Genomic DNA, 72089 nt, shown 5'->3' with positions numbered 1-72089 from the left:
AAGGTAATTCTGCTAATAATTATTTAATCTAATGAATAATCCTAAATTAAGTCTTACTCTTTCACATTTTATTTTTTCTCTTACCAATATAGCGGTACCTCAAATCCTAACCTTTTTCCTATGCTGTAGGTAACAATATACGCGCCTATCCCAAATCTCTGGTTTGACATATTTTGCATTTAGCCCAAATCAGGACCTCATCGTGGAATAACCGGATGTAGTGTCTGTTGGGCGTCGGTGTAACGGCGTTGATGTTGGCCAATATAAATGTACAAAACCTAACCATCTATACCTAAATACCTCTCCTTTCGTCCAAGTTAACTCGCTGACTACCTTGCCACTGATGCAGAATTAGCCTTTTAACCGCCTGGTCGTCGGCTAATTTAGCCAAAAGCTTTAAGTGAGTTGGACATGCATGAACATGCTTCTTTTTGCGTTTCCGTTGCGATACTGCACCGCCGACGGGTACTGCATTATCAACCACCACAAAGATTCTAGCATCGGGCATTGGGCAAAGATATTAACATTGGGCACATTCATGGTGACCAAACACCCTCCTATGTGGGCTAAGTGCCGACGACAAAATATTTTGTAATTTAGTTGTTGAAAAAATCGTCAGGCTTAATCTCATTATTGTTGTTTTTATAAAACAACATTTGTTTATTAGTTGAGAACGATGGTAATATATATATATCATCAAATATTAAGACATTCAATCTCTTTTTTTTTCTTCCCTGCCTGGACCTACGTTTCGAAAGAAAATTTCTCGCTGTGGCTCTGGGCCTAAACCCCGTTGTTAATGGCGAATTTTGACGACTATCCAATAAATCAATATATAACGTCATAACGTTAAAATAGTAGGCGTTTTTATAATTGATGAGCCACAAAAATGTCAAATACTTGATAGACAATGTGGAAAATATAGATGTTTTATTAAGAAAACTTTTGTCACCAGTGACTTTATTGAACTTGCAAGAGAGAGGGCTGCTAGTTGACGATAATAATTTTATATATTACCACAGAAGGTACCATTAATATGACCCTAACAGAAATCCAGTATACATAATGGATCAATAAATCTGTAATTATTGTATATAGTAAGTTTTAAGTAATAATATAAATTTTATGAATATTATCCCCTTTTTGATTATTTGGGCAAAAACAAAACAACTTATTAGGTGTGTCTGGTTACCCTAAAATTTGTAACAATTGTTACAAATTGTTACTGGAAGTCGTCTGTTAACCCGAAAGTTCTACAAAAGAGAGCGGTTGGAGAGAGAAATTTTGACAGTTCTTTCAGTGAGAGTTTGCTAATTCTTGCTGGATAATTATTTTCTTGAAATCTCTTGCAACTCTTCTTCTTCTCATTCATCGACATTCAATCAGATGTTTTCTATTGTTTATTTATTTCAGTTTGTAATTTTATTTTAAAATTATTGTTTTGGAATTAACAAGACTAATTGTTTTTGGAGAACAACTTTACAAAATGTGAAAAACATATACATTAATATGTAATAGAAAATAAAAGACTATTTACAACATTTTTAGACAAATGCCATTAGCAACAGGTTTAAAGGATTCCGCGGAACACATCAAATCTATCTTCCTTTTATTGCTCATATTTTTATTTTATTGTCAATTTCCTTTTTATTTATAAAACTTGTGAAATTGTTGGTGGTTCCTTTCGTTTAATTCTTTTAATGGGGGACAAATTGGTTTGTTTTGACAAAGCAGCTGTCTATTTACTTTTCGCAATTTCCTTGCAAAAGAGAATAAAACTACCTTACTCTCTCAGAAAGATGTTGCTGGACAATTCCTGCAGGAAAAGTAACCAGACACACCTATTTTAGATTTTATGTCTATATTTAATCTTTTTCTGCACTAATAAACAAACGTTTTTTATAAAAAAAAACAATAAAGGGATAAAGTCTGACCATTTTGCAACAACTATAAATTCTTCTAACTCCTCGCTAGTTCTTGGTATATTGTGATTGTTTAAAAATGCCGTATTAATACAAAACCATTAATCGTTTCTATAGTAGATGTGCTAAACAAAAAACTGCTCAAAAAAAAGGAGATATTGCATCGCTGATGTTTGTTTACGTATACATATAAAACAAAAAAAAATATAAAAAAATGATGTATGGTAAATATGGTTAAATAAATCCAGATTAAGCAATAAATCTTAATAATATGGCTTAATCCCGATAACACTTTGTATTTACACGCTGTACAAAATACTTTGTACATACTTTTGAGTGCGATTGAGGCGCTGGGAAAATGTAGCAATAAAAATAAATGGTCTAAAATTAAATATTTCCCAGCCGCCATAAAATATCACATATGAAGAATTCAGTGATCTTGTGCGCTGACGCATACGATAATGTGAGATAATAAAGGTTATGACCCACAGGCACAGATATCGATGCGCTCAGTAGATGCACAAGACCACTTGAATGAAATTACAAGCAGCCTTGCAATGTTATCCATTCAATATTAGAATAGATAAGAACAATTGTGTGGCTGCGACTAGGTTAAGTTAGATTAGTTTCAGTAGTACGTAAGGAACATATTTCTTAAATAAAATCAGAATTGAAATAACACCCCAACGAAGCGGTCGGGTTTCTTTTCTCACAGAAAAAGGGATAGAGTTGACAATCGAAGAGGGAGATTGGACACTATTCTAATTAACACACGCGCTTTAAGATATTAAAATATTATTGAAGTGAATGAAAGATTTCGGCTGATTAGAATTAAGAAGGTTACATCTATAATAAATTTTTTTATGTTAGATTGTTTTAAAAATAACACATTGAGGTGATAGCTTAGATACCGATTGTGCTTTATTATTCTATGTAGTGTTTTCTGGTGTCAAATAGTTCAACCTAAGTCAAGACCCTCAGAATAAGTTAATATGTCCTTATATTATTTGCCACTTATTTAAAAATTAGATCTAAAAATTGTATGAATTATCTGTGGCATGAAAGAGCATACATTTTTAACAATAATAATTTTCGGTTGTAAAAAAATCTTTTTGCAGCAAATGGACAATTTTAAAAATGCAATTTGTAGGAAAATCATGACTGTGTAATTTAATATAATATAAAGAGCATGACATGTCTTCTTCCTTGAAGAACAAACCCTCGTCACATTTTTAGTGATCGCTAGATCTTCTAAGATAACACAAAACAAGAACAATTTGGAGTTACAAATTTAATTGGGAATACACACACACACACACAAGCAGAGGGTTGTAGAACTTTAAGATTGTTGGTGGCACACCATGTCTGTAATAAAGTTAATTTTATTTTTTTCTCTATTTACAGTTGAAGGTGAACAAATAACCATAATTCGTAACTGACACCGTGGCATACAAGTGGAGCACGACCAGTGAAATTACATCAAACATGATATGTTGTTCCCGGATGAGACATACGAAGATTATCATCGACGCATAAGTTTGACAAATACTCGTAGCAAATCTACAGCAACGTCATTGCCAAATACCACCACTACAAGCGAAGGGAGCCTTAAGAAAGACAATTCCAAACGCAAGGCTGCATCAAGTGGCAGCAGTGAGCGGGAGAGTAGTTGTACTAGCAGTAATAGTGGCAGTTACAAAAGGTGTAACGAATTCTTTGACAATATACCGGAGCTCGAAGAAGAGGAACATGTTCCCCACTTTGATCGACAGCATGAGAAAAGTAAACAAAGGACACCAAAACATCGCCAAAGCAGTAACGGATACGGCGACGAGTCTTCAGATTTGTCCACAAATCCATATTTCTTGCGAAGGTGTGAAGCGTATATGCGGCAATATGGAATACGGCCTGATTTCTTTTGCCAGTATTACAAAGCTGTTTGGTAAATATGAAACACAATTTGGATATTAATCATTATATCTATAAATCGTTCTCAATCCGCGCTTTTATTTGCAGTAATTCAGCATCGGCTTCATCTTCAAGCAGAAATACTCCTTCTCGAAATAAGCAAATCAAGAAAATTTCATATTCATCTAAGGAACATTCCAAGTCTGGCTCGCCTAGAAATCCCATAGCAAGTAAAACTTCTTCGTCGGAAGAAATGGTCCAAAGATTTACCAAACGTTCGGCAATATATACTTTACCGATGACCAAAAGGAAATTAGATGTCCATGACAAGATCGCAAATAATGAGACAACAGGTAAGCAGATTATTAATATGTATAAATTATTATTGAAATAGGGTCCTGTAGTGGGATTTTACTAACACATTTCTTTTGAGTTTTATTTGCCGAATTTGATCGAAAAATTTCGGTGAAATTAAAATTCAAAAATTTGAACGAAAAGTCTAGATTAAAGTTGGCCGCTAACTTGCCGAGAAATCTCTTTAATTAGCGAAGTTATGAGTATTTTAAAAATATATAACAAAATGTTTTCTGTTAGTATGTAGATTTCACCCTGGATTTAAAATAAATCTGGTCGTGAGAAGATCTATTTTTATATGGCAATTCTTGTCGAATTAATACAGATTAAGCAATAAATCCTAATAATGTGTTTTAATCTGGATAAAGCAAATACTAACGCATTCGAAAGGGGTGATAACAATGGAAGTCATTCTATCCTCGTTTTAAAAGTGTACAACCCTATTAGGAAGGCAATATGTTAACCTTTCCTAAACTTAGGTATTTATCCACGTAGGTTTTTTTATACCGTCCACCTTGGAAAGGAGGGTATATTAACTTTGTCATTCCGTTTGTAACATCCCTAAATATTCATCGTAGAACCCATAAAACATATATATTCATAATCAGCATAAAATTCTAATTCGACTAAACCATGTCTGTCTGTCTGTTGAAATCACTATACAGCCCGCATTAATTTAGCAGAACAATTTGTATTGTATCTAGGATGGTTGGTATTGAAAATGAGATATATCGGTCCATGTTTTGGTATAGTCCCCATATAACGGTACCTTTCGATATTCGGAAGTTTGATGATTTTTGCCTCATTTTTTCCACGGATTTGTCTAAAAATTGGTATTTGTAGGTCATAATGGGTTCTAGCTCGTGTGGCGAAACATTGTATAGGTATAAGTTTTGGTATAGCCCCCATAGAACGCTACCTCCCGATATTCGGCGTTCTAATGATATCTCTAGCTCGTGTGGCGAAACATTGTATGTATATGTCCACGTTATTTTTGACACAATTTTTCACGGATTTGTCCAAAAATTGGTATTTGTAGGGTATAATATGGGTTCTAAAGCCCCCATACAATTGTACCCCCCAATATTCGGTATTTTGATGATTTTTGGACGCAATTTTTATCGAATTTGTCTAAAAATTGGCATTCGTGGATCAAAATGGGTTCTGGCTCGTATGGCGAAACATTGTATGCATAGGTCCACGATTTTGTCCCTCTCAATATTCGTTGTTTCGATGATTTTTCCCACATTTTTCACGGATTTGTCCAAAAATTTATATTTGTAGGGTATAATGGCTTTTAGCTCGCGTGGCGAAAAATTATATGTAAAGGTCCAGGTTTTGGTATAGCCAATATACAGCGATACCTCCCGATATTCGGTATTTTGATGATATTTGCCACATTTCTTAGCGGATTTGTGTAAAAATTGTTATTTGTGGGTCATAATGGGTTCTAGCTCGGTGGCAGAACATGAATATTTAGTTCCACGTTTTTCTATAGCGCACATATAACGATACCGAGCGATATTCAGTATTTTAATAATCCCAGTCATATTTACCCACATAATTGTTTCAAATGGTCCCATATAACGGCCTCACTCACTTCATAGTTTTTTGATATGCAAACGATCTTACAGGTATGTGAAGTTTAAAGTGAAACACGCTTGAATTGAGATACTTTTATGTAAACTTTTTCATACGGAATAGTTAATTAAGTTCATGAAAGAATAAATTAATACGTTAATTCTGTTAAAATCTTAAAAATGCCGAATGTAGCTGTTATATTAGGGTCAATACGATGACATGAACCTGCATAAGTAGCATTTGTCATAATCGGTAACAATGTAGCTAAAATCATCAAAATACCGAATATCGGTAGGTATCGTTATATAGGGCTATACGAAGACGTGGACCCGCACAGACAATTTTCTGGCATAGGCTGTAGTATACATTACGAACTTCAAATTCCAAAGGGAGGTAACATGGGGGTTAGCGACATTATTCACCGGAATTGTTTCAAATTTGGTATTTGAAGTTTATAATGGATACTACATACATACAGAAAATGAGCCATGTAGGTCCCCATATAACGGAATCCCCCGATATTCGGTATTTTAATGATTTTAGAGACATTATTTACCGGAATTATTTAACATTTTGTATTTGAAGTTCGTAATGAATATTACAGTCTATGCCAGAAAATTATCTGTGCAGGTCCACGTTTTATAACCCCCGTGGTACCTCCCTATATTCGGTATTTTGATGATTTTAACTACATTATAAACGGATTTTTTTCAAGTTTCGCATTTGAATATTGTAATAGCTTGTGACAAAAGTTGCCTATGCAGGCCCACGTCGTCGTATAGACCCAAATATACGGCTACATTTGGTATTTTAAGATTTTAATAGAATTTTTAACGGATTTTATTTTTTTGAAAATTGCCAAATTTGTACCAAATGGTGGAGGGTATTCAAAGTTCGGCTCGGCCGAACTTACAGCTTTTTAATTTTTTTTTTATTTTTTTTTCTCTAGCAATTGGAGAAAAAACGTTTGAAGCGGGACTTAATATTATACTTTGAAGGAGTTTTCCGAATACAATGCAGCAACCTAAGGACTGAAGGTGTAGGTATAGTGGAGTTTGTAATTATTAACTTGACATTAATATGCCTGGCCATGATGCCAGTTGCTTATGTACTCACACCTTAAAGCTCAGAAAATATATCGAGAAGGGGCTCCGCAACACAAAAGGGGGATTAAGTCATTTGTAGAAGAAATATGAAAAAAATGAAAGGACGAAAGTTTTAATAACGAAATTCTACAAATATCTACATTCACGAGTACTAGGGACCTCTAGTACCGATCTACAGTTATAAAATTGCTTAAAATAACTCAAAAGAAAGAAAAAATATAAAATTAAGAAAAATTACTAAAGTATTGTACCATAACGGATGTGTATACATTTCATTACGACTTTTTCGCAATATAAAGAGTACCTAGTCTATACTTGTACTATTAGGTTCTTTTACTACATTTCATAAATGAGGACTTATCGAAATCTGTTTTGCAACGCTTTGACACAGATAAAGTAATAGCTCTAGGTCGCCATTAGAGGTCCCTATATCTACAGAGGGCTTGTAGATTTTTGTAGGATTTCGTTGTTAAAATGGTGATTTATCATGTTAGTAGCTTTTGAATTTCTGAGAAAAATACATGAAAATGTGGTTTAATGTATTTTGTGACACCTGAAAATTGCAGTAATTTTAATATCTGTTGTAATTTAGTGAATAATTTATATACCTTAAATTTTTTCGTATTATATTTTAGGTAACAATATCCAGCATTTAAATAATGTAAGAACCATAAAATTTTATGCCGCATCATAATCCTATGCTTACTAACGGTCTGTAGATTATTTAGCAAGTAGATACCTGGACACTTGTAAGAGTACTTCTTCCCAAGCTTTACTTAAATGCGCCAAAAAAGGAAATCTTCAAATAAAATTGATTAGAAGGCAACAAGCATGGTACAATAATTACAAAGTAGGGCAGATTGATGAAATTTGAAAAACACAACTCTGAAATTAGAGTCTTTTATTTCAAATTAAGTAACAATAGATGCAAGAAGTTATTTTGTTTATTTGACACTTTTCTCAAACTATTTAATTTTAAGGTAACAATTCGAAAAATTAATAGAACGCATAACATTTCACCTACATCGTAAATACAAATTTAAATTGCAACAGAATTTGAAAAAAATTAGTTTATTATTCAAAACAATACACTCACATACAAAAACTGTTTCGACTACACCCTTTAACGATTACTTAGGGTATTATCTTTATTTATGTGCTTAATCCTTCCAACTGTACGATAATTTATCATAAAAAAAGTAAAAATAAATCACCTTAAAAATTGGATTTGTTTTAAATGCAATGTTAAATCGTATTATTTTGGAATACAACACTGATTTTTGCTCCTAAAAATGCAACTATCGTAGTCTGTGCTAAAATTTACAAATTTTAAAATAGCAGGAATTAATAGAAAAAATGAGAAAATAAACAAGTAAAAAATTAGTAATTTTTTAATGTGAATTTTTAATACCCTCCACAATTTGGAAGGAATTTGCAAATTTTTAATTTTCTGTATATGCAGTTATGTGCACATCAAAAAATACCAAATATTCGGAACTACCGCTTTCTGGGTGGCGAAGAAATCATGGTCATCAGTTTTCTAGAAAAAAGAACCTATTACAAATTCTATATACTGAACTTTAAAACATTCCGCTGAAAATGTGGCTAAAATAATCAGAATACAGAATAACGAAAAACGTTAACCGAATTTTAAACAGTACCCCTAGAAAATGTGAGCTATATCTTCAGAATACCGTATATCGGGAGGCACCGTTATATACGAAATGTTAGCCTATATAGACATCGTTCTGACAAAGGACGCAGAACACAATAGGAAATCTAAGTACCGAAATTTAAACAATGTGGCTTAAATATCGGGAGGTACACCACCCACATATCCCCCACATAGATATAGGAAAACGTGGCCCTATACAGACAATATTCTACCATATGATGTAGTTACAGACACTACACCGACACTAAGTACCAAATTTGCTTCAATCAAAAAAAAAAAAAAAAAAATAAATAAATAATAAATAAATAAATGAATCAAAAATTAAAATCTATATATATAAAAGAAAGTTGTGTTAGTTACTACGCTTATAACTTAAGAACCGCTGGACTGATTTTAACGATTCAAACAAATTCGGAATTTTCTCCTCTCCGAAAAGGATAATATCCAAAAAAATCGCGTAAAAATGTGATATTTTAACATTTTCATTTTGACTTTTGAAATGTACAATAGTAATGTTTTATTTTGCATGATTTTTTTTCCATTTTTACTTACTTTTTTCTAATGTACATTTGTAGTGTTTTTTATATATTTTTTTTTTTTTTTTTGAATTCAAATATTAATACCAATTTATTTAATTGACTTGATTTCTTGAGAAATGAAATTGATGGCGAGTTACATGGAAGCGTAGTACCGAATTATGTGGTGGCGAAACGGAATAGATGATGTCGAAATAATTTAATGGAATCGAATTTTAAAATAGAAGTACATTCTATTGACAAACTATATAAGGATCTTTAAACATTTGCTGTAAAAAAATCAGCGAACAAGTTGAAGATTTTTTCAATGTGTTATTCTTCTTTTGTCAATTTTTTTGTCAATTTGTATTATCTAATTGAATTCGGTAATTTTTTTGCGAACAAAATAAAGAATAATTTTTCACTATATACAAATTTTCACCAAAAAATGAAATAAGTAGGAAATACGATGTCAACTGACATCTACCTTTCAACTCCAGGGCCAACATCGTGGTTCAGCTGGAAGATGCGAACACATTTGAACAAACAAAAATTGCCGAAAAAGCCTAATGGGGATCATTTCAAAGCGTGGAACTACTTCTTTCCTGTCACAAAAATCCGTCCAATGTACAATCAGAAAAATACCAAATATAAAGGGTGGAAAATAGTAGAGCGAATGGGACTTTTAGTAAGAAAAGGATTTATATTCTTCCAGAAATTCTTCCCAAACATTCAAGATAGGTCATGATATCGATCATAACTCACGGATAAGGGACAACCCGATTTCATATTTATATAACCATCGTATGATTTAAGCTATTTTTGGTGTCTTGGTCACTTTTTTAATATTTTAGCCATTATTTGGCATTTTTGTTTCTAAGGAGGTAGAGAACCTCTTCGCATAAAGTTTGAAATTTTCAGAGTAGGGCCCATTTTGATCTTGACCACATTCATTAATTGACTTGGCTAAAGGTTGTATTTATGCTACTCTGGGGTAGGGAACCATCATACAGATAATTGCCACATAGGAATTTATTTAAGTAAAGTCCCCACATTGGCGTATTCCCAAGTCCACTTTCACATCTAATTGGTGGTCAGAAAAAAAATGTTGTTTTCTATTGAATTTGTAACCCCCAAGAGAATATTGGTTGGGCCACGTTTTGGTATAACCCTTATATAAATGTATCCCTGACCTGACAGCTGTGACCGTGGTCTTGGCCACGTTTTTCAACTGATTTGGCCATTATTTGCTGTATTTAGGCTACTTTGTGAGTAGAGAACCATCTTACAGAAAAATGTCAACATACGTAAATATTTTGGTACAGTCACCATATAGTCCCCAGGCCCGCCGATCTATAGTGATGTTTACCGATTGGCGGATAACAACGCGGGTATTGTTTAATCGTTATTGAATTTTACCATGAACAAGAACATAGACTTTTTGGGGACTCTAATGCGCAATTTGAGGTGCTATGGTAATGGGTGTAAAAGCGTAATTAACTTTGACTATTTAGAAATTATTTTGCCCTCCTTCCATAGTTATTTATTTCTATTTAGTCGAATCAATATTTATATTAAATTTTGTTCACCTTTATGAGCTAGATTTGTGAAATATTATGCTATGCAAAATTTGCATTAAAGACTAAAACTACGGGCCGGCAACGCGGACCGGGCCAGCTAGTAAATAAATAAATAGAGAAAATAAATAAATAAAATACAGAAAATCGGGAGGTACCGTTATATGGGTGTTACATGAAATCATGGACCTGTATATACAATAATCGGAATTGATCATAATTTTGTATTAAGATCTCTCTCTCTCTCCCTCTCTTTGATTTTGGTAATAGTAACGGTAAAGCTTCATTTTGAGCTACATTTATTTGCAGTTTCCTATTTAGACCTACCAACTGATATTAAACATATTACGATTTAGTCTTCATATTATCTTCATACCTGAAATTCGGGTTTTATAATCGTATTGGTATTGGTCGGATTATTCAAATATTAAGGTATTTTTCAATAGTTACAAAAAAAACCTGCACTATGTTTAGGTTAGGTTATGTTGAAAAGGGGGGCGAAAAAATCACATGTCCTGGTGGACATAATCTTAAACCAGTATAGACCTGTTGTACGCTCTGGACTAATATATTATAGAAAGAAGACGGTAGTTAACAGTCTGTTATATTAAAAAATTTAGTTGCCTTAATAAATTACTTTAACTGTTTTTATTCTTGTTACCATGATCAGATTAAGGTCTAAGAATTGGGATCTGACATTTGCAAACGTCGGGCATTGACTCAGAAAATGCTCCAACGTTTCATCATCCTCTACGCATGTCCTGCATATGCATGTGGACATCCTATCTTGTAAAGATGAGCTTTTCTGCCCTGGTGCCCGTAAGGATGCCCGTTACCCCACTAATCTCTTTCTTACTTAGTAATAAAAGGTATTTCGCTTTTACGTCATTGGGGTCTCCCCAAAGGATTTATACAGTTTTCGAATTAACTATTTTGGATGTTACAGCTTTTAAGGCGGTCTTATTGCCTATTATGACGATTGCCTGAAATCGCCTTCGGGGAAAGATATGAGGTCGCACCCAGTGGGAGAACTGACAAACACTCTAGGAACCGTACTATATTAACTTTTTCATACCGTTTGTATACTCGAAATACTCATGTTATTCTTGATAATCTAAGTCGATTTAGTGACGTTTGTCTTCTTGTTCCTCCGAATACTCTATATTGTTTATGATGCTCACCAAAAGATACCAACATAGGTCCTCGAAAAAAATATTTTTTCTTTTTATTCCCTCAGCCTTAGGACTACAGAGGGTATAAATCATTTAATCCGCCCAAAACGTACCTCACAGAAACAACGGCTTTAGACCCAACGCTCTATGGACCAAATCCGTTTCAGGACATGTGGAATCGATATGGGGGTGTCCGCACGATAACTCTCGATGGGAGTATCCGATTCACATTTAGAACATCGTAATACTATTACCAAACTCAGATCTAGTTGGGAGATGGGAAATATCGGTCCACTCCTTCTGGTACCTCCCAAATAAAATTTTACAGAAAGTAATTGTCGTTATAGAAGAAGAAATTATCTATAGCAAACATATCTGCATATCTTAATATTTGTAATATTTGGTCCAAGTTGTTCTGTTTATTATATATTTATGTTTAGAAATAATTGAAATGAGTCGCGAAATTTTAAGAAAAATAGATATTATGTTTTTTCTAAAATCGTCTCTTTGTGGCCAGGTATAACACATTTTAGAATTTTGAGATGAATAATATTATATTCCTTTCATGAATTCGATTTTGTGTAAAACACAACATTCCATCCACGATTTGTGTTTTTCTCGAAAAAATATATGTGAAAAAAAAAGTGTATAATAAACAATTAAACTTGTTATATGGTTAGATGTGGATATGAATTTTTTCTATTTCTCTTGAAGTTAATCTACATTAACGCCCTGTGACGTGATAATTGATCTATCTATTTGACGTATACATTTGACCTTAAATTAGACGCCATAGAAGCATATTAGACGAATGCAGTTAGTCGCATCGACACAGCTGCTGGGACAATGAACTGTCAAACTGATTTTGGAATTGAAAATGTTGAATGAAAAATTACTGAAATTTGTAAAAATTGTTAAAAAATGAATATTATAACACCCTCCTATTGGCGTCGTATAAAAAAAAAAACATTTAAAAATCTACTTATTTTTGATAAAACATTTAAAATTTTTTGAAATATCAATGTTCCCAAGCGTTAATGCATATACCTATATTCTTCTACTATGCCATAGAAGAATATGCCACATCAAAAGGTGTAAATGTAAACATTGGATTAGGTTGGTTTTCTTTAACGCTTCACCAACAAAAGTATACTTTGCGGCGCTGTCGTATTTGTCTCATTTTTATCTATTTTGCTATTCCCGCTTGAAAAGAAAATTTCAAAACAATAAAATTCCCAGACGTTTGAGATAAATTCCAATTCAAGTGTTTTCTTCAAAACACTTAAGACAGGTGAGTTGTGTTTTTAACAAACAACAACAGAGAGAACGGAAGGAACTCAGAGAGCACATTGGTGGTAATCCAATCTAAAAGCCGGTTATTATTGTTTCTCCATTAATCTTGGAGTCTTGCAGATTTTTCAAAGGAGAGAGAAAGAGAATGAGAGATCATTGGCCACAAATTCAATATTGAGGTGCTCAGTATGTATAATTTTTAGCCTTGGTTGTTAGTTCCAAAAGAACCCTAAGAGTGAATTGACTTAAAACGGAAACTAAGAAGTTGGAACACCAACAAAATAGAAAAAAAGAAAAAAATTAACAAAAATAAATAATCAAAATATAGTAATTAAATGGTTCATCTAATGATAATTTTTACAAATAAAAATGGTTAATTAAATGGAATTTACATGGAAAGAGTTCTGTGAAAGAAATAATTGAATCATTAGTTATAAAAAAGTCGAATTAGCCAAACCACATTTGACATCAAAGATTTTTTAGCCAAGAAACCAAGAAAACCTCTTTCTTTAAAATCTCGTTTTGTGTGGATACCTTAAAGGTACAAATATCGCGAAGTGTGTTTTTTGGTGTCGTTGTTGTTTGAATCTGTATGTATCTGACGGTTACTTTCAAAGTACCAGACCCAGGCAAGCGCGAGTCAGACCTATCAAGAAGCAATTCAAACCGTTTACATAGACGCGGGGAGTCATTGTTTGGTGTGACTTGGCTGGTTTGGTGGAGTAAGTTCGCGTGATCATGTGTTGGTGGTTAGATGTATGAACATGCATACCCGTATGTGTATAAACAAGTCTGACTTAAATGGTGTTGGAGTGAGAGTGCAAAAGAGATACCGAGGCAGCTGAAAAAAAAACAATAAAGAAAACCATCAACAGTAACAACAAACACCAACAACTCAACATGAGAGATCATTAAGGCTATATGATGTTGTTGGGTTCAGTATTGTATGGAAATGATAATAATGACAACCTTAGCAAATAATGACGTCGATCATAATGAGGTTGGAGGCATTGTTATTGTTTTTGGTGGCAACAAGTTTTTCGTACAGCAAATAATATTGTTGGTATCGAAATTGTAAATGAAAAGAAAACAAGTATAAAAACATAATGTGAGAGAGTAATGAAACCTGCAACAAAAGAGAAGAAAAAAGACGTTTACATTTGTACCAAAAATATTTGAATATGAATTTGAAAAAAGTAAGAAAGCATTGGGGGCCTAAACATTGTTTATGAGGGTCTGAACTGCATCATTTTACTACAAATGTCGGCCAAAACAGCCAACGCTTTTGAATGATTTACTCAATAATAGGAAATGGCATTCACAGTTGTTAAAAATCGCCAGAAAATTCATTATTTACTAATTTTTTACTAAGATTTTAACAGAATGGTTTTATGCACATTTTACAGAATATTGACGTTGTGAATAAAAATATGCTTTTAACAATATTTTCTAATATAAGTCGACGGGCTACTTTCTACCCAACATTTGTGTGAATCGAGTATTTACTCGATTTTATATAATTTACCAGGATACAAGATCCCGAAGGACCGGTGCTACAACTTTTGAGAACTCAATCATATTGCAGCTATATTCTTTATACTCCTCGAAATAATTGCTTTAGACCCGTTATATTACATATCGAAATATTCATCAAGATAATATATACGTTGTTTTTCGGTCCGCCAATGGAAATCTCTCTGGCTTCTGAACAAAATGAGGTAGGTTGATAACATTTTATTCAGATGTATTTTAGGTCGTAGAATTTCTTTTATAAGAAGTGGACCATATAGATCCAAATTTTGGCAGCGTCCCCACATAACTTTACCTCCCGATTTTCGGTATTTTGATAATGGGTACTCCACTTGGTATAGTCCTCATATACTTCTTCATATTCTTCATGTTCCGTTTTTATACACTCCACCATAGTATGGAGGGCATATTAAGTTTGTCGTTCCGTTTGTAACACCTCGAAATATACATTTCAGACCCCACAAAGTATATATATTCTTGATCAGCATAAAATTCTATGTCGATTTAGCGATGTCCGTCCGTCTATCCGACTGTCCGTCTGTGGAAATCGCTCTAGCTTCCGAACGAATTGATAAAATTTTACTCAAATGTATGTTATGTCTGTAGGACTTCGGGTATTGAAAATGGGCCATGTAGGTCCAGGTTTTGGTATAGCCCCCATATAACTGTACCTCCCGATATTCGGTATTTTGACGATTTTAGCGACATTATTCACCGGAATTGTTTCAAAATTTGGTATTTGAATTTCGTACTGGATACTACAGCCTATGGCAGAAAATGGTCTGTGCAGGTCCACGTCTTCGTATAGCCCACATATAACCTCCCGATATTCGGTATTTTGATGATTTTAGCTATATTTTTATCAAATTTTTTTAAGTTTTGCATTTGAAAATTGTAATGGCTTATGACAAAATCACCTATGCAGGCCCATGTCATCGTATATACCCTAATAAAACAGCTACATTCGGTATTTTTAAGATTTTAACAGAATTTTTAACGGATTTTATTGTTTTTGAGGATTGCCAAATTCGTTCCAAATGGTTGAGGGTATTCAAAGTTCGGGACGGCCGAACTTACAGCTTTTTTACTTGTTATAATTTGAAATATATTTTTCAACGACATTGATTAAAATTTGGTATTCGGAGCTCATAATGGGTATAACCTCCGGACACAGAAAAATGCTAATACAGGTCCTGTCTTGGCATAGACCCCTTACAACTAATTTGGGTCGGCAGAGTCATCCTAATAGGGTAATGACTGCTTTTAGTAATCAAATAAAACAAATTAATTTACGTATGTTTAAGTCGTATCCACATAACATTCCTTAGCTTGGACGGGATCGAAAAACTGTTGCATTGTCTTCCATTGTGACAGAATTTCACGTAGACACACTTACTATCTCATGTCATCATCAGTGACACAGAATAACCGAAAATAAGAAATTTCGCACACCAAAACCAAAATGTGTAGAAAAAGCAAAATTGAGAGATGACAGAAGAAAAACAATAAACAAACCAACCAAACAACAAATGTACGTTTAAGCACAGACAGAGTGTTTAAAACATTGGATGTCAGTTGCAATGAAACACGCTGAATCTGAAAACTTGTTGCATGCCTTTAACTTCTTAGCCTTTCAACACACGCCAGCAAAAAGAACAACACTACTGTGAATACAAATACAACAAATGCACAATCTATGCATAGATTTCAATGTACATATGATGAGTGAAGGTTACCTTCGTGTTACTAAGTAGACACTAGACTAAATCCTATTGTAATTTTTTATGAATCTTTTCACATTTTCCGACCAATTATCAGTAAGGTCTTTGTAGACTGATTGTTAAAAGACTATTGTCTTGACAATCCATTTGCAGGATGTATAGTGTCATGAAAGTTCTGCAGGTTGACTTGTCGAAGCATTTGAATTGAAGCAATAAATGATCAGTTCCCCTCAGATAAGATTTCTACTGATAGTGCTTTAGAAAATTAAATAAAAGAAGATAATACTGGATAAAACTATTTAATTGATGACGATTTTATTCAAACACTCTGTAAATCTGGGATAATTCCTACCGTAATGGAAATAAAATTTGTTGATTTCTATATTTTTCTACAAAAAAATTTGTTATTGGCCGATTTCATATTCTCAAGTCCTGGAAAGCTAAAATAAAGTCTAGAGGATAAAAATGTATTGAACGACAACCAATATTGAAGAAACATTAAGGTTAATTTCAATCCGATATACTATAAATTTTCTTACTTCAAATAATTGAAATAAAGTATAGTAGTATTCAAAAACAATTAAAAGACGTTAACACCTTCCGCCATGAGATAAAGAAAACTGTTACAAAAGGTATGTACCTGCATTTAATATTCGAACTGTAAATTGCATTTAAATCGTTTGAAGTATGCAGTTAAAACTCCAAAATACCATTCCGTTATATAGGAGCTATAGAAAAACGTGAACTCACATAGGTAATTATTCTGCAGCAGAGTGGTTATCTATTTCGAGTTTTAAATACCAAATTTAGGAAGATGCACAATACAATGTTAAAGGGTGATCTTTTCTAAATAGATATGACAATAATCTATCCAATTAGAACTCAAAATGCGAAATTTGTTGGGACTGCAATCAGTGAAATACCGAATATGAAGAGACACTGTAATATCCTTAATATAGAAAATGGTAGAACGAATTGAAAATTTAGTAAGAAAATTATTTATAAACAAGTAAGCAAAGGCTACAGTCGAGCGGGGCCGACCGTTGAATACCCTACAACACTACAATGAACGATACAGTTTATATAGGCGAGATACTCGAAAGAATTCCACAAGATATTGTGACAAATAATAAAAGAAAACCATCAGGTTTCGTTCTCTAATTTTCGAATAAAAGAAACTTAAACTAATTTGATCATTTCCAATTTATTGGAAGATGTTGCACGTAAATGGTCTTCCTAGATCTGGAACCAATATTTCCCAAAGACCTATAATCTCTCAGAAGTGGCAATTGATTAACATTTATTATTGGTTTTTGACTGAAACGCATCTTTATGAGATGCAGACATTTGACTATATTCTTCAACGAAATCAGCGTTAACGAAATAGTCAGAAGTGCGTCTTTCCTGTATTTGTGAATTCTTCAATAAGTCACTGTAATGGACATTTTCGTATTTTGTCTACAAAAGTTGGCAAACTATTTCACACATTGAATATTTTTGGATGGCCATCCAAAACCGCTTGGCTTTTGCAATGCCCGCTAACCCCCATTCAAATGTGGGTGAGGATCGGGCAATAATTACGACCTGCTGCCAATTTTGCAGTTTTTTTTTGGTCCATTTCAACCACTAAATATATGGCGATCATCTCCAAAAAGATTAGGCTTCTATTCTGACCCTCATCTGATCCCCATGACAAATTTCGTTAGGATCGGACCATAAATGCGATCTGTATATGATATCCTGATATCCTAACTACTTAGTTTTGTTAGCTGTAGAAATATTACCAAATGTTTAATTCAAAATGAAAATATGCCAAAAATATGACAAAATTGAAAAAAATATGAGAAAATGTAACAAAATCAATATTTTCATCTTTAGAGAGATATTTTTATGCGGTTTTTAGACGTTTTTTCTTTCCTGCCAAGAGGCCATTCTGAATTAATGAGAACTGTCGAAATCAGTTCAGCCGTTCTCGATATATAAAAGGTCTTTCAAGCATATCTTCTTTGATAGACATATATATCTCACATATTTTGCTATATATCCGTTTTGTTGGATGTTAACATCAATGTAAAGATCAGAAGTAACCTTGTCATGGCTTTGTGATTTCGCCGGGATTTAAAATATTCGCGGTTTAATGAAAAATTTTGAATTTTTTCAACACAAAAGATATGGTCTATTTTACCCGCTAAATATTATCGGATGACCACCCAAATTGGTAGGCTTCTTCCCCGCCCTAAAATCTAGCTACATGCGAAGTTCCGCGTCGATTGGTCTATAATTGCGACCTGTATAGCTACTGCAAAATCCGATTTTTTTCAGTTTTTGGTCCATTTCGACCACTAAATATTATGCGATCATCTCCAAAAGAAATTGGGTTCTATTCTGACCCTAGCCCCACCTCCATTCTAAATTTCGCGAAGATCGGGCCATAATTGCGACCTGTAGAGTGATTACAAATTAACATGGACAGACGGACAGACGGACGGACGGACATACATAGCTAGAACGACTCAACTTGGCGAGATAGGAAGATCCATATATACTTTCCTATGTGGGAAATCAATATTTCGAGGTGTTACATAATTTTTGGCCCAATCAAACTTATAATACCCCCGACACATAGTGTTGTAGGGTATAAAAATTTCCGAAACCTTAAATGCCGCTTTCAAAGTTTAGTTATTTGAGATTTTAGAACAAACATTCTTTCAAATAATTGTAAGTATAGACCCACGCTTTGTTATAACCCACATATGAAGGTATCCACTGATTTTAGCTATTTCCGGGGCCTTGGGCACATTTTCTAAGAGGGTAGAAGACCTATTTGCAGAAGAGTTCAATGTTTCGGAGTAGCATCCATATAAAGGTCCCTCTTGATTTTATCTATTTCGAAGGTTTGACCATATTTTCCAATAGATTTGGGTAAAGATGTGTATTTAGGCTACTTTGGGGTAGATAACTATCTTACAAGGGGCTATTAAAAACAGTTGATAAATATTATTTAATATATGTGCTCTATCATTTAAGTTTCTAACTTTCAAATTGAAACATTTGACTGAAAAATAGGATCAGATTTTTTGAAACACTCTAAATCGATCGGGTTTTTAAGTTAACTATGTATTAATGACTAAACTGCGGGCCGGCAACGAGGACCGGGCAGCTAGTTAATTATAATCGTTTATACTGTCGATCTTTCAGAAAACAACCGAACCGAACAATCATTTAGAATGCGACGTTTGTCTGAATGTTACACATCTCTTATATATGATCTAATACATTACAAATTTAAGTTGTAATATATATTAAAACAAAGCCTATCTAATAAAGCTGCACGAACATTGGGTTAAGACGATGCTCCAGCGGGAACTCACTAGCAAGCCAGTTATTGTGAAATTCTGTTCATTTTTTGTTTTTGTGGTCAAAAAAAAAAAAAAAAAGAAAAACTTTATAAAAATTGCCTGGTATCTACACCACAACAACAAACGCCAATACAAATTCGTGTATCCCAAAAACCAAATCTTTGAAACCAGTTTGATGAAGAAAACAACAACGAAAACACACAAATTCAAATAACAACAAATGGAAGTGGCACAGACGCGTTTCTGTACCAAATCTTCGGAAAAAGTGTATCTGCTAAAACATAACAAGAAACAAAGGCGATAAACCAATGAAGAAGTGCTATTTAAAAATTCCTCATGAAATATTTTCTAGTGAAATAAGAATTCCAGAAGAGAGAATTCTTTGAGCTCTTGTTTGTTTTTGCCAATATTTTGCACAGTTATAGTATTACGTTCTTAATCATTATAAATAGTTAAGTGTTCTTATGTGGTCTTTCTCATCAATTTAAGCTATTCAAAAAAAAAAAAGTGAAATATTTTGTGAATCACCGAGAATATAATTATTGTTACAAATGTCTGCAACAACAATTTTATTTAATGTTATTTCATTGAAATACAAATGTTGATCAACGATGGCCACATTAGGCCTTTCAAAAGTCTTCATACTGGATAAATACTTTACGGAATTACAAAAATTTTGGGAGACGGAGAAGAAGTTGCAGGGTAAGTTTATGAAACCTTAATTACATGGAATGGAAAATTCTTCATAATATAAGGCTAGTTTCAATTAACAAGAATTGTTCTGTTTTCTTAATTTCATTATTATCACATGGCTTTCAGCAATAACAATGTGCAACAAAATTCAATTTTTTCAATAATTACGCGAAAAATCCAGGAAAATATAAAAACAAAACATAAAAAAGAAGAAACGTATAACGGTGTTTTGAAAATTTACATGGAAGAGTAACTAAAATAGTGGGGGTACGTTCCCTTTCTCTTTTGCACTATTGGAAATTTTGGGATAGAGATTCCTCGTGATTCGTACATTTTAGGTTATAGTGTTTTTGGCAATAATGCAGATAAAAATTCGAGAAATATATTTTGGTTGGAAGTTTAAAATCTCAAGCGAGACAACAAAGGGGTCTTTTTGGTCACCTTTCACACAAATGATGGCCTTCAAACTGCCAATGAAACCGTCACACGCTGCCCGAATGTTGCTCTGCGGTATTTTGGCCCATTCCCGACGAAGCGCTTGCTTGAGGTGATCGACCTTTGGTATTGTTTAGTGCCAACTTTGCTTTCCAAAATACTCCAGACACAATAGTCAAACGGATTGGTATCCGGAGATTTTGGTGGCCAGTGTACGCTGGGAATGAAGCGAGGAACCTTATTTTGTAACCATTTTTGGGTGGCACGCGCTGAGTGCGATGGTGCAGAGCCCAGTTGGAATGTCCAAGGTCTGCGGCCAAAAAAGAATATTTTCGCGATAATATTCGGCATTTATTTTGATGCCACGGTCGATTAATACAAACGGAGAGCGACCATCGGCTGTTATGGCGGCCCATACCATCACCATGGCCGGCACTTGAGTTCTTGTGGCCAACTGAAGGTGCACATTTTCAGCTGACCGATATGCGATATGTTCAGCTCACGTGCCATTTTTCGGCCACTGCGACGCGGGTTTAGATCAAGTCGCTTCTTTACTTTTCGAACCATTTCTGCTTATTTTGCTGTTTTCTTCCGTCCACTTCGGGCAACCCTACCAGTATCACGGTAACGAGCGATAGTATGCGACACAAAAGATTTATTCAAATGTAAATGCTTCAGTGCTCTACCGATAGCCACTTGTGGTTTTCCAGCCAAATATAAAGAAATCACACTATCACGCTTGAATTCCATCGCCAATAACTTTTTTCTGCAAAATTCTCACCAAAATGCTTTTGTACGCTTGTAAACAAATAATAAGCTTTTACTGGAATAATTTTAACAGCTGTCGGACGAGCGGCTTAGAAATGACAGCAGCCTGAAGTTGGATGCAGTTTTTCATATTACCCAGTACGTAATAAAATCTATATATATAAAAATCAATTGTTGTTTGATGGTACCGGAATCAGTTGAAAACGGCTGGACCGATTTGCATAATTTTTTGTAAAAACGTTCGTCATACCCCGAATTAGGTTTTTAAAGAAAAAAATATTGACCACGCCTCCTTTTACGTCCACTATTACGATTTATCTAAAATCTTTATATTTGCCAAAATAGTGAAGATATCGGTTTGAGAATTATTACACGAGATGCTGTTGGCTTTCCATCCAACCCTAAGTACTTATTTAGGGGCGGAGGAACGCGACTACTTTTAAATCGATCTCTCTATATGTAAAAGAAAGTTGTGTTAGTTACTACTCTTATAACATAAAGTCTGATTTTAACGATTTAGACAAATTCGGAATTGCCTCTTGGCAGAAAAGAATAAAATCCAAAAAAAATCGCGTAAAAATGTGAAATTTGAACATTTTCATTTTGACTTTTAAAATGTACAATAGTAATCTATATATATAAAAGGAAGTTGTGTTAGTTACTACGCTTATAACTTAAGAACCGCTGGACAGATTTTAACGATTCAAACAAATTCGGAATTGTCTCTTTTCCGAAAAGGATAATATCCAAAAAAATCGCGTAAAAATGTGATATATTAACATTTTCATTTTGACTTTTGAATTGTACAATAGTAATGTTTTATTTTGCATGATTTTTTTCCATTTTGAATTACTTTTTTCTAAAGTACATTTGTAGTGTTTTTTATATTTTATTTTTGAATTCGAATATTAATACCAATTTATTTAATTGACTTGATTTCTTGAGAACTGAAATTGATGGCGGGTTACATGGAAGTGTAGTACCGAATTATGCGGTGGCGAAACGGAATAGAGGATATCGAAATAATTAAACGCGGTCACACCAAAGTTAAAAGATAATTACTTTTTCAAAATCGCTTAAAACTCACGAAAAAGAGATCTCATTGCACAAATTCTGAAATCGGGAAAAAATCGAAAAACATTTTTTTTTTCAATGGAATCGATTTTTAAAATAATAGTACATTCTATTGACAAACTTTGTAAGGACCTTTAAACATTTGCTGTAAAAAATCGGCTAACAAGTTGAATATTTTTACAATTTGTTATTCTTTTTTTGTCAATTTTTTTTTTCAATTTGTAATATCATATTGAATTCAGTTGATTTTTTGTGAACAAAATGAAGAATAATTTTTCACTATACAATTTTTCACCAAAATAAGTGCGAAATAGAATGTAAACTGACATCTACCTTTCAACTCCAGGGCCTATATCGTGATTCAGCTGGAAGATGCGAACACATTTAAATAATCAAAAATGACCGGAAAAGCCTAATGGGCCTCATCTCAAAGCGTGAACATACCTTTTTTATGTGACAATAATCCGTCCAATGAGAGCTCAAAATGCTAAATTCTTTGGGAGTACAATCAGGCAAATACCAAATATAAAAGGTGCAAAATAGTAGAGCGAATGGGACTTTTATTAAGAAAAGGATTTCTATCCTCCCAGAAATTCTTCCCAAACATTCAAGATACCTTAAATCGCTTTTGCAGGTCATGATATAGATCATAACTCACGGATAAGGGTACAACCCGATTTTATATTTATATAACCATCATATGATTCAAGCTATTTTTGTGGTCTTAGTCCCTTTTTATTTTTTGGCCCTTATTAGGCATCTTTGTGTCTAAGAGGGTACAGAACCTCTTCGCATAAAATTTGAAATTTTCAGAGTAGGGCCCATATTGGTCTTGAACCCATTCATCAATTGATTTGGCTAAAAAATTTTGTTATGCTACCCTGGGGAAGGGAACCATCATACAGATAATTGCCACATAGGAATTATTTAAGTAAAGTCTCCACATTGGAGTATCCCCAAGTCCACTTTCACACCTAATGTGTGGTCAGAAAAGAAAATTTTGTATTCTATTGAATTTGCAACTCCCAAGAGAATATTGGTTGGGAACGTAGATTTGGAATGTACATCTATATAAAATAAATTGTGGGAACATGAACTAATTACAAATATAAGAAAGTAGTACGGGACCGAATATTTGTTGAATCGACATTGAATTATACTATGATGAAAAATATGGACTTTATGGGGTCTACAATTTACAATTTAAATGGAAAATAAAATAAATTCCCATCTTACGGTAATGGGTGTGAAATACCTATAATTTTGATTTGGCCTCTATTTGTCATATTGGATTTTAACGGGTAGAAGAAAGTTTTCAATGTAGGTCGATGTTTCGGAGTATGGCCCATATAAAGGTACCTCCTGATTTTACCATATTTCAAAGGATTTGGCTAAAAATGTGTATTCGGGGGGTGAAAATCTTACACAAAAATGTCAACATATTCACAAATATTATAATTTTCTCCATGCAATAGTATCCCCTCAAGTCCACCTTTTGGCGGACAAACAGACCGACATGGTTAGGGGGACTTATGAGGACTCTAATGCACAATCCAAGGTGCTAATGGGGTTAAAAAAGTAATTTACTTTGCCTATTCTTAAATCATTCAGCCCTCAATTATGAGGTGTACAAAATACAGCAAATTCCAAATTGCTTCTCATTTGACTGTAAAATTTTGCTACGATTTTTACCATACTAAAAATTAATTTGATCCCTTACATGGGGATAAGATTCATATACACTTTTTAATAGATTTGTATAGCACATCCACACATTCGAAGCACACGGTTTAAATATTGAAGTCCACGGCTTATAAATGGGTACAGATATTTTAAAACACTTTTAATCGACCAGTACGTGAACACTTATATCAGTCATATCTGTGAATAATTATGCTTTTAAAAATATGCATAATAAACAAAAACTACGGGCCGGCAACGCGGACCGGGCCAGCTAGTGTTTTATATTTACATTTGTAGTGTTTTTAATTCTAATATGATGTGTAGGTTTTTTTAGGGTAGTATAAAGCCACAACGGATAAAACTGTTATTTATAGATTTTATGTATTTATTCGTAATACCCAATAAATGCATAAAATCTATAAATAACAATTTTATCCGTTTTCGTTTTCTAAAATCGGGAAAAATCGACAATTTTTCAATGGAATCGAATTTCAGAATAATAGTACATTTTACCGACAAACTTCGTAAGGACCTTTAAAAATTTGCCGCAAAAAAATCAGCGAACCAGTTGAAAATTATTTTTCTATATTGAAGTGTACATTTTTTTATTGGTTTGAATTCTGAATGAATAATATTAAAAATGAAATGAGGGCGCAATACGATGTTAAATGCTTTCCACTCCAGGACCTACATCGTGCTTCAGCTGGAAGATGCGAACACATTTAAACAAACAAAAATGACCAAAAAAGCGTTATTGGGTTAATTTCAAAAAGTGGACCTGCTTCTTTCATATCGCAAAAAATTGTCAAATGAGAACACAAAATGCAAAATACATTGGGACTGCAATCAGTCAAATACCGACTATAAAGAACGCAAAATAGAAATTCTACCTAAACATTCAAGATACCTTTAATCGCTTTGGCAGGTCATTATATGGGTCATAACCCCTGATAACGGAACAACCCGATTTCAAGTATATTCTACATTTTAACCATATTTTTCGTACTAATTTTAGCTTATGTTGATAATTTAATAAGAAACCATATTTGCAAAAAATTATCACGTGTTGGTATCAACATCATATGATTTAAGGTATTTTCGGAGTCTTGGTCACTTTTTTTCATTTTTTGGCCCTTATTTGACATCTTTGTTTCTAAGGGGGAAGAAAACCTCTTCTTATAAATTTTTATTTTTCGGAAAAGCGCGCATCTTAGTCTTGAGGCTACCTGGGGTAAAAAACCCTGGGGTGGAAAATCATCTTGCAGATAATTATCCTCATAGGAATTTATTTAAGTATAGTCCCCACATTAGTATACCCCCAAGTCCACTTTCCCAACCAATGTGTGGTCAGAAAAGAAAATTTGGTATTCTATTGAATTTGTAACCCCCAAAGAGAATATTGGTTGGGAACGTAGATTTGGGATGTACGTCTATATGAAATAAACTCCGAAATGTCAATCTGGGACTCATTCAGTCGGAAATTGTGGCAGAAACATAAAAAAAAAATGAAATTATTATAAATACAAATTTCAAATTATAGCTCATTTGAATGCTTTTTACAATATCAAAAATTGAGCTGAATTTTCACATGGGACTATTATAGATATTCTTTATCATATAGGTATGTAACACTCAAATTAAAGCCTATAGCTGAAAAATAAGATCAGGCTTTTCAAAATATCTAAAACCGACGGTAATTATAATTTTTGCCATGAATATTAATTTATATTTAGTCATGGAGTCATTACTCATAATCAAGTCATTACCTATAATCAAAATTGGTGTAATTATAATGGAGTCATTACTTATAATCAAAATTGTGTCAGATCTGTGATTTATTATGCTTTAAAGACTAAAAGTACGGGCCGGCAACGCGGACCGGGCCAGCTAGTATTATACTAAATTATTTGTCTAAATTTTAATATAGGTAGAGGAGGTCAAGAATCTTAAACTTACCTTTTACGAGGGTCTTGCCAAAAACGAAATTTTATGTCACTTTTAGTCAACTCGAAAAAAGACTTGAGAAAAATTGATCAACTAAGTGAATATGTTCGAGCTTTTTTTTAATGATTAATGCGTATATGCTTTTAATATACAATAAAAATAGCTATTTTCTTTTTTTCGAATAATTTTGCAGAATATTTTCATTTAATATGATCCCGTTTATAGGGACTTTTTAACCATATTTTAAAGAAGGATTAAAAGGACCCCTTTGTTGAATCGCTTGAGAGTTAAAATATTTAACTAAAATATTCTTTGTATTTTTATACCCTCCACCTGTCTGTCTGTCTGTTGAAATCACGATACAGCCCACATAATTTGACATACAGCAATGTGTATTGTGTATAGGATGGTTGGTATTGAAAATGAGATGTATCGGTCCACGTTTTGGTATAGTCCCCATATAACGGTACCTTCCGATATTCGGTATTTTGATGATTTATGCCACTTTTTTCACGGATTTGTCTTAAAATTGGTATTAGTAGGTCATTACAGGTCCCAGATCGTGTGGCGAGACATTGCATGTATTTGTCCACGCTTTGGTATAGTCCCCCTATAACGGTACCTCCCGATATTCGGTATTTTGATAATTTTTGACACATTTTTTTTCACGAATTTCCCTGAAAATTGGTAGTTGTAGGTCATAATGGGTCCCAGTTCGTGTGGCGATCCATTGTTATTATAGATCCACGTTTTGGTATAGTCCCCATATAACGGTACCTCTCAATATTCGGTATTTTTACGATTTTTGCCGCATTGGTATTTGTAGGTCATAATGGGTTCTAGCTTCTTTGGCGAAGCATTGCATGTATAGGTCCACGATTTGGTATAGCCCCCATATAATCGTACCTCCCGATATTCGGCATTTTAATGGTTTTTGCCTCATTTCTTCCCGGTTTTGTCTAGTAATTGGTATTTGTTGGTCTTAATGGCGAAACACTGTACACTCTTTTGGCGAAACACTGCATGTATAGGTCCACGTTTTTGTATAGCCGTATTTCCCGATATTCGGTATTTTGATGATTTTTGGCAAATTTTCCCATGAATATGTCTAAAAATTGGTATATGTGAGCCATAATGGGCTCTAATGTCTCCTTTACCCCAAGGTGGAGGGTATTAAAAGTTTGGCCCGGCCGAACATAATATTTTTTTACTTGTTACCTTTATATACCCTCCACCATAGTATGGAGGGTATATTGAGTTTGTCATTCCGTTTGTAACACCTCGAAATATACATTTTAGACCCCACAAAGTATGTATATTCTAGATCAGTATAAAATTATATGTCGATATAGCAATGTCCGTCCGTCTGTGGAAATCACTCTAGCTTCCGAACGAAATGAAGTAGGTTGACAAAATTTTGCTTTTGAAAATGGGCCATGTAGGTTCACGTCTTCGTATAGCCCCCATATAACGGTACCTCACGATATGCGGTATTTTGATGATTTTAGCGACATTATTTACCGGAATTGTTTCAAAATTCGTATTTAAAGTTCGTAATGGATACTACGGCTTAAGACAGAAAATGGGGCATGTAGGTTCACGTCTTCGTATAGCCCCCATATAACGGTACCTCCCGATATTGGGTATTTTGATGATTTTAGAGACATTATTTACAGGAACTATTTCAAATTTAGTATTTGAATTTCGTAATGAATACTACAGCCTATGACAGAAAATTGTCTGTGCAGGTCCACGTCTTCGTATAGCCCCCATATAACGGTACCCCCGATATTCGGTATTTTGATGATTTAGCGACATTATTCATTGGAATTGTTTCAAATTTGGTATTTGAAGTTCGTAATGATAGCCTATGACATAAAATTGTCAGTGCAGGTCTACGTTTTATAACCCCATGGTACCTCCCTATATTCGGGATTTTGATGATTTTAGCTACATAATAAACAGATTTTTTTCAAATTTCGCATTTGAATATTGTAATAGCTTGTGACAAAAGTTGCCTATGCAGGTCCACGTCGTCTTATAGACCCTAATAATGATATGGTTCGGCATATATAGGCCCATATATTTGTATATCTTAATTAAAGATTCAATCATATGGCACACATCTTATGATGCGGTCTAAACGTGCATCATTTATTCGTCTGTCTTGTTGGCTGTTGGGCACGATAACACTCAAAGGTAGTATCCAATTTGATCCAAACTTGGTACGTTCTTATACTATTGTCAAACTTACATCGAGTTGTGAGATGGACAATATCGGTCCACTCCTTCTGTTAACTTCCCCACAAAATAGTTTACCTCATAGAAAATCGTAATATTTGAGGACCCACAAACATTTTCAATAATCATTTCTCTTATAAAGTGTGATATAAAAGATCGATTGCCCTTAAATTTCGCACATTACCATAATTTTACATCTTCTGTGAAGATGGGATATAGTGGACCATTCCTTCTGGTACCTTTCCAACAAACAGTAAATGTTTTGAATAATCAAAACGCTCATAAGCGATTCTCCTTCCCCAAACACGGGGTCAAAATTTTGAATAATTACAAGTTTAATAAAATGTACATAATTATTCGATATTTCTTATAACCTCGCACTACGCAATATTTTCACCTATATACGATTAAGTGTGAATATGAAACTTACAAGTCCATTCCTTCTGGTATTTCCCCCGCAAAGGGTCAACAACAATAGGTCAGCGATTTCCTTTAAACTTGGTTGATCCCGATATTTTTATCAAAATTAGATCTAATATAAATATGGAATATGTCGGTCCACTCGTTCTGGCGCATCCCCCACAAAATATAAAAAAATCCCACACAATAGTTCGACATTTTTCAAAAAACTATATTTACACCTATTTCATACAAAGTTGTGGATGTAGTCGGTATAGTCAAAACCCGGCAAGTCGAAATATTTACATCAGCCTTAGGTCAGATGCGAAATGGTTACCTCCCCCACAAATGGTCAACATTTTGATTAATCATAACGCAAGTCAAAATATATATTAATAAACGGACATAGGCAGGGTGTATACGCCAGATACCTTTCAACATTTTTCGATTTGCGAAGTTTTTTTCCATTTTCAACAAATGGTCTCCAATTTTACAATTCGTATTTTAAAGTTACCAACCATGCTTCCCTCTTCCATCCGAACTACCCTTGTAGAAAATTTTCAACGAAGGTTTATTATTTTATATAACTTTTGTTTATGAGTGGAGAACGATGGTAATGTTTACCAAGGGGTAAAGGCAGGGAATACCTAGGTTTCGGAAAGAGCCACCAATCCTCATCAGTTCCCTTGTCTTTTGTCTGGGATATTCTCCCCAGAAGTTATTTTAAAAATAACTTCTATGACAAAAAACATTTTTTTACCCAAGTGACGAGATCGTAAGCTCAATAGAAGAGGAACCAAAGAATTAAATAAAACTAAAATTCTTTTGGAAAGTCTTCTAAATCTTACAACCGCACTTATAAACATTTTCATCTTTCTCCACTTGTTATGCTTTCGTTCAACCTGAACGAAGTAGCATAACCATGTAAGTTGGTTTTGTCTGTTACAACAAAACCCCTCCGTCGACCGTGCCTTGTCTATGAATAGAACAGTGTGGCTTGTTTGTTCGGGATACCGTAGTATTTTGTTGTTGCAAAATGGTCAGGCTTATCCCTTTACTGTTGTTTTTATAAAAACAACTTTTGTTTATGAGTGGAGAACGATGGTAATGTTTACCAGGGGGTAAAGGCAGGGAATACCTAGGTTTCGGAAAGAGCCACCAATCCTCATCAGTTCCCTTGTTTTTTGTCTGGGATATTCTCCCCAGAAGTTATTTTAAAAATAACTTCTATGACAAAAAACATTTTTTTACCCAAGTGACGAGATCGTAAGCTCAATAGAAGAGGAACCAAAGAATTAAATAAAACTAAAATTCTTTTGGAAAGTCTTCTAAATCTTACAACCGCACTTATAAACATTTTCATCTGACATTTTCAGCCTGACCATTTTGCAACAACAAAATACTACGGTATCCCGAACAAACAAGCCACACTGTTCTATTTTATATAACACCTATATCATTGATTTCAGTCATCGGGTATATGAGGGCTCTATCAGACGGATTTTTGTTAACAAAAATGATGTAGGATTTTCTATATGCAGAAGTGTATTTTCATGTGATATGGGTGTTTTTAGAACTTGAAATTGTAAAAAATAACACAAAAAGTTAAATTTTGATCAACTTTTTTTTTATTCGAAAGATCAATACATCAACTTATCGCCAAATTTTGATTTCATCAAGTCGATGGTTGCGTTCGCCGTATTGCACGTAGCGCCATCTTGTTGAAACCACATCTCCTCCGGATCAATGTCATCCATATTTGGGGTACCTGACCTGACCCAACCCATTTTACTCCATTTTTTGAAATATTGACATACAGTTCTGCACAAATGTTACCTTTGTTTTTTTGGCCGGTGCATTTGCCCTATATTTGCCCCTCTCTGTAGTGCTAATAGGTATTCAAAATTTTTTCTCATGACGGTTGTGTTCCATTTTGCCCGCTAAATATAATCCAATCCAGTCATACAAAATGCTAGACTTCTGCCCTGTCCTTAAATTTCAACTCGTGTAAAATTCTGTGCCGATTTCAATATTTTTGTCCATAAAAACCCCTAATATACATCTTCTATTCAGATCCTAACCCTAATTCCAAGCAACATTTGGTGAAGATCATATATTTGAGACCTCAAAAATAGTATTATCGGTTTAAAAAAATAACAAAATGTCGTGATTCACTTTTAACTTCAATACCAGTAAGACCGTTTTCGAAATGCAATTAAATTTATCAAAAACAATAAAGTAAGTGAGGCCAAATCTGTAAAAAAATGTGACAAAATCAACAAAATACCGAATATGGTGAGGTACCGTTATATGGGGGCTATACCAAAACGTGGACATAAAATTTTTCGCCACACGAGCTAGAACCCATTATGACCTACAAATACCTTTTTTTAGACAAATCCGTGGAAAATGTGGCAAAAATCATCAAAATACCGAATATCTGAAGATACCGTTATAGGGCGGCTGTACCAAAACGTGGACCGATATATCTCATTTCCAATACCAACCATCCTAGACACAATACAAATTGTTCTGCTAAATTTTGAAGGTCTACGTCAAATAATGTGGACTGTATCGTGATTTAAACAGACGGACAGGCAGACAGACGGACATTGTTAAATCGTCTTAGACTTTTATGCTGATTATGAATATATATACTTTATGGGGTCTACAATGTATATTTAGGGATGTTACAAACGGAATGACAAAGTTAATATGCCCTCCTTTCCAAGGTGGCATAAAAATCGCATAAATATTGATAAAAACAAATTTCACTTTTTTAAGAATATTTCTTGCGCCATTTTCTTAGATTTTGTACCTTCCGACAAGAGTCCAGAATTGGGGAGAATAATCAAAATCAGTCCAGCGGTTCTTTACTAAATAAATGTTCGTATTTTTTACATAAAAGTGATGGTCTATTTTACCCGCTAAATGTCGTCCGATCACCAAAGAAAATGTTAGGCTTCTGCCCAACTCTTAAACTCTAGCTTCATGCTGAATTTCGCGTCAACTGGTCTATAATTGCGATCTGTAGAGTAGCTGCAAAATCAGGAAATTTTGCTGTTTTGGTTAACTTTTAACCTAAATGTTTTGCGATCATCTAAAAAAAATAGGGTTCTCTTCCGACCCTAACCCGACTTCCATTCTCAATTTCGTGAGAATCGAGCCATAACTGCGACCTGTAGCGTGATTACAATTTAACATGGGTAGACGGACTGGTGGCATGCATAGCTTGATCGACTCAGCTTAGTGAGATAGGAAGGTTCATATATTTTACGTATGTATCCACATATTTCGAGGTGTTTCATAATTTTTGGCTCAACAAACTTATAATACCACAACATAGTGTTGTAGGGTATAAGTATAACAATTTTGATTTTGAAAATTAAAATGTTTACATCGCTATTAATTGGTAGATATTAGGACCTGGACCTGGCGTATATGGGTAGTATGGACGTACAAACGATTTTACCAAAGTGGGGAAGTTCAATGTTTGTGTCCGCTATGTCCAATTTTAGGTACAGCAATTAATAAAAAAATCGTTTCACATCTTCAAGGATCAAGAATTGAGCCCCAGGGACAAATAGTTACTTCTCTGACATTTATGTTCACTTTACTTAATTTGTAAAACGGCGTTTACTACAAATTTTGCGTGAGTATAACATCAATAAATTATGAATTCTTCAATAAGTTTCTCTCCGTTTTCATCCCCTCTTTAACATATTACATGCGTAACTTTCTGGTTTTGCTTTAGTTTTGATAAATGATTATTGAAAAAATAAATAAATTAGGGTCATTTGCTAGGCTCGAATGATCTGAAGGCTATGGTTAAATTAAGCTGTAGTTAAAAACATCCAAAAAACTATTACAGCAAAATCTTCTCCATTCCATGACCTTTATGTCAAGTTGCAGTGCCTTTTAATTACACCCTTGGGCACATTGTAGAGATATGTTTATTCTGCACAAATTAAGCTCCGCATGACTAAAATTAAATGTTTTTGGTTATACCAAATCTTAAAGGCAACGTTTGTCATTTTTGTATATTTTACGTGGAAAAGTGGATTGTTCGCTAGTTTAGTTCATATAGGACTTCGGAGTCTAACCATCTTTGATCAGAGCCCAATTTTTTCACGATTCCGATTACAATGTCGAATTTCTAAATATGTTTTGGTATCATTTTAAGGTAACAGCAAGTGTTGTTGTAAAACAAATATAAGAACAACCACATACAAATTTGTTTTTGTACATAATGCTAGTGTCAGAGTTGCATGTCAATAAATGTAAACAAAATAATAAATTTTCAATAAATTATTATAACTTAAAACATGTACAAAATGTAGAACAAGTATTCCCAAATATTCGTAATCGTGGAAAGCAACATATCTTTCTTTTCTTTTATTTTCTTTTATCCAAATATACATATAAATAATGTATACAACATTTTCGAATTTGTGCGGCTCATGAACAAAAATTCCTTATTATAGACGTTGGCGTTTTGTAAAGTACAACGGTTTTTTATACCTTCCACCATAGTATGGAGGGTGTATTAAGTTTGTCATTCCATTTGTAACACCTCGAAATATACATTTTAGACCCCACAGCATAATATGCTATGTCGATTTATCAATGTCCGTCCGTCTGTGGGAATCACTCTAGCTTCCGAACGAAATGAAGTAGATTGATAAAATTTTACTCGAATGTATGTTATGTCTGCAGGACTTCTGGTATTGAAAATGGATCATGTAGGTTCACGTCTTCGTGTAGCCCCCATATAACGGTATCCCCCGATATCCGGTATTTTGATGATTTTAGCGACATTATTTACCGGAATCGTTTCAATTGTCTGTGCAAGTCCACGTTTTATAACCCCCAGGATACCTCCCAATATTCGGTATTTTGATGATTTTAGCTATATTATTTCAATGATGATTTTAGCTTCATTATTTCATTTTCAAGTTTCGCATTTGAATATTGTAATAGCTTGTGACAAAAGTTGCCTATACAGGTCCACGTCGACGTATAGACCCTAATATACGGATACATTCGGTATTTTTAAGATTTTAACAGAATTTTTAACGGATTTATTTATTTATTTTTTTTTTTTTTTTTTTTGAAAATTGTTAAATTTGTACAAATGGTGGAGTATATTCAAAGTTCGGCCGGGCCGAACTTACAGTTTTTTTACTTGTTTAATATTAATTAATGAACTAAAAAGAGTATGCATAAAAAATGTAATTACATCATAAAACGTCACATCGAATTTGACACTAGTACTATTGTAGAGCTGAGCACAGATTTGCTCGTTTCCATATGGGAGTGAAAATTGCTCGTGAGCGAGATTGCTCGAACGGTAGAGCGCTACTGAATCACTCCTGTGAAAAATATTTTGTTTGCGTGTGTACACATAGACTAACGAAAATATAGACAACGAAAAGATAGTTCGCATTTTTATCCAGGTGGCTCTCATCATGTTTGTCCACGGTCAACATGCGGTTGACCTACTCGACTTCGAAAGAACTTTTCATCGTTTTTTAAGCACTTTACCTTATTATTTCGGAATTTTCGATGTCATCATGTACTTTAGCATTTCTTTTATTATGGAACAATTTTCAAGTGGAAAATATCCTATAGTTTATGATATTTTTAGCATTTTAGAATTGAGTGACTTCAATATTCTCACTCAAACCCCTGAAACGATATAGACGACATCTGCTGATCCTAATTTTTTTCGCAGATAAACGGGGAGAGCATTTCTTCGTCTATATTTTCATTAGTCTATGGTATACAAAAAACCGTTTTTGCTTTTGATATGAGTTGTGGCTGAGGGGGCGATCGTGTATAAAATCAAAGAAGAGTAAAATATTACAAGTAAGGGGCCGGTGTACAAAATCGACAACTTTATCATATGCTTTGTAGGTACAGATAAGCGACAAAGCTTTTCAACGCGTTTGGTTTTTTATACCCTGCACCACAAGGTGGTCGAAATTTTTCTGCATAGAAAGAGAAACGATAATGCGATTTTACTAGGCCAGGTGCGAAGATGGACAACATCGGTCCACTCCATCAAGTACCTCCCCCACAATCGGTCAATATTTTAAATAATTACAACTCTTATAAAATTTGATATAAGAGTCCAATTGTCTTCAAATTTCACACATTCCAATATTTTTATTAACCCAAGGTCTAGTGTTTAGATGAAATATATCGGTCCACTCCTTCCTGTACCTCCCCCACAAAAGGTTGAAATTTTCAAAAAATATATTTTCTGCGCAGAAATAGAAACGATAATCCGATTTTGCTTCAACTTTGCAAATCCTAATATTTCCGTCAGTGCTAGGTCAGATGCGAAAATGGACAATATCGGTATACTCCATCAGGTACCAGGCCCACAAAAGGGTCAACATATAAAAAAAATTGTGACTCTCATAAAATTTGATGCAATGATCCGTTTGTCTTTCACACATCCCAATATTTTTATAAATCTAAGATCTGGTGTTAAGATGGAATAAATCCGTTCACCCCTTCTGGTACCTCCCCCACAAAAGGTCAAAATTTAGAATATCCATTAAGCTCATAAAACGCGAAATTAACATCTGATTCCATATAGACTTGGCACATCAGAATATTTTAATCAACTCAAGATATGTAAAATTTTAGGTCCGATACGAAATGGACAGTATTGGCCCATGTCCTCAGAACATACTCCATAAAGGGTCGACAATTTAAATACTCATAACAGAACTCAAAATATATTTAAATAATCGAACATTGGCTGAGGGTATACATCTGTCGGATAAACTGACAGATACTTTTTAACTTTTACGATTAGACAGTCGGAACGACGGACAAACAAACGGCATGTATAAATCGGCTCACAAAGTGATTCTAAGAAGGTCGTCAAAAGAGTTAATTCTCTAAATACGCCAATTAATTATTTTTTTTTTCTACATAAGTTACTTTTGATCTTCACTCGGACTTTTCTTAGATTTGTAAAGGTATTAAAATAATAAAAACAAACTCATAGATTTACCTGTATGCTATGCTCTACTCCACCTAGTTGTAGGGGTAATATGTCATCTATAAGCAAGTAAATCAAATTTGGAGAAAATCGTCAGACATAGCTATAGCTCACATACATATGTTTCATCTGATTTGGGGTATAAAGACCCTCACAAGAGTAATATGCATTCGACAACAATGATATTTGGTACTAGATATCTTATAAAGCTCGGAAATAAAAACTTTCGAATGAAAGGTCTAAATCAATCGAGATTATGCGATATACGTTCTTCTCAAAGAAAAGACAACACAATAGTATTTTTAAAATAAAGATATAAAACAGCCGAAAATGGCTATTAAATCGAATTAATGAAAAAAGATTGTCCCACAGCAATAACCGGTTTTATTGGCACTCAATTATTCTTTCTTTTTTACTATGTTAGTTCGAATGGCAGAAACACATAAACATATAGAAATACTCAATAACAGCGACTACAACTAGCCATTCGACAGTGTTGGTCTGTAATAAAAATTTTCATTCAAACATCAACAAGTCACAAGGCAGGTACAGTGGAAGACATTTATTTAAGTTTATATTTCTTCTAATACCTATACAAAATTATATATTGCATTATGGTGTCTCTTGGAGTTTCCTTTATTTATTCCTATTCTGACCTATATATTATTTTAAAATTTTAATTAGGACTTAGTCGTCCATTTAATATCAAATTTAAGCTACTCCAAATTGAATAAAAATTCACGATAAAATTGTCAACATTAATAATCTATAACGGTTTTGTTGCTTTTGTTGAAAGGTTCTATGTTATATTACCCAAGGCCAATTTAATAACGTCATACAGAAAGCGAATTCAGGCCTTATTTTCAGTGTAGAATCCATTAAAAAGGGAAAAACGAGTTTCATTTAAACCACATTTTTTACATCATTTTTTTAAGTGTTTCCTTTTAAATGGCAGAGGGTATTAAATTTTAAGCCTATTGTGTGTCAGACCGTTTGTTCATGTTAATTTGTAATCACGCTACAGGTCGAAATTATGTTGCGATCTTCATGCATGGAGTTAAGGTTAGAGGCGGAATATAGAAACAATTTCGGATTTTGACACTTATCATTAAATTTGGTCTCTGGCAGAAAAGTATAAAAGATAGCATACAAATTTGAATATTTTTGGTTACATATATATATATATACTAGCTGAACCCGGTGCGCTTCGCTACCCCTTTTGATTTTATATGCATTCAAAATTTTATTTACGAATATATGTTGGATAAAGAAAAATAAATTTAAAAATTAAAAAAAAATATTGCACTAATTTAATGCGTTAATAAACAAAATCATTACAAAAGCAGTAACATGACATGCATACACGAAGGGTTTGTCCTTTGGATTTATTTATTTCATAGCAAATACCAAGCGTGCAGTAAACTGCAATCTTTTGAAGTTGAGTGGCATTTCTATTGCAATTAGTGAATTCGAGATAGCAACATACTTCGCCGTAATAAGCGTATTTCTAATAAATTGTTGTGTTGTTTTTTAGTGTTAGCCTAAGGCGTTGTGGGTCAATGGTTCTTATTAAAATCATATCCCAATCTGATCCGATTTAAATATAATTTTAAAAAAATTACTTTTACACCAAACTCCGCCACACCTTTCATAATTCATTGAAATTGGTGCGTCAAATATGTGAAATCGGCCGAGAATATATATATGGGAGCTATATCCAAATCTTAACTAATTTCCAATTAATTTATCACATTTATTATTATAACCAAATTCCGCCACACATTCTGAATTTCATTGGAATCGGTCATATATATCGTGTTTGGTGTATAACATGTATGAAGTCGGCCGAAATATATATGTTAGCTATATCCAAACCCCAACTGATTTCAATATAATTTGGCAATTTTTGCTGGTGCCAGATTTTGTCCCTCTCGCTTTGGGTGCATCAAATATGTGAAATCGGCTGAGTATATATTTGGGAGCTATAATCACATCTGAGCGTATTTGAATATAATTTGTCAAATTTATTTTTGTACCAAATTTAGCCACTCATAATCAAAATCCCGTTACATATTCCAAATTTCTTTGGAATCGAACATACATATCGTGTATGGTGCATAAAATACATGAAATCGGTCGAAAATATATATGAGAGCTATATCCAAATCTGAACCGATTTTAATATAATTTGACAAATGTATATTTGTTTTAATTTCCGCTACACATTCCAAATTTCATTGAAATTAGAGATACATAGCGTGTTTGGTGCATCAAAAACATGAAATCGGTCGAAAATATATATGGGAGCTATATCCAAATCTGAACCGATTTCAATTTAATTTGACAAATTCATTTTGGCTCCCAATTCCGTTACTTATTTTAAATTTCATTACAATTGGAAATACATGTCGTGTTTGGTCCACCAAATACATGAAATCGGCCGAAAATGTATATGGGAGCTATATCCAAATCTGAACCGATTTCAATATAATTTGGGAAATCAATTTTTTAGATAAAATCTATCACACGTTTCAAATTTCATTGAAATTGGGGATACATAGCGTGTTTGGTGCATCAAATGCTTGAAATCGGCCGAAAATATATATGGGAGCTATATCCAAATCTGAACCGATTTCAATATAATTTGACAAATTTATTTTCGGATTAAATCCCGTCACACATTCCAAATGTCATTGGAATCGAACATTCATATTGTGTTTGAGGCATCAAATGAACGAAATCGGTCGAAAATATATATGGGAGCTATATCCAAATCTGAACCGATTACAATATAATTTGGCAAACTTATTTTTGTTCCAAATTCCGTTACGTATTCCAAATTTGGAGACTGTATCTTCAACCAATCAATAGATATGTGCATATAAAATCTAAATTTTTGGGAGGTACCTCCGATTCCGATGCTATATCTCCAGTTCCAAGTGGAAATTCAAAAATGTATATAGCCTATGTTACTTTCAGGCGATGTTGCAGTATATATGGAAATTTTCAGGAAAATCTATTCAGCGGTTTTCGAGTCCATAAATTACAAACAAACAAACAAACAAACAAACAAACAAACATACAAACATTTTCCTCTTTTATAGATATAGAAGATACAGCTCAGAGATACCTTTGCTAAATTTATCGAGATCGGTTCAGATTTGTATATAGATTTGGATATATGTCTATCCGATTTCGAGTTATTTGTCCACCAAATGGTTAATACAAGCCCGAATTGAAAATGCATAAATGCCTCGGCTAATTTAGTAGAAGTTGATTTAGAGGAGGATATTCCTCTCATATATTACTTCCTTTTGACTTTAAATTATAATTATAATCATAGTTGGTATGATTTAATTCTCATAAATTCCCCATAAAAACTTTTATTTGTTATTTGAAGTTTTACTAAATATGCAAAGTACTGTAGGGTATCATAAAGTCGGCCCGCCCGACTTTAAGACATTCTTTACTCTTTTATTTGGAGTCTGACATCTTACACAGAAATGTAACACTAATAACTGATGACCACATTGCAAACTTTTGTACATGTATTTATATTACTTTATGTGTAATGCCTTTTTAATTCAGGAAGTCGTATTTCAGTCGATGAATCAAAATTATATTTTCTCAAAACTGAATTTTTTGAGGTAAGACCTGTATTTTTTGAGATATGACCTCTTTGAGTAAATGAACGATGTGTATACAGATCGAGTTCTGTAAAGACATACTTTAGAAACTTGTACATTCCTAATGCAGGAGGTTATTAAAAGGTTGTCGAATTTAAGTTCTTCTTTATTTGGTTGCATTAAAAATTATCGGTCTAAATTGTGGTAGTTCCTTCCACGTTTAGTCATCTTGAAAATGTAGCACTTTAGCTTCTTAGTTTAAAGGATATCTTAGTGGTTCATACTTTAGAACAGGGTCGGACAAACGTAGGCACACGTCCCAATACATTATAATCAGGCCTATTTAAAACAATATATATAGGGAGTAATACGGTTGGGAGAACATAAATGTGTACATAAATGGCCGTACCTTTTAAGAATATTTCCTTTGCAAATCCAACTCTCCAATTAAAAAAATATATGAGACTAGGAATATAATTTTATATTCACTTCTGTTTTAGTTTAGTCATTCTGCTAAAATGATTCTATTGATGGAAACCTGAAATCGAATTCTAGCTTGCGATTGCAATCTAAATATATTGTGAGCATTCTTTCAGGAACTTTTTTTTTAAATAACATTTTTGAATAAAATACCTTTTATGTTTTCAATTTAATAGATCAGACCGCATCATTAACATGCATTGTAAATTATATTTTGTGATTTTGTTTATCTTACAGACGCCTCATCTTCCAATGAGGCGGTGCATCTACAGCAACGCCTTAAAAGTCTCAGTACGGAATTAGTCACACTGCGTAATCGTTTGCATGTGGGCCAAGGCCCGGGTACAATTGCCAATGGCAGTAATGTACAAAACGGCAACAATAATAACAATCTCACACTGCAACAACAACCGCAACAGTTGGGTCCCTTAACGACGGCCTTGGAATTGAGCGCTTCAAGTCCAAATCTGAATAGTACCAACATCAGCAACAACAACAATAGCCCTAATAATAACAACAGCACTAGTTTTAACAATTTCACCAATTCCAATGGCAACAACGTAGTACAACAACAGCAACAACCGCCACAATTGCATCAATCACAACATGGTTCAATATTTGCAACAATAAATAATAGCATCACTAATAGTAATAATCATAACAACAACAACACCACCACCAATAATTGTAGTAATAATAATGCTAATCTAACAACAACACCACCAACTAATACCGCCCATCACCATCAGCAACAACCATCATCACAACCACCACCACAACTACAGCATCTTAACAGCAATCATCACTCCGCAAGTCCATCATCAACGGCAACGCCATCAACAACCATTATTAACTGCAACAACAACAACAGCAACACGAACACCACTAAAGTAAGTAGAGTTGCCATATCAATATAACATTTCATTAGCTTTCTTTAAATTCGTGACTAATCGGTAATTTTGTTTATTTTTTATTATTCGTAGAACTTGCATACATTCAGTCATACATTGCCACATAATTCAACATCTGGTGGATCGGGTATTGTTTCATCACGAAATACATCCATTCCACATCCATTGCCACATCAGATCAATGAAAAAGGTAAACATGTTGTATTTGTTGCAGAATTCAATTATAGAGTCGGCAGTTGGCCATAGGAAGTTCCATCAAGAGCTTCCGAACATTAAACACTAAGCAGTTCATTTTCATTTCGTTTAGGATCATATTTACTTACGCAAATGGATTAATGCCTTACAACGCAGAGGTTATCCACAGCGGAAATTGTGCATTTTCGGACATATGTTTCTAATATCACAACAAGATAGTATACATATATCATGTAATGGGCCAAAATGGGCCTTATCGAACTCATGATTATAGACCCTATGTCTCTTTGGACGAGTTATGTTTAAGGACATTTTGGTTCAATGTGGCAGTGTCCACCCGCCTGTCTGGCTGGCTGATTTGGCCCCACATTTTTTGTCCTCCCACGCACCCGTATTTTTGTATACCCCTACCATACATAGTATGGAAGGTACATTAAGTTCGTCATTCCGTTTGTATCTCATCGAAATAATGATTTTAGACATATCAAAATATATATATTCTTGCTCGGCGTTAAATTCTAAGACGATTTAGCCCTGTCTGTCCGTCCGTCTGTTGTAATCACGCTAGAGTCAAAACGGATAAAGATAGGAAGCTAAAGTGTTGCACATATCAGTATTTTGTCTGCAGGCAGGTCAAGTCCGAATATGGGCTTTATGCACGATATCTTGTCTGAAAATCCGCAAAAGGAGTTCTTTGTGAGTACTTTACCCCCTAGAAAAGTATTGTCAATATAGGTCGACGATATCGTATATCCCCATATAACGGTACCTCCCTATAATCGGTGTTTTGATGATTTAAGCTACATTTTTCAATGACATTTTCTTAAAATCTATACTAAAAGTTCTCTCTAAGTACTTTACCTTCTGGAAGATAAATGTCTATATAGGTCCACGATATCGTATAGCCCACATGCAACGGTACCCCCCGATATACGATATTTTGACGATTTTGGGGATATTATTCACCGGAGTTGTTTCAAATTTCATATTTATAGTTCGTAATGGGTACTACAGCCTATAAAAAAAATTGCGTATGCAGGCCCACGTCTTCATATAGCCATCATATAACGGTACCTCCCGATTTTCGTTATTTTGATGATTTTAGCTACATTATTAACCGGATTTGTTTTGCAAGTTTCGTATTTGAATATTGTAATGGCTTTTGAAAAAAGTTTCCTATACAGGTCCACGCCATCGTGGAGACCCCAATATAACGGCTATATTCGGTATTTTTAAGATTCTAACAGAATTTTTAGCGAATTTTATTTTTTTTTTTTAATTTCCAAATTAGTTCCAATTGATGGAGGGTATTCAAAGTTTTCTTGTTAAAAAAATCGTATATCTCATTGGATGCGAACATAATATTCGGGTTAAAATTTAAAATTAAAATTTTTTAAGATTTGTATTAGATATAGATCAATGGTTAAAATGGACATTACCGCATAAATTTCTTACAGAGCGATGGGCCCAAACTTAGCAGATCGTTTGTTTTTTTAAGCAAAACTTGGAAACTGCGGGATGAACTGTAACGGCGATCTTTGTGTACTCACAACTCGAATAATGTTCCACAGACATTGGTTTAACATATATGTCGGAAAATTTTCTAACGTAGTTTCTCATCAATAGCTCAGATCTATATGTGGTCGAAATTGTTTCAAATTTGTATACCACATACATGAACTTTACAATATGAAAGTGTATTTTAAAACCGAATTTATTTAAAAAAATTGTGCTACTCAAAAACACCTGTACCATAATTTATAATGGCGTATTACATTTAATTCATTTTTTGTTTATTTACATATTTTTATATTGTATATTAAAATGTTCTTGATATTTTTATATTTATAAAAAAATATACATATTTTTTTTATATATTAACTTCATAAATACCTTTAAAGAGTATAATACATTTTAAATCCTTTTTGTCTTTAGGTCCTTCATCAGCCCAAAATTTTATGGATTCCATTGTAATGCCAGTTTTATCCACGCCACTCAATACAACATCTCTAAATTACAATTCAAACACGCTACCAATGCGATCATCTAGCTCTCATGCTTCTCACTTGCAGCATCAGAGTCAACATAATTTACAACAATCACACCTGCATCATCACCAACCATCGTCGCATCACACCAACGGCAACAATCAACAACACTTTCAGCAACAGGCAATACCGCATCAGCTGCATTCATCACATCACCAACAGTTGCAGAATCATCAACAGCAACAATTGCCATTTATACCGATACAAAAACACTTGAGTCCATGCAATGGTATCAATACACTTCCAATATCATTCACGAATAATCATGCCCGACCCACCATCAATACTATTCAAAATATCAATCATCGCGCCAACCAATATGCCAATCAATTGCATCCCACCTCCATACATTCCAGCGGTGGTATGTTTGGCGGAATAATTCAGGGGCCGATTGATAACTTTCCGACATCAGGAGGTCAGACGAAGCAGCCGCATGAATTGGATGATTTAATTCACCTTTCGGGACCACTAACAGAGGATGCGGTAATGCGAACTTTGCAATCTCGCTTTCATGACAATTGTTACTTTGTAAGTATTCCAAACAAATGTACCTGAACGAATTTTTTTTATCGTGAGATGCTTAACTATATATGTCCTTGAATCCTCAATGATTGTATATGAGAGAGGGTATATATCATTTGATAGGGCCAAAACGTGCCTCATCGAAATAACGGATTTAGCACGATAACTTTTGAAGATAGTATCCGATTTGATTCAAACTTAGTACACCGTAACATTATTGTCAAACTTAGATCGAGTTCGGAGATTGGAAATGTCGGTCCACTCCTTCTGGTACATCATTGTCATCATTTTCAAACAAAATAATTTACTGCATAGGAAGAGAAAAGATAATCCGATTTTGCTCCAACTTTGCAATTCCTTATATTTGCATTAGTGCTAGGTCAGGTGCGATGAATAATTATAATACTTATAAAATGTGATGTAAGAGTCTGATTGTCTTCAAATTACATACATCACAATATATTAATTAACCCAAGGCCTGGTGTGAAGAAATTTAAAAAAATTTTTTTTTTTTGCACAGAAAGGGAAGCAATAATCCGATTTTACTCCGACTTTGCAAATCCTAATATTTGCCTTAGTTCTTGGTGAGGTGCAAAAATGGATAATATATGTCCATCAAGTGCTTCCCCACAAAGGATCAAAATTTTGAATAATAAAATAAGAATCCGATTGTCTGTGATGTAAGACTCCGGTTGATACTTTTTTACTTGTTATTAATAATTGTCTATAATAATTATTTTAATTGTTCATATTATTAATCTTTTTATATAACAACTTAAAAATAGTGACTTTACATGGATATTTCGAAAATTAGAGCAGATATAGGAAAATTGATCAAAAATTGAGAATAGCATACTGAAAGAGATTTAAAAGTATTCTTAAATGTATAAAATATGTTTTATTTCCTTATTTTCATACCCTCCACCATACTATGGAGGGTATATTCATTTTATCTTTCCGTTTGTAACTCATCGAAATAATGATCTTGATCAGCGTAAAATTCTAAGACGATATAGCAATGTCCGTCTGTCTGTCTGTCTGTGTGTCTGTTGTAATCACGCTATCTTTCGAACGAATTGAGATAGAAGGCTAAAATTTTGCACACGTGTTTATTTTGCCAGTAGGCAGGTTAAGTCCGTAAATGGGCCATGTAGGTCCACGTTTTCATATAGCCCCCATATAACTGTACCTCCCAATATTCGGTATTTTGATGATTTTAGCTTCATTATTCAACGTACTAGTTTCAAATTACGTATTTAGAATTTGTAATGGGAACTACAGTCTGTGACAGAAAATTGCCTATGCTTGTCCAGGTCTTCGTATAGGCCCCATATATCAGTACCTCTTTATATTCGGTATTTTAACGATTTTACGTACAATACTCACCGAAATTGTTTGAGATATCGTATTTGAAGTTCGTAATGGAAGCTACAGCCTGTGACAGAAAATTGTCTATACAGGTACAGGTCTTCGTATAGCTCCTATATAAAGGTAACTCCCTATGTACGGTATTTTGATGATTTTGGCTATATTATTCACCGTTTATTTCTAGTTTCGAATTTGAATATGGTAATGACTTGTAACAAACAATGCCTATGTAATTGCACGTCGTACAGGCCCTAATATATAAGGCTATATTCGGTATTTTTTAAATGTTAACAACATTAAATATGCCGAAGAATTTGTATTTTTATACCCTACACCACAAGGTGGTCAGGGTATTATGTCTTGGTGCGTTTGTTTGTAACAGGCAAAAGGAAACGAGATAGACCCATGGTTCCTTTTGATGATCTGCATAGAATCACATTCTGAGTTGATTTAATTATGCCCGTCCGTCTGTCCATGTATTTTTGTAAACAAAGTACAGTGCGCATTTATTGCCCTATCCAGATGAAATTATGCACAAATCAAATTTGCCCATTTGGTGCACAGTAAACTTGAAATCGGATAAAGATATATGTGGGAGCTATATCCAAATCTGAACCGATCTCGATAAAATTTGGCGAAAATATTTCTGAGCTGTATTTGATTTATTTCCCTGAATATGGTTGTTGCGGAGTGCATATTCCGGCTGGGGGAACAAATAAATATAACAAATCGGATGAACAATATATATGTGGGAGCTATAGCTATATCTGAACCGATATTCACCAAATTTGACATACTAGCTTGTAGACTCAATTCGGTCGTAAGTGCCAAATTCCATCTCATGTCGTCTTATGTTACATGTTTCGTGCAAAAGCAAATCAGACGAAGATATATATGGGAGCTATATCTAAATTTTGACCTATTATCTCCAATTTCAATACGGATCGTTCTTGGGCCAAACAAAAGTTTTGTGCAAAACTTCATCTGGATCGGGCAATAAATGCAATATAATGTTTTCAAAAATACATGGACAGACGGACGGACATGCCTAAATCGACTCAGAATGTTATTCTCTGCAGATCATCAAAAGGAACTATGGGTCTAGTTCCTAGACATAATGTCCTGACCACTTTGTGGTGTGGGGTATAAAAAAATAAGTTAGTCCATTTACGTACAGAACAACTCACTAATTTTATTCCTTCTTTTCACTTTTAGACAAATGTTGGACCTATTCTGTTATCCATCAATCCATATCTTCATGTCGGTAACCCATTGACACTAACATCCACACGATCATTCCCGTTGGCACCACAGCTGCGTAAAATTGTCCAAGAGGCGGTACGTCAACAGGCCGAAACAGGTTATCCTCAAGCCATCATTTTGTCTGGTACCTCGGGAGCTGGTAAAACACATTGTTCAATGCTGCTTCTCCGTCAACTTTTTGCCGTAGCTGGCGGTGGCCCAGAAACGGATGCCTTTAAACATTTGGCAGCCGCATTTACAGTATTACGTTCCTTAGGTTCGGCTAAAACCACAACCAATTCTGAATCTAGCCGTATCGGTCAGTTTATCGAAGTACAAGTAACCGATGGTGCTTTATATCGAACAAAAATTCATTGTTACTTTTTGGATCAGACGCGTGTCATAAGGCCATTACCAAAAGAGAAAAACTATCACATCTTCTATCAAATGCTGGCCGGGCTAAGTCGCGAGGAAAGAGTCAAACTCAATCTGGAAGGATATTCACCGATGAATCTGCGTTATTTGCAAAACGGAGATATTGTACAAAACGAACAGGAGGATGCGGTACGTTTTCAGGCATGGAAGACGTGCTTGGGTATTCTGGGTATACCATTTTTGGATGTGGTTCGTGTTCTAGCCGCAGTATTACTATTGGGAAATGTACAATTCATTGATGGTCAGGTAAGTTAGGTAACTTTTGTAATTTTTTTCAACAAGAAATATGTTTAAACATGAAATATTTAAATAAAAAACGAAACGAAGTAATTCTTTTCGCGTCTTTAAATATATGGAACTTGCTTCGATTTGGATATGCTTTACACAATTAAGTATATAAAGTCGAATAGTTCTTTTGTTTTCAGAAAAATTATATATTTTCGCCATTTTAACATAAAATTGTAGTCAAACGCTATTCAACATACTGTAAAATAACATTAATGGTTCAAATACCGGCTAAATCTTCTATTCTTATTTACAGAGTTTGGAGGTTGATGTCAAGGGTGAAACTGAATTAAATGCTGTTGCCAGTTTACTGGGTGTTCCACCAGCCGCCCTTTTTCGTGGTTTAACAGTGAGGTGAGTTGTGTTATACCACGTGTAGATAATTTAACTGTGGTTGTTATGGAAGCTTCAATTGGTTTGGTTTTGTGTGATATTTATCAGGCAGCCCACATTGATATAAAAGAGATTTAAACAGCCCCCAAATTTGTCTACGGGTAGAAATATTCGTTAAAAATATTCGATTTTTGTCAAGGAAGGCAAATAATTTTCTTAGGGAATCCAAACTTAAAATATACCTCAGATGTATGCGAAATATACATTTATCATAACAATGCTTGGGCATTAAATTCTTGAAAATATTTAAAAATAATTGCAACCGATCAAGTTTTTACCAACATATTTGTATGCCTAGAAATTGGTCCAGACGATGATTTGTGAAAATATACCTTTTGGTAGAATATTGAACATATCTTAAGTGTTATTCGATCAAATCGGATACTCTCGTCACTATCAACGAGAGATATGATTCTTTTCAGAAACTTTTTGAAATTTGGGGGGTGGCACCGGTAGGTGCGGAGTGATTATTTAAATTGATGTAAGTTTGATAATAATATTACCATGTACATATAAAGTTTTGACTAAATGGAAGCTATATCTAAAGGCTGAGATATTTCTGAGCAAAATCGGATATCTGGCGCCAAACATCATTATATTGGAGCACATATTGCGAATGTGAGGGCCTTAATCAGGAAGTCGGATGAGACACATATATTGAACTATAGCTATATATCAACCGATTTTCACCACATATGAAGTACTTGTTTCTAGGCTAAGTTCGGTCGTACCTGAAAAATCCACTCCATTTGGGCTCATATTAGCCATTTGGCAAGTTAGATGAAATCGGATATAGATATATATGATAGCTATATCCAAATCTGATCCGATCTTGATATAATTTGAAAGAGGTATTTCTGGAATGGTGCCAAACACCATTGTTGTGCAGTGCACATTTAGAGTATCTGATCCTGGGCTGAAATCGTGGATGTGCTGATATACATCTTATTGGATGAATATTGCACATATGGCGCAAAAAAAATTAAATCGGACGAGGATATATATGGAAGCTATATCTTAATTTGGACCGGTTCTCACCAATTTCAATAGAATTCGTCCTTGGGCCAAACAAAAAATTAGTCGAAATTTCATCTCAATTGGACAGTAAATGTGTCCTGTACTTTACAAACGGACAGACGTGCGTAAATCGACTCAGAATGTGATTCTATGAAGATTATCAAAAGGAACCATTGGTCTATTTCGTTTGCTTCTGTTACAAGCAAATGCACAAAGACATGATACCCTCTACAGCTTGGCGATGGTACAGATGTTCTTTCTAAATTTTAAAATTCAGACTTTATCCGCTCTCCTAAAAACAGTAATACCATATTTTGTACTGGTGAGTTTTTTTAGTACCCAACAAGTGCATATTTTTAACAATTTTTCCCATTTGTCAATTCTTCAGAATATACCCTACCAGTTATACCCTACAACACTATGTGTTGGGGGTATTATAAGTTTGATTGGGCCAAAAGTCGATCTAGCTATGTATGTCCGTCTGTCCATGTTCATTTGTAATCACGGTACAGGTCGCAATTATGACCCGATCCTCCTGGAATTTTTCATAAAAGTGGGGTTATGGTCAGAAATTTTCCCGATTTTGCAGTTGCTCTACAGTTCGCAATTAGAGACCAATCGACGCACAGAGGGGTGAAATCACAAAACACGGAGATTAATTAAAAAATAAAATTGGTCTTTTAGAATAAATGTTTTTAAACTATTATAGAACACAAAATTCTACATCAGTACCGAAAATTTTAAAGTCATACCTTGTTTAGGTTTCTAATTACACAGTGGCAAAGTTAAGAAATATTTTCTTTTCTCGCAAGAAGAAGGAACAATTTCCTTGGATTTTTGAAGTGCAATAATTTAGTTTTTTTTTCTCATCAAAAATTGATGATTTTAAAATTGAAACATCGAATACAGGTTTTTGAGTAAAAAAGTTTTAAAAATAATGATGTTAAAATATTTTAAAAATCAATTCAAAATATTACCATATTTTCGCCATATCTGAAAAGTATATGGAGTTTTAAAAAAATAATATCGAGAAGGTCTTAAAATTTTAATTTATTTTAGTATGGAAAGTCATCTTTCATAATCAACAAAAAACTCGTGCCGTTTTTGATTAATTAAAAAAAAGGTGAAAATAGTCAACTGATTCTGCGGTGAATGTACTTTGATCTAGATCTCTGTTTCATTTGTTTTTTTTTATTTTTTTTTTATTTTTTATTTTTATTTTTTTGCTCTTTTTTAAATAAGTTTCTCTTGCATTTTTATCCTGTTAATCACTGGAATTCTAAACTATATATAAAAATATTCCAGTCTTTTTAAAATGTCAGTTGTGAGGTTACTTGCCCCACCCTCAATTTTGACTGATGATCCAATTTAAGACAATGAGAGAGATTTAGGGGAGGATGATTTTTCTATTTCAGATCGGAATGCTTAATTGCCAGCCAATTTTTTATACATATTTTTTATAATTTCTCATAAAAATATGTCGTCTTCAGATTTTAGAAGGTTTTACAAAGGATAAATTAATTTTCTGGCTTTACTCAAATTTTGGTTTTTTATCCATTTCCTTCCATCCATTGGGAAACAAAATACCAAATAATAAGTTTGTAAAAAAACTCTGTCTGAAACCCTAATATTAGGAAATGCCATTTTATGTTTTGCAGGGAGAAATTTCAAAAATACCTAAAATTTGGAAGTGCCGTTATATACGGTCAATATCTAAAATTTGGAAGCGCCGTTATATATGGTCAATACTAATAATGGATTTATCTTCACAAAATTTAGCAGGGAATGATTTTGTCCGCTCCGAACTCAAAAGTCAAGATACTCATGATTGGGTTTTAAATTTTGGCCGAAACCTTCAAAATACCAAAAAATCAGGAAGTAAAGCTATATGGGGGCCTCACAGAAACGTGGACCGTTATTTCCCATTTTAATGCAAAACATATTAGAGGTAATATGAATGTCTGAGCAAAATTTCAGAGCGATAGAATGCTTCCCTGAATTAATCTCCGTTTTGGGCATCTCACCCCACTGTGTGACGCGGAAGTTAGCGTGTGGCTAGAGCTTAAGGCTGGGCAGAAGCCTTCCAATTTGGATGACCATCGGGTAATACTTAGTGGGTGAAATAGACCATAACATTTCGGTTAAATAAAAGTCAAATTTTCCATTAAATCGCGACAATTTTTTAATCCCGGCGAAATCACCGATAGACGACAAGGTCAATTCTGAACGTTACGTAGATGCCGATAGTAAATATATCGGATAATATAAAGTTAAATATATATAATCACCTTAAAACACAGGTTGGGGGTATTATATACAGATTGCAAAAATGTTCTATTTTACAGTCGTTATAAAGGTCACAAATAGAAACCAAAGGACACGAAATCTCGCATGAAGTTAGAGTTTTGAAGAGCGAGTAGGATGGACCGCTACTTTTGTGTGAAAAAATACCAACATCTTCATTCTACCGAAACGTTGAAAATAACTTACAGGCGAAATTCAAAATACACAAAAGGCGAACTTCTTTTTTAAGCTGATTTCGTTGACGAATATAGCCAAATATAGTAGACAAGCAAATCATATAGATGAGTCTAAATTTGGATATACAGGGGGTCTCTTGCATTCGGAGAAGATCGCAAAATATTTGGGGGTCCAAATGAACCAAATACAGAAAAAATTTCCTTCTCACACAACTGAAACCAATCGACACGGAATTTTGCATGAGAAGAGAATTAAGGACAGGGAAGAAGTCTAGTATTTTGGATGACGACTGGATAATATTCAGCTGTAAATGGACCACAATAACTAACAGTACGACGGAGTGCGTAAATATTGGGCAAATGTCCCTGATCAAAACGCTAAGGGTAATGTCTGGGAAATGTTCTATGACATAATTTCAAAAGCGATTTCTTCCAAAATGGATTCTAACATATTGTAGTTTTGTAGGGCATCACATGATCGGCCCCGCACGACTATAGCCTTTGCTTACTTTTTTTCATAATTTTTCTCCACATTTTACCTTTTTATACACAGACAGTAATAATAACATGATATTTAGTTTAATATTGTGGTTTTTGTCCATTTCGATTTGTAATAAAATTTTGCAAGTTTTAGTAGTTTTTGTACTCCTACAATACAAAGTATCAAAAACTGCATAATATCTCAAAATTTGTTTCGCTTGTATTTGTATGAAAAGAGGAAAAGCAAAGAGTGAAATAAGAACAATTAGAATTAGTTAAAAAAAAATTACTTATAATTTTTAAAATATTTTCATTTAATTCTTTTAGGACACACAACGCTCGCGGACAACTGATAAAATCAGTTTGTGACGCCAACATGTCTAACATGACTCGTGATTCCTTGGCGAAAGCCCTGTATTGCCGTACTGTTGCCACAATTGTTAGAAGGGCAAATAGCCTGAAACGTTTGGGTTCAACATTGGGCACACTAAGTTCGGACTCCAATGAATCGGTTCACAATCAAGGCGATCTTGCATCGCAACACGCCTCCACTATTGGTGGAAATTCTGGTTCAAAGTCAATGGCAGCCCTCAACAACGCTGTGCGCCATGCTACCGATGGTTTCATAGGGATACTGGACATGTTTGGGTTTGAAGAACCCTCACCTCATGCCCAATTGGAACATTTATGCATTAATTTGTGTGCCGAAACTATGCAACATTTCTATAATACTCACATCTTTAAGAGCTCTGTCGAATCGTGTCGGGATGAAGGAATCGTTTGCGATACCGAAGTAGACTATGTGGATAATGTCCCGTGTATCGATTTAATATCTTCCTTGCGTACGGGCCTGCTGAGCATGTTGGATGCAGAATGTGCGGCCCGTGGCACTGCTGAGAGTTATGTGTGTAAAATTAAGGTGCAACACCGCAATTCACCAAGGCTGGAAATCAAACACACTACCGAGCCCCATGATCCCCGAATGTTCATGATACGTCACTTTGCCGGGCGTGTGGAGTACGATGCTACAGATTTTCTGGATACCAATAGAGATGTTGTGCCCGATGATTTGGTGGCGGTATTTTATAAGCATACATGTAACTTTGGTTTTGCCACACATCTTTTTGGTTCCGAATTGAAAGCTTTGTATGCCCTGCAAAGTGTGCCTCGAGGTCTAAGCTTTCGCATAGCACCAACATCACACACAGACCTATTGAATGGCGATGAACCTGTATCAACATTAACTCAAGACTTCCATACACGGTTGGACAATCTTTTACGTACTTTGGTGCATGCCCGACCACACTTTGTCCGTTGCATACGCAGTAATTCTATGGAAGCGTCTGGTTGTTTTGAACGCATGACGGTTGTTAAACAAATACGCTCCTTGCAGGTCCTGGAAACGGTAAATCTTATGGCTTCGGGTTTTCCTCATCGTATGCGATTCAAACAGTTTAATGCACGTTATCGTATGTTGGCTCCATTCCATTTGATACGTCGAAATGAAGACAAAATGGAAGAATGTTGTAACATAATCTTACAACACGCCATGGAAAATCCACCCGTCGTTGAGGGATCTGTTACATTGGGCTGGGCACCGGGAAAACGTCACGTTTTCTTAAGTGAAGGAATTCGTCAGCATTTGGAACATTTACGTACGGAAATACGTAACAAGAGTGCAACACTGATACAGGCAACATGGCGTGGTTGGCAGTGGCGCAAGAAAATGGGTGGTGTTAATCATAATCGTGCACACAACACTGGAAATGGTGTCCTTATGACATCTTCTTCGACCAAACTGAATAAATTGCATGGTCACAATGGACTAAATGGAGGAGGTAAGCTAAAATACGTTGCATACTTTTGCAGGTTTCAAAAGTGAACCCCAGAAATAACTTTATAACAAAATCAATTACATGATATGTAGTTAATTTCGACTTAAAATTATTAGAAAAAATAAAAAAGCATATTGATACATTCTATTTTATTAGATTGTACGCAGCAAAAAATTGGGATTTCAATCACCTCCCACACTTCACTAGGTTACCGCATCGTAGTCTACAATTTAATAGAGTAAACAAGCTGTAAGTTCGTCCGGGCCGAACTTGGAATACCCTCCACCATTTGGAACGAATTTGGCAACTTTCGAAAAAATAAAATCCGTTAAAAATGCTTTTAAAATCTTAAAAATACCATGGACCTGTATAGGCAACTTTTGTCACATTCCATTAAAAAATCAGACTTAAATTCGAGAAAATCGGTGAATAATGTAGCTAAAATCATCAAAATACCGAATATAGGGAGGTAACATTATATGGGGGCTATACCAAAACTTGGACCCGCACAGACAATTTTCTGTCTTAGGCTGTAGTATACATTACGAACTTCAAATATAAAAATTTGAAACAATTCCGATGAATAATGTCGCTAATATCATCAAAATACCAAATATCGGGAGGTCCCATAGGTTCCATATATCAGTATTTGAAATGTCGTATTTGAAGTTCGTAATGGATGCTACAGCCTGTGACAGAAAATTGTCTATGTAGGTTTTAACTTGTTATTTTGAAACGTTTGATGAAAACATAGGTTATTGTATGTACTTAACGTTGGCTTCATGTTTAGGTTTTCCATACGTTATTTTGTACTTTTTCAAATATAGATAATTTCAAAGGTTTTCCGGAACAGTTTTTTATTCTAAATATATTGACGTATAGAAATTTATTAATTACTGTTTTAAAAATTTAAAATACATTTGGTGAATTCTGATATAATTGGTAGATTTAGAAGGTAAGAAATAACAAAACCAGTAAAAAAAGTCCTAAAGTCGGGCGGGGCCGACTTTATGATACCCTACACCACTTTGCTAATTTAGTAGAGCTCCACATAACAATTAGGGGTTTTTATGATATGATTATAATTATAATTTTAAAGTTCAAAGGACTAAATATACCGAAGCATTTGTATCTTTTAAATTCGGACTTGTATTGCCCATTTGGTGCAAAATTAATTTGAAATCAGATAAAAATATATATGGGAGCTATATCCAAATCTGAACCGATCTCGATAAAATTTGGCAAATATATTTCTGAGCTGTATTTGATATATTTCCCTGAATATCGTTGTTACGGAGTGCATTTACGGCTGTGGGTAACAAATACTACAAATCGGATGAACAATATATATGGGAGCTTTAGCTATATCTGAACCGATCTTTGACATACTAGGTTCTAGACTCGATTCGGTCGTAAGTGCCAAATTTCATCCTATTTGGACAAATATTAGACGTTTGGTGCACAAAAAAAGGTAAATCGGACGAAGTTATATATGGGAGCTATATCCAAATCTGAACCGATCTGGATAAAATTAAGCAAAGGTGTTTCTGAGCTGCATTTGATATATTTTCCCAAATATTGTTGTTACAGAGTGCATATTACGAAATATTGGTTTCCCACATAGGAAAGTATATGGATCTTCCTATCTCGCCAAACTGAGTCGATCTAGCTATTTATGTCCGTCCGTCTGTCTGTCCATTTTAATTTGTAATCAAGCTACAGGTCACAATTATAGCCCGATTCTCACGAAATTTATTTTGGAGATGGTCGCATAATATTTAGGGGTTGAAATGAACCAAAAACTGAAAAATTCCCGATTTTGCAGTTTCTCTACAGGTTGCAACTTTAGACCAATTTTTAATCCCGGCGAAATCACAAATATATATATATATATATATATATATATATATATATATATATATATATATAGAGAGAGAAATATAGATAGTGTGTATATACAAGGAAAGGGAAGTTAGCTAGAATGCTTATATTTGGCATGAGAAGAGAGTTGAGGACAGCGATGAAATGTAGCATTTTGGATGACCATTGGATTATACTTAAATGTAAAATGGACCACAACAACTAACACCACGACGGAGCGTAAAAATTGGACAAATGCCCCGGGTCAAAAAGCTAAGGCAGTGCTCTATGACATAATTTAAAAATCGAAATCATCCAAAAATCATTGGGCATAAGGGTGCTTCTTACATATTGTAGTATTGTAGGGTATAACATTGTCGGCCCCGCACGGCTATAGCCTTTGCTTACTTGTTTTATATTTAATTTTTTTTACCACTCATTCAATAATAAGAGATACTAAATATAAAGTACGTTTTCTTCGGAAGTTACTTGAATTGTGTGCTTCATTCATATATTCACTCCGAATGATTATTTAACTACACATTCCATTCCATCTATTTATGGATTTTTTTGCTATAAAATTTCAATTTTCATCATTTATTGTGATTTTTAATGTTATTTTCTGTCCTTCATCTATTATCTGCACATTTTAGCCACAATTCCAACACGAGGAACAACATCAACAACCATTCCAGCTAATGCTTCGATTGGCGTCAGTGCATTATCGGCATCGTTGCCGCGTTTATCGGCAAAAACCACAAATCCAGGAGGAGGTGGAGGAGGTAATGTCACGAGACCACGACCACAGCCAATAGCTGGTACTCCACCGCCGGACCCAAATGAGAAATGTGACACAAAGATAATACAACAAACATGTAGCCTCTTTGGATTAGATTTGGTAAGTAACCAACAAGTATCTACTGCTACTGGTTGTTGGTCATGGTTTAAAATGCCTCGGAATGACCTCTTTTCGTTCGGGGTGAATGCATTGATATTGGCCAATATTGACTGGGGCGAACAATGCATACCACAATAAAGGAGGAAATCACTAGAAGTTTTTTCTTTATAGATTAATGTGATGGGACTTACAGAATAATGCCACAAGAGTATGTTTACTACAGCTTTAAATCCATATTAAACTGACATTTAATGACCACATAAACTCACATTCTGCATTCATACCATAATCTTAGCACTATAATTAAAATTTTAAAGATTCCCCCACAATTATAATGCGTTGGTGAATTGTTTTTCTGTCAGAATAGAAATCCATAGATTTGGTAAATGTTAGCCTTGCACATTTAATTGCAGAACTACTAGAGGGATTCTTGGTGAGAGTTTAGCTGCGTCTCCAGTATATGAGTATTTCTGTGGCTATACAAAAAGATTTAGATCTCTTCTCCTCTTTCTTGTCCCTAACTTTAGGGCAAACAAAAACTCCCAAAAAAGAAACAAGAATATATTATTGTTGTTTGATTGCAATAAAATCTTGAAGACTTTAGAAGAAATAATAAGTCCAGGCAGTATATAAACATCCACGATATTTATATATTTTATAAATATTTTCTGTCACAAAGGATATTTTTGTGTCGGGGCGAATTCTTTTCTTTTTCGCTCTAAGACAATAAAGGTAGGTGGCAGAGTTGTATTTTGTGGGAGTTCGCCTTCTGGTAGACCTTATAATTGGACCATGAGCTGGTCTAACTTGTCGACCTTATAATTGGGCCATGGACACCACCTTCTCTGGCAGATAATTTGTTATAGAGGTTCACCTTTTCATATAGCCCCACAGAACAGTAATCTATAAAAGAAAGTTGTGTTAGTTACTACGCTTATAACTTAAGAACCGCTGGACTGATTTTAACAATTCATATAATTTCGGAATTGTCTCCTATCCGAAAAGGACAATATCCAAAAAAATCGCGTAAAAATGTGATACATTAACATTTTCATTTCAATAGTAATATTTTATTTTGCATGATTTTTTCCATTTTGACTTACTATTTTCTAATGTACATTTGTATTGTTTTTCATATTTTATTTTTGAATTCGAATATTAATACCAATTTATTGACTTGATTTCTTGAGAACTGAAATTGATGGCGGGTTACATGGAAGTGTAGTACCGTATTATGTGGTGACGGAACGGAATAGCTTAAATCGAAATAATTTACCGCGGTCAGATAAAAGATAATTACTTTTTCAAAATAGCTAAAAAATCACGAAAAAGAGATCTCATTGCCAAAATTCTTAAATCGGGAAAAAATCGAAAAAAAAAATCAATGGAACCGAATTTTAAAATAATAGTACATTCTATTGCCAAACTTTGTAAGGATCTTTAAACATTTGCTGTAAAAAACTGCGAACAAGTTGAAGATTTTTTCAATTTGTTATTCTTCTTTTGTCAATTTTTTTCAATTTGTATTATCATATTGAATTCAGTGGATTTTTTGTGAACAAAATAAAGAATAATTTCTCACGATATACAACTTTTCACAAAAAAGATATAAGTTCGAAATACGATGTTAAGTGACGTCTACCTTTCAACTCCAGGGTCTATATTGTAGTTCAGCTGGATGATGCGAACACATTTAAACAAACAAAAATGACCCAAAAATCCTAATGGGACTCATTTCAAAGCGTCGACCAATCAGTAAAATACCAAATATAAAGGGTGCAAAATAGTAGAGCGAATGGGACTTTTAGTAAGAAAAGGATTTCTCTCTTTCCAGAAATTCTTCTCAAATATTCAAGATACCTTAAATTGTTTTTGCAGGTCATAATATCGATCATAACTCACGGATAAGGTTACAACTCGATTTCATATTTATATAAGCATCGTATGATTTAAGCTATTTTTGGGGTATTGGACACTTTTTAATTTTTTGGCCCTTATTTGACATCTTTGTTTCTAAGGGGGTAGAGAATCTCTTCGCATAAAATTTGAAATTTTCAAAGTAGGGCCCATATTGGTATTGACCACATTCATCAATTGATTTGGCTAAAAAATTGTATTTATGCTACCCTAGGGTTGGGAACCATCATACAGATAATTCCCACATAGGAATTATTTAAGTAAAGTCTCCACATTGGAGTATCCCCAAGTCCACTTTCACACCTAATGTGTGGTCAGAAAGGAAAATTTTGTATTCTATTGAATTTGTAACCCCCAAGAGAATATTGGTTGGGAACGTAGATTTGGAATGTACATTGTTGAATCGCCATTGAATTATACTATGATGAAACGTATGGACTTTATGGGGTCTCCAATTTACAATTTAAATGGAAAATAAAATAATAATAAAAACAAGTAAAAAGCTGTAAGTTCGGCCGGGCCGAACTTTAAATACCCTCCACCATTTGGTACAAATTTGGCAATTTCCAAAAAAAAAAAAATAATAAAATCCGTTAAAAATTCTGTTAAAATATTAAAAATACCGAATGCCTATACGACGACGTGGACCTGCATAGGCAACTTTTGTCATAAGTTATCACAATATTTAAATGCGAAACTTGAAGAAAAATCTGTTTATAATGTACGTTAAAAACGGTAAAAGGGCTGAATTCGAAGTTACAAATGTGTCTAAAAGCATCAAAATACCGAATATAGGGGGTACATTTATATAGGGGCTATACGAAGGCGTGGACCTGCACAGACAATTTTCTGGCAATCCCGGTAAATAATGTCGCTAAATCATCGAAATACCGAATATCGGGGGGGTACGGTATATGGGGGCTATACGAAGACGTGGACCTACATGGCCCATTTTTTGACTTAGGATGTAGTATGCATTACGAACTTCAAATACCAAAATTGAAACGATTCCGGTAAATAGTGTCGCTAAATTAATCAAAATACCGAATATCGGGGGGTACCGTTATATGGGGGCTATACGAAGACGTAGACCTACACAGATTATTTTCTGTCTTAGGCTGTAGTATCCATTACGAACTTCAAATGCCAAATTTGAAACAATTCCGGTGAATAATGTCGCTCGGAAGGTACCGTTATATGGGGGCTATATGATAACTTAGTCCTACATGAAGTTCGTAATAGATACTGCAGCATAAAACAGAAAATCGGCCATGTAGGTCCACGTCTTCGTATAGCCCCCATATACCGTACCCCCCGATATTCGGTATTTTGATGATTTTAGCGACATTTTTTACGGGGATTGTTTCAAATTTCGCAGGTGAAGTTCGTAATGGATACTTCAGCCCATGCCAGAAAATTGTCTGTGCAGATCCGCGTCTTCGTATAGCCCCCATATTACGGTACCCCCTATATTCGGTGTTTTGATGATTTTAACTATATTATAAACAGATTTTTCTTCAAGTTTCGCATTAAAATATTGTAATAACTTATGACAAAAGTTGCCTATGCAGGTCCACGTCGTCGTATAGGCATTCGGTATTTTTAAGATTTTAACAGAATCTTCAATGGATTTTATTTTTTTTTTTTTTTGGAAATTGTCAAATTTTTACCAAATGGTGGAGGGTATTAAAAATTCGGCCCGGCCGAACTTACAGGTTTGTTACTTGTTTACCTTAGTACCCATTAAAAGTTATGAAATCGGTTTTAACATCCGATTTGTTCCCTTAACACAAACACTCTTGATGTGTATTCCGTAATGAATTGATGCGTTTATTGGATGTAAATCGGAATCGGTAAATCCAAAGAATTTTCTATACCTGAGACATACCAAAATAGAAATTAAAATCAATTGAATTCATTTACAAACGAATAAAATCAAGTGCATGGGGATATGCATGGAAAGACAAACTTATTGAGAAACATGCATAAGTCGTCCAGAAAATGATTTTTTTAAAGATCATACAAAAAAACTATGGGTCCAGCTCGTCTCCTTCTTAATGATATAATCAGATTCACAAAGACAAAATTATCTAGCAGCATGAGGTTCGATATAAATTCGACCGTTTTAAAAGACTATTTGACTGTTCCAGAACTGCATGAATGTAAATGTTTTTACTACGATAACCGATTTTCCCTTTATGATATCGAAGAAAATTGCAAAACTAGTAGATTCTTGAGGTTCTGGAACACGCCATATGCTAGCACTTCAGTCCGGAAAAGAACCCACAATTCTTCGGAGAATTATGTATACGTTCTTTACAGCCAATTTGACACGTTTCAATTCTAAATTGAAATCTCCCTTAAAGCTTCAAAGAAAGAAATTTTCTAGATCAAATTTCACTGTGAATCACTGAACCAATGAAATTTGTATACTCAATTGCTCTGTTCCGGAATTTCGAATATACAATAAAAAATCATCAGTTTTGGTTTATAAAAATCAAATACTATTTGTTTTTCTAGAGATTTATAATGGTATTTTGATTGAATTAGGCAAGGCCAGCCAACTTTTATAGGGATATTTATGTATAGACATAATAAATAAAACAAGCAAGGCAATTTAAAAAAAATGAAATCCGTTAAATATTCTGTTAAAATCTTAAAAATACCGAACGTATGTTAGGGTATATACGATGACGTGGACCTGCATAGGCGACTTTAGTCACAAGCTACTGCAATATTCAAATGCGAAACTTAAAAAAAAACGGTTTATAATGTAGCTAAAAGCATAAAAATACCAAATATAGAGAGGTACCATGGGGTTATAAAACGTGGACCTGCACAGAAAATTTTCTGGTATAGGCTGTAGTATCCATTTAAATGCGAAATTTGAAACAATTCTGGTAAATATTGTCGCTAAAACCATCAAAATACCGAATCCCCCCGATATTATATGGGGGCTATACGAAGAAGTGGGCCTACGTGGCCCATTTTCAATACCGAAAGCCCTGCTGACATAATACACATTTGAGTAAAATTTTATTAACCTACTTCATTTCGTTCGGAAGCTAGGGAGATTTCTACAGACGGACGGACATTGCTTGACATTGCTATCTTGCCACTATTATGTAGCAATAATAGCTCATAGGTAGTTCAGGTCCATGTTTGTTACCGATAGATGGATTGTACACTTTTCCAAGTGTATTAACGCTGTATTAACCATATATTTAGCAATTCTTTCAATTTGCCTTCTGTCGTATATTAATGTATTTTTAGAGTTTATTAATCTACCTAGCTCATTTATAGTTGTTGTAAGTCTGAGACAGTGTTTTAGAATTTTTTCTCTCTAGTATTCTCATTCTTTCCATTTGATGTGCCGATATTGTGAACCATTAGGAAACTCATATGTCATAGCTGGTTTTACTAATTGCTTGTTCAATATTAACTTCTCATTCTGCGTTAGACCTTCCCTCTTAGCAATCATATTTCCAAGTTTTGCATGTACAGCCTTGCCTTTACACATAATCAATATGTCTTGTAAATTGCATATCTGATTGAAGTTTCACACCAAAGTACTTCAATATGTCGGTATTATGGATAACGCTATTTCCTATTTTATTCGCAGGAATGCATCTACTATATACCGATCCTAGCTTTCCCCGCAATATCAGCGGTACAATCATTCACAGTATGTTTCATATTTGTCCATTCTTTAGGGATATGGACATCCACATTAACACTGCCTGTGGCAATTTTGTTTACAAGCTCTTATATAGTGTTTCTCTTCTCTTCTCTTAATTTTGTATTTTCATTAAGAACATTTTCATATTTTTTATTTAGTTCAATTAATTGGTCTACTATTGGCGTATTTGGTTTGTTTTTTCTTTTGCGTTTTACTTCAATGTAAACATCGGATTTATTGTTGTGATTGTGTATAGGCACACTTTGGTTAGAGGCACATATAAATATTGTTTGAATATTATCATTTGCAGTCATTGTCTTAACGTCATCTGCGTTTAAGCTTGTCAAAGTTTATTTTCTTTGTCACTAGTTTGAAGTTTGAACAAAATTTAATCTCTATGGCGAGATAAGGGAGAATACCTCACTAAATTGTTCTTTAATTTCTATTTTCACCATCACTTTCTTTTTTCACTAAATAGGTCTTTTCACGTTGAGCTTTAAGCTAAGAATCTCTTAAGCCAAATTTGTAATGCCTGTAAATAGCATTGATCATTGGAGACCCCATTAGGTATATATTCTTGATCACCATGAACAGTCTCTCGGTTGAAATCTAAATATACACAATAATTTGTATTGTCTAGTATGATTAGCATTAAGATGTGGTTTATTGGTCCACTTTAAGCTACATCCCTCTTCTCTTCTCGATATTTTGAATGTTTCAGCCACAATTTGTAATGACCTGTAGTCAAAAAAAGGGGGGGGGGAAATTTCAATAAAGATTCACTTTAGTATAGACCCCAATACAATTTTGCCTTCCAATTTTAAGTATTTCGGGAGATGAAACGTATTTTCCCTAATTATGTATAGTTTGGTTAAAAGCTATCTACCCAAAAAATTTCAACATTGGTAAACTATTTGCTATAGACATATCGTACATTCTGATATTCGCTACACAAAGTTACAGTCCCAATTCCCAACTTTATTGAATTAAGCATTTAACATTCTCATTTAATGAGAAGCTGTTGAAAATCGGTCCACATTTTGACATAAACCTCGAAGTTTATGACCAAGTTTTCCAGACGAAATGATTTGGATTTGATATTTTGACAAGGTTTCCATACAATGTCGAGTATGCGCAAGTTTTCAGACGAAATAAACTGTAATTACCCTGCTGTTCGGCATTTGGAAGGTAAGTGGCAACATCCAACCGAATTGACATTGACCTATATTTTTTTGAATGCTCATAAATTTCTTCATTTGGTAGAGGGTTTCAAGTACAACATTCAGCTGAACTAACTGCACTTTCGCAACCAGGGTTTCTAGTGAATATAAATTTCCTCTACGAAGAATAGTATATAGATCAACATGTTAATATTAGATCATGTTGGAGCCATATTCCAGCCACATTTTACTGCCGAACTGTCTGCTGCATTATATTTTCAAATTTTGATAGACAGAACACCTCTTTCCCAAAAATTGTGAACTATACATAGATGTGGGTTCTGGGGTTTAAAATCTTAGTGAAGTGTTTTAATCTAATTAGATATAACATGATATTGTTCCTACTTATTTGTGTACAATTAAAGACAAATTAAGGTCAAAAAAATTTTTGTAAAACACTGTATTTATGGTTACAATCCAGATAATAATTGGTTATTTTGCACTTCTATTCATTGCAGGAACGTCCACCGCCTGTGCCACCTTCTCGTAATTACACCATAACTGGGAACACCAAATTAAGTTTTCCGCAATCGCGTGTTATGAAAATGAACTTTCCCGAGGACACTATTACAAATCCGCCTACCGAACAATTGAAAAAGGGCGAAAGTGTAAATGTTGTTGGTGCTTCGTCATGTCGTGGCCACTTGATTGTCGAGCACAAAGGACAAAATTTTCATGTACCCTTCCAATACATGGAACTGCTTAGAGGTTTGGCCAATTGTACAACGATTACGACCAACGGAAGCAACACCATTCAAAATGCCACAAACAACAATACCGGTGGAGCAAACAACAACACTGGCGGTAATAATGCTCCCAATGCAGCCGCAACAAGTGCAGCTGTCAAAATATAACCGAGTGATAATTAACAATGGAGCACTGTTTTGTTGGTCGTCATCCCATTATGGTCCTGTGAATAAACCAATGAGAGCTATGCCAAGTATGAAATAACTGAGATGTGTGCTAACAACAGATCCATGCGTTGTAAACTATGAAATTGAAAGTCGAAATATGCAACTCCAATGTTGAATTTTTGTAAAATGGCTCGCAGGCCACCAAAAGCTTCACATGAACATAGATGATTAATGTTGATGACCACATGAATAAATTAAGACTGTAAATATTAAACGCTACGAATTCCTGCATCATCCTTTTTATATCTAATTTGTATTTGCCAGTAAACGAGCAACAAAAATATGTTACATAATAAGACTTTGAAAATAGCCCAAGTATTCTCATGAAATTTGGTGAGGTATTTAACTGAAAACTATAATTATAGTCAAACACGGTTGTATGTATGCACACAGCCAGCTGGACGAGATGAATGTAATTATTCATTATTGCCGTTCCATGTACGGAAAATACATTTACCGTGTATCGACTGCATGGATACTATTGTATGGTAGATTATTATGATGACTACATCATATTTTAAAATTTCCACATATCCGGTTAGTGGTGGATTAACAATTAGTATTATCGTTTTAGGTAAAGTGTCAAAAATAGATTTTAGTTTCCCCCATTAAGTGCCAATCTACACGTATATAGTTTCTAAGTAATCCTGAGGTTCTTTAACGTGCTTTTAAAAATATTTCGGCGTTAAACGATCCTATATTTCACATTATATCAATAAAAGTATTTTTTCAGTAACATTCAGTTTTTCATTTAAATATTCACAAAAAAATAGCATTTTCTTATTAAACACTTCGCTATTAAAGTGTTAGAACATTAAACAAACGTAGGATTCGTCAAAGACGGCTGACATTCGAAATGTGAATGCGAACAACAACATCCATGCAAGTTACCGCCGATGGGTTAAATCGACCCACTTTTTCGTATAGCCCCCATATAACATTACCATCTTACTTTAAGCATTTCAACAATGGTATTTGAATTTTGTTACGGGTTCCTAGGCACCTTGCAAAAAACAGTTATATAGGTGCACATTGTGGGATATCTCCTATATAACTGTATCACCATATACTGGGTGTTCCGATAGGTTTTCCCATTAGTTTACCGGATAATCTGAAATTTTGTTTTTTAAGTTTTTAATATTTTTAAAATTTATCTGTTTTTAAATCGTTTTGAATAAAGTCAGGATTTTATGTCATTCCGGTGTATAATGTCGCTACAATCATCAAAACACTTAATATCGGGAAGTACCATTATATGGGGGCTATACGAAGATGTGGACCTGCACAGACAATTTTCTGTCTTAGGCTGTAGTATAAATTTCGAACTTTAAACACCAAATGTGAAACAATTCCTATGAATATTGTCGCTATAATCATCAAAATACCGAATATCGGGAGATACGGTTATATGGGGGCTGTACCAAAATGTGGACCTGCATGACCCATTTTCAATACCAAAAGTCCTGCAGACATATTATACATTTGAGTAAAATTTTATCAATCTACTTCAATTCGTTCGGAGGCTAGAGTGACTTCCACAGACGGACAGAAGGATAGACGGACGGACATTGATAAATCGACATAGAATTTTATGCTGATCAAGAATATATATACTTTGTGGGGTCTAAAATGTATATTTTGAGGTGTTACAAACGGGATGACACACTTAATATACCCTCCGTACTATGGGGTAGGGTATAAAAAGCAACGAACTAATTATACACTCTACCATTTGGAATGAACTTAAAAAATTTTAAAAAATACACTTAAAATGAAGACAGTTATTTTGTCATTGGCTGTAGTGCCCACTAGGACTTGAAAATACGAAATTTGAAACAATTCCGTTGACTAATGTCATAAAAATAAAGAAAAACATCATAATAATATCGAATATTGAGAGGTACCGTTATAAAGGGACTATAAGAAGACGTGGATCTGCATGAGTAATTATATGTTAAAGTTGTGATACACAATAAGATCTTATAAAACGAAATTTGAAACAATTCTGGTCTATAATGTATAATGCTAAAATGAATAAAATACCGAATACTGAGAGGTACTGTTATATGTGGGCTATACGAAAACATGGACCGACATGACCCATTTACGAACTTAACCTGCAATTAGCAAAATACATATGTGTGTAAATTTTTAGACTTCGATACATTTTAAGCTGATGAAGAATATATATGCTTTGTTGGGTCTACCATGAGTATTTCCAGGAGTTACAAATGGAATGACAAAGTTAATATCCCCTTCATAGTGTGGTGTAGGGTATGAAAAAATTACACACTCAGATTTTTAGTGCATTTATGACCTCAGACACATGAGACCTATAAAACATAAAAATCTAAGGATTCTTAATTATACCCTCCACCATTCTCATTTCAGACCCAACAAAGTATATATACATATATATATATATATATATATATATATATATATATATATATATATATATATATATATATATATATATATATATATATATATATATATATATATATATATATATATATATATATATATATATATATATATATGATCAGCGTAAAATTCTAAGTCTGTCTGTCCGTCTGTCTGTTGTAATCACGCTATCTTTTGAACGAATTGAGATAGGAGGCTAAAGTTTTGCACACATGTTTATTTTTCCAGTAGGCAGGTTAAGTCCGTAAATGGGCCATGTAGGTCCACGTTTTCATATAGCCCCCATATAAAAGTACCTCCCGATATTCGGTACTTTTGATGATTTTAGCGACATTATTCACCGGAATTGTTTCAAATTAGGTATTTGAAGTTTGAAACGGATACTACAGCCTAGGATAGAAAATTGTCTATGTACGTCCACGCCTTCGTTTAGGCCCCATATAACGGTTCCTCCCTATATTCGGTATTTTGATGATTTCAGCGACATTATTAACCGGAATTGTTTACATTTTGGTATTTAAAGTTCGTAATGTATACTACTGCCTATGAAAGAAAATTATCTGTGCAGGTCCATGTCTTCGTATACCCCCCATATAACGGTACCTCCCGATATTCGGTATTTTGATGATTTTAGCTTCATTATTCACCGGAATTGTTTCAAATTACTTATTAGGAGTTCGTAATGGGAACTACAGTCTGTGACGGAAAATTGTCTATGCAGGTCCAGGTCTTCGTATTGGCCCCATATAACAGTACGCCCCTTTATACGACATTTTGATGATTTAGCTACATTATTCACCGTTTATTTCAAGTTTCGAATTTGAATATGGTAATGACTTATGACAATCAATGTAAGTCCACGTCGTATAGACCCCAATATAACAGCAATATTCGTTTTTTTAATTTTAACAGCATTTTTTAAGGATTTTATTTTTTCAAAATTTCTAAATTCGTTCCAAATGGTGGAGGGTATTCAAAGTTCGGCCCGGCCGAACTTACTGCTTTTTAACTTTGTTTTTAATTTTAATAGTTATTGATTTATTTTCAAACTTTTGCTGTTCCAGAAACTGCAAGAGTTTACTAGTTTTGCAATTCTTTCGATGTCGTAAAAGACAAATCGGTTATCGTAATAAAAATTTGTACATTCTTGCAGAAAACAAAAAAGTTGTTATAAAATGATAGTAGAGTTGCAATGTGAAAAAGGGTTCAAATGAGATCTTCTCATTAATTCGGCCATGAATTATCCTATATTCTGCCATGACTTGAACAAAATCCCGGAATTTACCATCCTATAATGAATTAGGGTAGGGATACGTAATGCCAAATTAAAGGGACTACGACATGAGATATAAGCGATATCTAATTTTTATTCATTTTAAAATATTATTATTAGTAGTCCCTGACTCTCGTGCCTGTAGATATTTGTATTATATTTTCATTATATAATAAGGATAAAGTTACGTTTCTCGACGAATTTCTGGAAAAATAAATTAAAAATGTGATTTGTGTAAAGTATTTTGTGGCACCCAAAATGCAGCAAATTTTATTTTTGCTGTAATTTAATTTATATAAATTTGAGAAACTTTCCGTATTATATTTGGAGCAAGCGATATCCATAATAAGAATAATACAAAAACCCGGACAGTTTTATTCATAAATTATGGGGTGGAAAATGTATATTATTAGGTGTTACAAAGAGAATGACAAACTTAATATACGTTCCATACTACGGCGGAGGGTATAAAATTGGAATATGAATGAACAGTTCATTCGTTTCCGGGGTCGAAGAATGTAGTCCATGTGTCAATTAGAACATATCGTTATTTCATATATTGTGTTTTAAAACTTTCGATATTTTCTTTTATTTAAAACAAGCAAGGCGAACGGATAAATGTGACACTCAACAACAGCAACCTAAGTAAGAAGTTATTGAAACATACATTCCGACCTTTGTATGGTTATTTGTTAGGGGCCCGGGAACAAATATTTAAAGTCCTTCAATTCAGTTACCAAATTATCATATTATCGAGTAATGGCTCGCATCAATACTGCGTGCATACGAACAAAAACACGAAAGTAAAAAAAAGCGTATCAGTAAATTTCAAGTTTATTATTTCATTTATCTCTAAACATAGTTATTCAATAACTTATTATCTAACAATAGTTCTTAAGTCTATGACTTAAATTTACTTAGCATAATTCTTATTTTTCTAAATTTAACTAATTAGTACAACAAGGGTGGTCACATAGTTAATGTTACCTAACATTAATTCATTTGGTACAATGAAACCTAAATGCAAAATAAATTTACATCAATAAACTCCCCTAAAAAAGATGAATTAAAAAGGGGACTCTAACATTTTTTATATTTATGGTCCTCACATACTATATTAAAACTAATCTTATATCTAATTATACTTCTTAAACTAATTTACATACTACTATTTACAATATATACAGGGAAAGGGCGTTACACCAGTTACTGGGCTGTTTGGTAGATGTCTATCGAGCCGAACCTACGATGATAGAAGAGGAGTGTGTCCTTTCTTATAGAAGACCTTCTTCTTACACTAGATGAAGAAGCTACTTGGCGCCATATAATTGGCCCGAATTAGCCTTTGCACATTAGTGTCGTGCAAAAGGCTTTCCCTAACTAGACTATTATCTAACGTAGCTGTCCGGTCTAGGAATTTAAGAGCACTGATCATTAGAAACTTATCTATGCGGCTGAAGTCTATGGAGCTATATACTATCCTGTTGGGCGGTAAACGCCATACTCCATCTTCACCTTACGTTGACCTTAAGCCCAAGCAGGACCTAAGAATCCGTCTTTTCCATACGCGAAGCCTTTCCATTTGGCGGGAAGAGATCCCAAACCAAGTAGGAAATGCGTATGCAATTAGTATTTTTCGTACTCTCTTTTGTTTGTAAATGTACCGAAACATCAGGCGAACTGCATTTATATATTTCTTATGATGTGTCCAACCACAATAGATTAACTCACAGAATCTAATAAACCCAGTGGTTACTCTTCAATAGTACAAATGCACTTTTACTGTATATTTCTATACCATGAAAATTCCAAGTTAAATGTATGGGTTAATAGCTCTCTATTTAAAGAGCTACTGTACAAGAACATATGATTAATCACTTGTATCACGCAAGATCATTTTTTAAATTGATAATTCTTGAAAGTTATGTACTTATTTGTGTTTATACAGTCAGAGCCAAAAGAAAGTTTACACCTTCATACACAGTAGTATTAACATTTTTTAATATCTTTGTAACTTGAGTTTGGCCAACCTTTTTTTGTAAAATAAAAACATTACTTAATCCATTTCAAATTAAAAAAGAACAACAACAAAATTCACACAACAACAACAAATTTATTCAAAAGAGTAAATAAAAAGCATATTTCACGCGTCAAAAGAAAGATTACAGTTAGTCTTCTCAGTTTGAAAGGCTTCTGGTACAAGAACAAAGAATGCTTAATTGCCGTTATTTTTTTTGGTTTGGTATGTTAGGAGTTGTAAAGAGTCATTGCTGTTCTAATTGTCGTCAAGAAAAGAATTGCTAAGTGTTCTTAAGCCAGAAATCTATGATGGGTAAACAGACTTCTACTGATACAAGAGAAATAGTGATTAAATTTCATAATGAGGGCAAATCATTACGCGAAATCGGTTCTATTATTAATAGAAGCCATGCAGCAGTAAAAAAAATAATTGATAAATATAAAAAATTCGGAAAAGTAGAAAATCTTCATAAAGTTGGAAGGCCAAAACGGCTAAACGAAACTGAGATACGGTCCATTGTAAGGACTGTGAAGCAAAATCCAGCCGAAAGTGCAGTGAAAATCGCAGAAGCAATATCGGAATCTTCAAGAAAGACAGTAAGTGCCAGTACAATACGACGAGCACTCCACGCCAATGGATTACATGGTCGTGTTCCTAGAAAAAAGCCGTATATATCCAAGGTTAATCAAAAGCGACGACTGGATTATGCAAAAAAGTATAAAGATAAGGATATTACTTTCTGGAAAAATGTTGTTTTCAGTGACGATAGCAAATTTGAGATATTTGGCAAAAAGAAATTGGGAAAAATATGGAGAAGTAAGAACCAAGAGCTGGCAGAAAATAATATGGTAACGACCGTTAAGCATGGCGGGGGTTCAGTGATGGTGTGGGGATGTATGGCGGTGAGCGGAGTGGGTAATTTGGTGTTTATCGAAAGCACTATGAATAAAATAGACTACCTAAATATTTTAAAAAATAATTTACGCCCCAGTGTCGAGAAATTGGGTTTGGATTCTACATGGGTCTTCCAGCAAGACAATGACCCAAAGCACACTTCAACAGTTGTGAAAGAATGGATGCTGTACCATGTACCCAAACAGTTGGATCATCCCCCACAATCTCCAGACCTCAATCCTATAGAGCATTTATGGGAGTATCTCGACCGCCAGATAAGAAAAAGGACATTTACGAATAAGGATATGTTGAAATCGGTTATAATGGACGAATGGTCAAAAATTCCATCCGAAGTGACAGAAACTCTTATAGAATCAATGCCACGAAGATTGCAAGCTGTTATTAACGCAAAAGGAAAACACACAAAATACTAACTTTTTGCCTTTCTTTGTTTTTTGTTTACTGTAAACTTTCTTTTGACGCGTGAAATATGCTTTTTATTTACTCTTTTGAATAAATTTGTTTTGTTGTGTGAATTTTATTGTTGTTTTTTTTTTAATTCGAAATGGATTCAATAATAGTTACAAAGGCATTAAAAAATGTTAATACTACTGTGTATGAAGGTGTAAACTTTCTTTTGGCTCTGACTGTATGTATTGAATTATTTTGGAACGAGCCGAATATTGTAAACTTGAAAATAGTTGATGTTGTTTCAATTTTATATGTTATTTACATTTCAGCAAAAACAAAAACTACTACAATTTTCAGGTCCCACAAAATACTTTACACAAATCACATATTTTGTTTATTTGTGTACAAATTCTACGAAAAAATTGACGTTACACAAACGGTACTTCGTATACTTAAGAACTGGTTGCAGTACGAAGCCGGAACGAATATTATACGTTGGAGGAGCTTTCCAAACAAAATGCAGCAACCTATGTAGTAAATGTGAAGAAAATATATGATAATTGGTTTTCGTAACACGAAAAAGAATCTACAATGTCATTGGTAGAAAAAATATGAAAAATATAGTGAAATTAACCCTTAATAATAAAGCCAAATGAAAGCCCATTTACACTTTATACCCTTTACTGTGATTAAGGGGACATTATCTCGATTTAAGTGCTATAGTTTACCGTACAAAATGAAGTCAACTTAAAACTGGGATATATTTAACATACTATGTCGAAATAGTTTGGAATACAACACAGCTTTTTGCTCCTAAAAATGCAACTATTGTATTCTGTACGTAAATTGGCAACAGTGTTCGTGTATCGTGTGCTATCATTCTCAATTAGATGTCAACAGAAACACACTAAAACAAACGCAAATCTTTTGATAAAATCAGCGGTGCTCAAAACCGTGTTCTAGAACATGAACAGAAAAGAGAGATAATTAAAATTCTGTTTTTCTTTATATATTACGGTTTTATTTAATTGTTTATAAACACGAATGTTTGCCAAAATAATTTATAAAGCAAATGGATAAAAAATATTTGTATAAATAATGACTTAACACTGTTTTCTTCTTGATTTAAATAAGCAAAGAGAATTTTGACTGAAAAGAGATATTTATTCTTGAGCACCGCTGGATAAAACGTATAAAATACATTAGAATAAAATAAATTATATGAATGCAGAAAAGAAAGAAAATTATGCCTTTAATAAAATAAAAAATGTAAACTATGTGTTTGATAATA

The 72089-nt window shown here is 33.9% G+C and overlaps 2 protein-coding genes across 4 annotated transcripts; both read left to right on the top strand.

Moving 5' to 3' along the window:
* The first annotated feature begins 3334 nt into the window (after positions 1 to 3334).
* On the top strand, positions 3335 to 7565 carry LOC101897964 (uncharacterized). The gene is made up of 3 exons (XM_005180667.3): positions 3335 to 3864; positions 3939 to 4183; positions 7507 to 7565. Exons 1-3 carry the CDS (start codon positions 3413 to 3415, stop codon positions 7563 to 7565), a joined length of 756 nt encoding a protein of 251 aa, XP_005180724.1. The 5' UTR covers positions 3335 to 3412.
* Positions 7566 to 13333: 5768 nt separating this feature from the next.
* On the top strand, positions 13334 to 64509 carry LOC101897455 (unconventional myosin-Ia). Of its 3 annotated transcripts, none has more exons than XM_020035758.2 (10): positions 13334 to 13430; positions 20203 to 20415; positions 40312 to 40964; positions 41058 to 41175; positions 43116 to 43756; positions 46334 to 47041; positions 47337 to 47434; positions 51778 to 53288; positions 55799 to 56043; positions 63318 to 64509. In XM_020035758.2, the coding sequence occupies exons 2-10, from the start codon at positions 20325 to 20327 to the stop codon at positions 63711 to 63713; spliced, it is 4461 nt and encodes a 1486-aa protein (XP_019891317.1). In that variant the 5' UTR covers positions 13334 to 13430; positions 20203 to 20324; the 3' UTR covers positions 63714 to 64509. The 3 variants fall into 3 exon arrangements, with proteins under 3 accessions (XP_019891317.1, XP_019891318.1, XP_058984129.1); XM_020035759.2 differs by having other exon boundaries at positions 13334 to 13644; XM_059128146.1 differs by lacking the exons at positions 40312 to 40964; positions 41058 to 41175 and having other exon boundaries at positions 13334 to 13644.
* The last annotated feature ends 7580 nt before the right edge of the window (positions 64510 to 72089 follow it).

Source organism: Musca domestica, unplaced genomic scaffold, assembly GCF_030504385.1.
Source record: "Musca domestica strain aabys unplaced genomic scaffold, Musca_domestica.polishedcontigs.V.1.1 5, whole genome shotgun sequence".
NCBI classification, from domain to species: Eukaryota; Metazoa; Arthropoda; class Insecta; order Diptera; family Muscidae; genus Musca; species Musca domestica.
Note: the sequence above shows the minus strand (reverse complement) of the source record. Positions and strands in the feature narration are given on the sequence as shown.

Coding starts and splice junctions, on each gene's coding strand:
- LOC101897964 (XM_005180667.3), top strand. CDS start 3,413: ATGTTGTTCCCGGATGAGACATACGAAGATTATCATCGACGCATAAGT. Junction 3,865..3,938: donor CAGTATTACAAAGCTGTTTG/GTAAATATGAAA, acceptor TTTTATTTGCAG/TAATTCAGCATCGGCTTCAT. Junction 4,184..7,506: donor CGCAAATAATGAGACAACAG/GTAAGCAGATTA, acceptor ATTATATTTTAG/GTAACAATATCCAGCATTTA.
- LOC101897455 (XM_020035758.2), top strand. CDS start 20,325: ATGGCCACATTAGGCCTTTCAAAAGTCTTCATACTGGATAAATACTTT. Junction 41,176..43,115: donor ACATCAGATCAATGAAAAAG/GTAAACATGTTG, acceptor TTTTGTCTTTAG/GTCCTTCATCAGCCCAAAAT. Junction 47,435..51,777: donor TTTCGTGGTTTAACAGTGAG/GTGAGTTGTGTT, acceptor TAATTCTTTTAG/GACACACAACGCTCGCGGAC.